Here is a 72089-nt window from a genome sequence, read left to right on the forward strand (position 1 = left end):
TTTTTTTGTCCATGGGATTCTTTGCCAAAGCCCACATCTAACTTCTGAAAGCCTAGTGACAAGCCAGATTCTGCATAAAGCCTTCCCTGATCTCCAGAGCTAAGCAGAGATTTTCTTCCTCTGAGCTCTTACAGCATCTGTGGGTCACTTTAGGAAAGTTGTCTTATTTCACTTGTGATCAGAACTTTTATCTTCTAATTTATGGTAAGTTCCTTGAGGACAGGTGTAGTTTCTTCTTTTTTATATTCTGCACACTACTAACATGTTGCTTTGGGAAACTTAGAGGCTTCAAAAGGATTTATTGACTGGATTAATGCATTAACTAAGTTAACAAATTGATTGCTAATGGTCCACTAAGGAATAGAGTAAGCTTGGCCTGATACCACTCCTGGAAAACCAATGAAATAACATCTTCCAGTAGCAATACATTTGTGCATAAAAGAAAGTAGTCTTCTGTTTTCTCTTCTTTTTTTCTTAAATTACAGTTGTACTGTGTATTCCAGGAGGAAAGGAATTACGATGGTGAATACAGCCAACAAAGTCAGGAATAAATATGAAGACTAGCTATTCACATGTATGGTTTGATTTATCCTTGGTACATGTAGCATGCAGATGTGAGTGACAGGAGGGCTATTTTATGTTTCAAACGCCCATTTCCTCTCTGGGGAGGGACAGAGGGAATTCTTAAAGAAGGGGAGGTTGTTTGTAAGGCAAAAGACTCTATGACACTGAAGGAACACAAGAGGGCGCCCTTTCCAACTCAGTCACAGGAAAGAAACACGTCATTGGCTCTAGGGATGCTGACCGCACTCATGAAGCTTCACTAACACTTGTATTCACTTTTTGCTCTTTTAAAGTTCCCTAAAATGCAATATATATATATATGAAATATATTTATACATTTTATTATATATTATTGTTTCATATGTGTATATATATAAAATAATATACATGATGAAATATACTGAGTTATCAAGAAGTACGTTGAGATTGTATCTAATAAAAATATTCTACTAAAGTTAAAGTCTTTTATTTTTATGCTAGAAGCAACAGCTGAATTAATTATTTAGCAGTAAATATTCGTCTTTCCATCTATGTATATGTGTAAACTCTGCATGTTGTTCAGTATTTCATGTGTCTCGTTCTGTGCCCTGTGATTTAAGGGAAAATATCCTGACCTCAGCTTCAGGAGATCTGAATTTCACCCCATTTCTCCCAATGCATGACTTTAAATAAGATAACGAAGCGCTCTTCCTTTCCATTTTTCAGTCTGTAGAATCAGAGGGTTGGATCAGATGATTTCTAAGGTCCTTTCCAGGTTAAATATTTTACCGGGTCTATGAATTATGATGTTTCTATTAAGTCTTTGATCAATATTTGGGTATGGATATCAAATGAATATAAGCTGTAATATCTAACTTAGAGGTTTCTTATTAAAAGAGCGAAATCAGTAGAAATTGAATAGGTATAAATTGACTATGTCAAAGACGCAATGTTTTAGAAACCAGAAGGGGGTGCATGTACTTAAAACTTTGAGGTCAAAATGTTTTTGTGAATTTTCTACACAAGAGTGTTATTCATATGGTCTTGAAGTGACTCAGTTTTGGTGACTAGGTTAGTTCTATAAATACATGAAGACATTACTTGATCTTTGTGATTAGTGTGTTGGTTTAACTGATCCAAGGAAAAGGTTTTATTTGTGGGGACTGGAGGTTACGATGGCTAGTTTTGTTTTTTTTTGGTTTTCGTTTCTTAAGCAGTATTTATAAATGTCTGTGTTTGGATGAGTAAATACAACTTCACTAGACTGAAGATGCTGTTTAAAGGACTTACATAATAACTATTGTAATTAGGGGGTAGACAGCATTATGACTATAATGTCGAGAGTTAAACTACGTCTATCCCGTCCTCGGCCCATGGATGTAGTAATCATGCTAGCTCTTGCTATTCATTCTTCACCCCTTTTTGTGTGGGACGTTCTTTTTTCTCCTGCCACCTTCCTCATCCTGTCCTCTTTCTTTCTTGGGTTCTGGGAATCCTGCTTTCCTCCAACAAGCCCTAGGAATCTTTGGTAAGTAAAATGTCCTGACTAACCCTGGGGGGGAAACTGAAGACTGTAAAAGAATATGGAAGAATGAAGACTCAAGACGTTATTTTCTGGGGGAAATTGACAAAAGGCAGAGGTTTAGTGGTTTGGGAGACAAAGGGGTTAAGATGCACATGGAAAAGAATGTAAACTATGTAACCATAACATGAAAGACATTGGGAGCAGACAGATAACCTAAAGCTTAGGCATGAACTCCCTTCCTCCCTTCCTTCATTCATTCTCTCAACAAACATTGAGCATCTTCTACGTGTCAGACACTGGGCAGGCACTTTGGCATCAAGGTTGAATTAGATGGTTCTGTGGCAGCAGTCCCCAACCTTTTTGGCACCAGGGACCAGTTTCATGGAAGACAATTTTTCCACGGACAGAGGTGGGTGTTCAGGCGGTAATGCCAACGATGGTTCCGGAAGTAAGGCGAGCGATGGGCAGTGATGGGGAGAGGCAGATCAAGCTCCTCTCGCTTGCCTGCTTGTCACCTCCCGCTGTGCAGGCCGGTTCCTAACAGGCCGCAGACCGGTACCAGTCCGGGGGTTGGGGACCCCTGCTCTATGGTTTCAAGACTATTGGCGTCTAGACAGGAAAGTAAACAGGTAAACAAATCAGAATGGAAAAAATAAACGTATACAAAAGAGAGTGGCGGCACAAGGGAAGGGTGATGATTCAGCTTGTCTAGAGCGCAGAAGCTTCACAGAGTAAGAGCCGGTGGTGAAGTGCAGGATGGTTACTAGTCTCCTAGGCAGGTTTAGAGCAGAAGGGCATTGCAAGCAAAAGGAGAAGTTTCACAACAGCACGGGGATAGTAACAATGGCACAGTGTGTTCAGGGAACGAAAAGCTGTTGGGATTGCTAGAGACTAAAGTTCAAGGGAGCGGGTGCAGGGGGGGTGAAACCACTGAATCAGGTACGGCTCAAGCAGTCAGAAGCCTTGTGAGTCATGTTAAAAACTCCTGCCAGTGTATGCTGACAGCGATGCGGGTTATGTGGGAAAAAGGATGGTAAGATGAACATTTTAGAGTAATGGTTGCTCAAGTTCGGAAGGAAGCATTTGGGGGTATGAAGATGGCGGCTCCACGCAAGCGTTGACAAGGATGGATTGAGAATAAGGTTTATGTAAGCGCAAGCTTCACCTCATCTACCTTTTCTGGCTTTGGTTGTATACAGGTACACCACTCTTCACAGTGGTCTATACTTGGGCTTTGAGTTTGCAAGTGCTTTGTAGTTTTAAAAGTCGCTCTTCTCACTTCATCTTATCCTCTTCTCTGATATGGAAAATGTTATCATTAATTTCATTTTACATGTAGGTAAAGCGTCTGCAGTGAAGTTGAGATTAGAACTTGCACTCCTAGGCCTTCATTTTTCCCTTTTTCTTTTCTTTTCTTCCTTCCTTCCTTCCCCCCTTCCTTCCTTCCTTCCTTCCTTCCTTCCTTCCTTCCTTCCTTCCTTCCTTCCTTCCTTCCTTCTTCTTCAATCACAGGAAGACTCTCTCCTAAGTTGCTAAAGAAAGACATTATATAGAGATGGAGCAATGCCCCTAACGCAGTCAGTATGCTTGCTAAAAAAATCAGACGATAATCAATGGCGTGCACTTTACTGGGTGAAAAATTCCGTTGCCAAACACACATACATGTGTGTAAATATATGTGTGTGTATGTGTATATATATAGATACATATATACCAAGTTGCGTATAAGTTGTGTGCTTTCTGATACAGATGAATTTGGTTGCACACGGTCTAACTTTCTTCTTGGTTTGCTATGTACATGAGTTAGGAAAAACTGTACCTTAAGTTCAGAGGCATCTGGTCCCTGGGAAATAGAGTTTTTCTGTAGGTGCCTTTCAAATGAGAATCCTTGAATAAGAGCTATAATGCCATCCACGTGCTTCTCTCCTGCTGGTTTGCAAGAGTCCAGCCAGCACTCCTGTTACCCAGAGAGAATAAATTTCCTTAAGGACCACATTTCTCCATGAAGAGTCTTTCAAATTCTAGAAGGCGTGATTCCTCTAAGGATGGAAATATGTAGGGGAGGCACAACTGGGAAGCAGCGGGACTAAATATTTAAGAGGGATTGTTCTTTCTCTGGCTCCTGTTCTCCTGTGTCTGCTTGAGTACCCCATGCTGTTTGGGCCCATTTGACACCGGATCAGAATTAATGGAGCTGTTCATTTCAGCTCAATTATGGAGCATTTGCCTAAGAAACTGTAAGGAGCAGAACGGCAGATCTTATCACCAAATATTGAATTATCCCTAATTAATTTACTTAGGGAATTGAGAGCCCTGCAATCAAATGTGTAAAGACTGATGATGAAAGGACATTTTTAAGAGCAGGAGGATAAAAGCTTTTCATTTTTCTGTGGGAGGAATGCCTCTGAACAGCGGGGTTGTTAAGGCTAAACCTGATTTAGAAAGTGATGGTCGAGTGACCCGTTGGTGCCAGGCACCCTGCCCACGGCGCCCAAAACACCCTCAGCCCCTACTGCCCATGGCTCCCTCGCAGTCTGTCAAAGATGAAAGGCGGGACTTCCCTGGTGGCGCAGTGGTTAAGAATCCACCTGCCAATGCAGGGGACACAGGTTCGAGCCCTGGTCCGGGAAGATCCCACATGCCGCGGAGCAACTAAGCCCGTGCGCCACAACTACTGAGCCCGCATGCCACAACTACTGAAGCCCGCGTGCTACAACTACTGAAGCCCGCGTGCTACAACAAAAGAAGCCACCACAATGAGAAACCCACGCACCGCAAGGAAGAGTAGACCCCACACGCCGCAACTAGAGAAAGCCCCTGCGCAGCAACGAAGACCCAACGCAGCCAAAAATAAATAAAATAAATTTATATATATATATATATATTAAAAAAAAGATGAAAGGCAAACACGAGTACCTTTTCCCTCAGAAGCAGAAAGCAAACCAAGCTGGGCAGAGACTACCCCAGAGTTTGTTTGCCCTTCTTCTCTTCCCATGTTAAATGAGCACAGAAACTACCCAAGAGACTGCTTTCTCCCCGTCCCTGTTTTACAATCTCCTGATACAGTGGATGATCCTGTCAGCTCTGTGTTTGCTTTCTCCTGAAGGTACAGAATTACCAAGAACATTGAACTGGATTTCGCAAGGGATCAACCATTACAGAATCTGAGGCATTCCCCATGTACCCTACCCCAGATGTGATTACTACGCCATCTTGAATGAAAAAGTAAGACCGTGTAAAATATTCAAGAGTAAAGTTTCCTCAGATACCCCGTAGATTTTTAGAGGTGATGGGTTATGTAAAATATCAAACCAAGCAGTCAAATGTCTTAGTTACAAACAGGGGAGCCTCAGTTTTAAGAGTTGCTGGGCATCTTATATTTGTGAAATACACCAAAGTTATAATCCACAGATGAAGGCACAGTTGTGTTTCTGAATCACCAGCAGGACTTGCCCATGGCAGCCCAGGAGATCACCCTCAGGTGTTCTAGAATCTTTAGGCGGGGGAGGTGCATTAGAGGATGTCCTGAGAGCAAGTCCCACAGGTTATTCAGACATGAACGTCTCTCCTCCACCCCTCCAGCCCCCAACACACACATTTTGAAACTCCATTAATTCAAAGCAGTGATTCTCAATGGGGGGTGATGTTGTCTCCCAGGGCACACTAAACAATGTCTGGAGACATTTTGGGTTGTCACAACCACGGGGAGGAGGTGGGGCTACTACTGCTATTTAGTGGATGGAGGTCAGGGACATTGCTAACCACATGCTCAGGACAGCCACTTACAACAAAGAATTATCTGGCCAGAATATCCCTTGTCCTTAGCGCTGAGGTGGAGAAATCTGATTTAAAGTCACTTTAGATCGAGGGGTGGCACACTGCAGCCTGTGAGCTAAATCTGGCCCTCTGCCTGCTTTTGTAGATAAAGTTTTATTAGAACACAGCCACACTCATTCATTCATGTATGGTCCATGGGGCTTTCAGGCTGCAAAGATACAGTTGAGTAGTTGTGACAGAGATTGTGTGATGCCACAAAGCCTAAAATATTTATTATTTGGCCCTTTACAAAAGCACAACATGGCATTTTGTAATGTAAATAAGCATTTTAATTTTTAATGTTTCAGGTAAATTGAGGTAATAGTTAGGTAATAAAGATAATAATGACATTCAATGAAGGTCCATATGCAGTTCATATGGGTTCTGCGGGGCCTGAATTAGATTTGAAAGATGACTTCTTTAAAAAAATTTGGTATAAAATTACATATTTATTTACGGCATGAAAATAAATCTCAATAAACACATTATTGGAGCCTTGCAAATTCAAGTCCCTTGCTTCTAATACCTATGTAGTCAAGTTTCCAGAAATGCTTGCATAAAGCATCTTCCTGGTTGCGTTCTCTCTGACCCTCTCCCACGGCAACGCTACAGCTCAGCAATTCCCAGCACCTGCAGGGACTGGTGCAACCCATGGGCTTTGAACCTGTAATTAGCTTCTCCCTATCTTCAACTCCGCACAAATATGTCCAGCATGATGTCTCTCTTCATTGATCAATGAGCATCTGAAGAGCTGGCTTGAATTCTGGCTTTGCCACTCACTATCTGCGTGACCATGAGCAAGCGAATTCATCTCTCTGTGTCTCATTTCCTTAAATAGTTAGAATGTAGGCTGTCCCTTTAAGTGCCTAATCTCTATAAGCTATTGCTCAATTCTCTTTGATTTTAAAAAAAATTGGGTGCTCTTGGATTTGTCTTAGAAAGTTTTTATTATCTGGTATATTGTCCCTTTTCCCTTAGTTAAAAGAAAATTGGTGTCTTATGACCAATATTCTTATTCAGTTTCAGCTCTATTCTAGAACTAGACATTTAAATCGTTCTGAAATGTCTGTCTATGAATCATTATTATTCTTTCAGATCCTCTCTTAGGATTTGTCCAACAAGCCTACTCCATCGAAACATATGTTTTCTACTTTGTTGCTTATTTTTCATGCTTATAAATAGGCTTGAAGCACTCCATGTAAGAGGCACAAATAATTCAGCTGTAAGAATATGAGATATTCCTTTTTTACTGAGGTTTTTTTAAACATTCAATTGGCTATCAACCTCAGCTATTTTTTCCCCAAGTGATCAGCAGATTATTAACTCTACTGTTCATGTTTCAAACATGAATAATTCTCTCAACTGGATTTCTTCACCCAAAAGAGTTCTCTAGCGCATAACTTTAAATCAGAGTCTAATTTGAGTTTTCCTGTTTAGGTCAAGGACAAAAGAATTGCAGGATTCATGCTGCCCAAAATACTACTTCTGACATGGTATCAAGGTAGGAGGGAGATATGGCATTGATGGGGGATGGGAAGGTGGTGGCCTTGACAACAACCATCATTACTGTCCACTGTCATGTTCATGATGTTTCCAGACTGTACACAGGGTGTACTCAGATGGTGTTTCCCCATTTTACACATCACTACATGGGAGGAACTTACCCATATTTTCTATGACCGTCACGTGTTTCCCACCCAGCCCTCATCCTGTCATGAGTTTTTAGCATAATTGTAAACGAGCATGACTTGAAAGCACTTTAGAGATAAAGTGGGTAAACTAAAATGCAGATAATTTTAGTAACAGCTGATTATAAGTGGAATTGAGTCTTGGAAACAAGATTCTGAAATCCTAGTTGAAAACTTTTTTTTTAATAATTCATTTTCACTTTAATCAAAGTCATACCAGCATATAAGTAAACACGTATGGAAAGGCTTTCAATGAAAAACAGCTTTCCCTGACCAAACGCTCTCAAACCTTCCAGCCGTGATCCTCAGAGGCAAACTCTTTAGCTGAGCTGTCTTTTGGAGATTGACCTTCATAATTCTAAATGAGATGCTTCTTTAATAATTTCCTGCTTTCCATTTATAGAAATAATTTATTGCTTGCTGATGTGCTAACTGACTTGAGGGACAATCCAGGGTAGAAGTTGGAAGCAATACCAGTGGAGCCGGGTGGCTTGGGCTTAGACCTTGGGGCCAGCACTTCCCAGCTGTGTGACCCGGAAGAGGTTCCTTTCTCTCTGTACCTCAGGTTCCTTGTATGTGTAATGGACATAAGACCTGCACCTTTCTCAATGGGTGGTTGTGAGTTAAATGGATGAGAACGTGTAAAGCATCCAGAACGGTCTCCAGCGCACAGTATGTGTTCAATAAGCAAGCCATTCTCCTACCTCCTCCTCCTTTGCCCAATCCCACATTTACAGGTAATTCTATAGTAAGTGAATACGTAATTATGATCCCAAACTACTAGGAACTGAGCTATGGGACTCCTCCAATTTCACTTCTTTTCTTGACCAGATGTTTGTTTCTTTCCAGAAACCAATTTTTTCCAGAAATTAATAATACCTTCATTTATTTTTCATCTCTTCTCTTTTCATGATACTTATCGCTTGAAAGAAGCCTCTATGGTAAAACTGTTTTTCCAAGGGAGCTTTTCCTGACCAATGACTCTTTACATAACAATAAAATAAAATTAAATAAAAATAAAATAAAAAGTTTGGCAAAGTGTTCTTTCTTCATTGGTTACATTCCAGTTTTGCAGGAAGACCATACAGGGTTCCCTGTTTTGGGAATCCCATATCTTTCTCTTTCTTTTTTCTTTTCTTGTTGTAAGAACATGTTTTCCGGTAACTTCCACGGAAAGTGCTCACAGAATATACTTTTTTGACACCTTGCCTGTATGCAACTGCCTTTCTTCTAGCATCATGCTTGATTGACAGCTTGTGTAGAATTCTAGGTTCAATATCGTTACTTCAAAATGATTAGGATGGTATTTTCTAGGTTTTGAGGAGTTCATTCCTCTTCTGATTAATGGTATTCATTTTTAAACAATTTTTATTGTTCTGAAATCTTGTAAGATCTCTATCCTCAGTGACTTTTCATGATAATGTAGCAGCTTTCTATTTGTTTTTTAATTCCTTGCTTGATACTTGGTGAGATTTAAATTTAGAAACTCATGTTCTTCGGTTCTAGAAAATGTTCTTGCATGATTCCTTTCATAAATGTCCTCCTGTCCATTTTGTCTATTCTCTTTATGGAACCCCTATTAGCTGGATAAGGGACATTCTGGATTTGATTTTCTAATTTTTTTCCTACTTTTTACTGCATTTTTCAACCTATTTCCTGAGAAATTTCCTCAGCTCTATGTTCTAATTCTTCCATAAGATTCTCTCACTTTTACAATCAGGTATTTTGTTTTCGAGAACTCTTACCTGTTCTCTGATAGTCACTTGATACTTAGCAATCTCTTCTATTTCATGGCCTTAGGAGTGAACAAAGAGGAGTTCGTTAAAGGTTTAATCGTGTCTATATATCCACCATACTTTACACCATGGTGATAACAGTACCAAGGGCAGTTCTCAGCTATATAAACTGAAGGTAATATGGTTGTAAGAGATAAAGTCCCAGAAAAAAATACATTAAAAAATCAATTTATAGAGACCGATCTGTCAGGACGACAAGAGAATTGAGATATGTTAGGGCAGTCTTGCCCAGTATCAAGCTTCTTAGAAATGTCATCTCTAAGTTTGATAAGCATGGGATTTTTGAACATTTCATGTATGGCATGAAATGATAATAATTTTATTTACTCATGAAAATGTTAAAATATGTCTTTATTTTCTATTTCTGTACTTGTTCTAGCCATATTGACCTACTTTTCTGCTCTACCCTCAGGCTTGAAAACAACTCAGTTGGTGGAAAAAACCTAACTGGGTTTAAGAATGATCTGGGAAACTAGTTTTGTAAAAATGTATATATACATATATGTGTATGTGTGTGAGTGTGTGTTTATTGCATATATTTCAGAGACAAATCCAGACTTGCTGGATCAGATTCTTTCGGCATTGGTCCTAGCATCACTTTCAAGCACATACCTGTGGTTCTGCCCACAAGTACTTGAAAATCCCTGAAATAAATGCTCAGATTGGTCTCCATCTGACTCTAGTATCAGACACAAGAGTTTAGCTCAAAGCCAGGTCCCCTGGGAGTCGCTGACTTTTCCTTAGAGTTCTGAATCTACTTGACTCTGAGCTGACTCTATTGTCAGACGGAGATGGATTTTTACCCCATTTTGCCACAATGTATGAACTTGCCTAAGTTATTTAACCTCTGTGAACCTGAGAACTGTATAAGGGAAATGATAAGCACCAATATGGTAGAAAATATGCTCATATGTGGGAGAGTCTAAAAACAATTTTTTTTTTTTCGTTTCCTCTCTCTTTTGATGACATTTGGGTTGTGTGCTTCCGGATAATCAGGTGAGAGCCCGTACACTCACTGATAACGTATCTCTGGCTACTCGACCTGATGACTTGCTCTCGGTAGGTCTCTTGCACATGGCGAGTCCCATCCCCATCCAGGGGTGTGGGTCTTCCTTAGATTCAGCCCCAGACAGTGGCACTTCCTGATCTGAATGCCTTATCCTTTTCCTGACTTTGTGATTTCCTGACCTTGTGCATCTTGAGAGGCAGCAGTGGTCGAGGGGAAGTCGTACTGGGATTTGGAGCTTGCCGTGACTTTCTCACCTACTAACTGCATAACCCAGGAAGGTTCAGAGAGGCATTTCTGGACTGTATGATATAAAACAGTTTTCTTCTGGTTTACTTTCTCTAAGCACATTTTCTTCATGCTACTTATCTATGTAATGTGAGTGTTGTATATGTATTTCAGAAATATTATGGGACAATTGGCTTTATGTCTATCTGTCCTTCTGAAGCCTGAGCTCTGTGTCTGTTTTGCTTACCGCCATATTTCCAGCACCTCTTGTGTAGTGCTGATGATCTTATAGCATCCCAAAACGTGTTGAATGAATGAATGACTAAATGAAGAAATAATACAGTGACAAAATCACTTGCCCTTTCTTCATCGTATGGCAATTATACAGCTCAAATGAGATAACCTATGTGCAAATGCTTTGTCAGCAATATTAACACAAGCATGACATACCATAATTTTGTTAACCTGTACCTCTCTGCAATTTGTTGACGATAAGCATTTGTCCTGTAGCTACTCAAAGTGTGGTCCAAAAGCCAGTAGCAACCACCGCCATCTGGGAATTTGTTAACAATGCAGATGTCTAGACCTACCCAAGACCTATGAAATCAGAACCTTTGAAGGTGAAGCCCAGGGATCTGTTTCAGCGAGGCTTGTAGGAGGTGATTCAGACACGTGCTAACATTTAAGGCTTACTAACCTACAGGACACTCTAAAGAGAGGTTTTTAGAATTGCATAAAGTAAACTCATGATTTATCTTTAAAAGTTATCCTTTTGCTAATGTCAGATGCGTTATCCATAGTAGAACAAAAGAATTGTGTTCTGCCTGGAGAGGTTTGGGAGAGCAGAGAAAGCCTGGGTGAAGCACCATGGAAAATGAGGGATACATGAGGTTTCTGGTCACTCAGAATGAGGATGAAGAACAGAAGGAAAGAGAGCATCAGAGACATATTTCACCTTCTTATTAAGCCTGAAACAGTGATGCAAATCGTTTAAAACATGAAAATGACTAAAATGACCTTGTAGAAGTAACGGTTTCCAGAATCGAATTTCTTCATTTTAACGTGAAGGAATTCAAAGTGATCACTAAGCTATGTTCAGGCCCCGAGGTTCATCAGTAAAGATTTACCTTGAAAAAAAAAAAGTTATCCTTTTCCTTACCTAAGCAGATCCTCTGAATCTCAGCTTCCTCTGATCATTTAGGTCTCAGAAAGGCCAAATCATCAGAAAGACCCTCCCTGTATGCTCACTCGTAACCATAGCCCCTCGTTTATTAACAAATAATTTATATTTGTGTTATTACTTGTGGTCTGTTTACTTGTTTCTTGTCTGTCTTCCCAAGGAAGATAAGTGTTCCACAAGAAGGGACGGAGTCTGTCTTAACCAACACCCGTATCCATCCCCAGCGCCTAACACAGTGAATGGTACACAGCAGAGCTCAGCACCTATGTGTTAATTGCATCAACATCCTTAAGAATGTATTTATTGGCAAAGAGTGTGTGTGGATTGAAGAAGTACAGGATTAATACTGAGGGTCATTGTTTGGCTCACATTGAAATTCGTGCCTGCTTCCAGGTTCCCGAGAATCAATAAAGATTTGATGGATTTGATTCTTAAATTCTCTAAGTGTTGGTTTTCCTTTTTTTTTAATTAAAAAAAAAAAAGTTGAGATTTCATCCATTGGTAAGGACTGAATGACACCCATGCCCAGTTGCCAATATCATTCAATCATTTTTGCAATAATTTGGAGGTTTTTCAACGTAGTATTTCCAATACAGTTACCTCTTGGTTATCTGTGGGTAAATTACTTTTGTCAAATTTTGCTTGAAGTCCCTGATAAAATTGTATGGATTTGCTTTTTACTTCCTCAGTCAATCCAAGCAGAATTCATCCTAACAGGGTATCTCTTTAAACAAATGGTTGCTTCTCCTAGGAAAGAAATATGTGCATAATAAATAGAGCAAGTTTCTTCAGACTGGGATGAGAAGAGAGACTGCCTTTCAATACTGATACTTCCTTAGCTTGTAATTAGGGAGGGTTCTCAGCATTTGAGTCAAACAGGAAAGACACTATCTTTCTTGTTCCGCTGATTTACTTCTTTCTCCAGCATGAGTTGATTATTTTAAAAGAATTAGGCTCCAAATAGTGACTAAATCTACCCTCCATTTGGACTAGTTTAAAAAAAAAATTGCCACTGGATTATAGATATAACAACTCTGTTCTGTTATTCTGGCAAATCACGAGAAGACATTTTATATAAAAACAAAACTGGAATATCACCGAAGACAAGGGAATTTATCTCACATTTAAGAATGCATAGTCCAATTAGGAAGATCAAAAGGCATTTTCTAAGAAACCGATGGTATTGTCTTTCAAGGGGAGGAAATCACCCTTACTGAGACCTCACTAAGTACTGGACATTTTCACATATGTGTGACTTTCCTTTCTAGGGCTACCAAGGAACCTCTTTCTTTCCAGGTGCAGACCATCTACTCATACTTAGCCTGCTTCCCTTTCCCTCCTGCTAGGCTACCATCACCTAATCTTCGTGGGTCTCTTCTTAAAGCGGGCTGTAATGTGCTCAGCCTCTCCTAGGCAGGCAGCAAGACACTGCACAGTGAAGGTTTTAACTGTGACTCTCTGAAAGAAAAAGCAACAGATAATATCAAAAGTAACAAATGTGGAGAAATCAGGGCATAGCTTAGAACTCTTGGTGCCTGGTCTGTAGTTCATACTTTCAAATTGGTATCTGGAATTCCTCTTGGAATATCACTTTCTGTCTTTATCCTTTATTCCTGTATTCCTGGTAATGCAACTCACTCACCAAGCTTAGTTTTTTGTTTTTTGTGTGTTTTTTCGTTTGTTTGTTTTTTAACAGAAGATTTGAGTCTCTTCTTCCAAGAAGTTTCCAATTCCAGCTTAAGGGAAAAAAGAAGATTTACCCTGATGGGTAAATGACATTTCTGGCAAATGGACATTAGACTGGACATCATTTATCTTAATAGATCTCTGCTCCACATAGAAATGATCTCTTTGGGGCATTTCTTCATATGCTCTGTGGAGTCTATGTCATCCCAATTTTATAGGAAATGAAATAGCAAGGATTTGAAAAGCTTAACTATATGGATCAAAGTCATAGAGCCAGTTAGCTAAAGGAGGATGGATTTGCACAAAGGCTGCCAGGTTGCAAAATTCCAGAGGAGACAAATCATATCACAGTCTATGAGAAAGTTACCCGTGTAGTGGGGCAGGTACAGCCTGTATAACTATATACCTATGTGCTGGCCATGATTTGACCTTGAGGCTTGACCATACCATGCTTCCTCAAGCCATCCTAAAGCTGTACATTCCACAAACTGATTTACGTGGTGGGGACGACCACCAATGACAAATTAAAAGACTCAGCAACATTTAATTATGATGTATAATTAACAGACATTATTTCTAGAGCAGTTTTCCATTCACAACAAAGCTGAGTGGAAAGTACAGGGCATTGCCACAGACCCTCTCCCCTCTACAAATGCACAGCCTCTGCCACTATCAACATCCTTCATTGGTGTGGTACCTTTGTCACAATCCATGAACCTACGTTGACACATCATCACCCAAAGTCCAGGGTTTACATTAGGGTTCACTCTTCATGTTGCACATTCTATGGGTTTTGACAAAGCTTCTGAGTATTTGGCTATTTGGCTAAAGCTTCTGAGCTATTTGGCAATATTACGTATTGATTCATCACAGAAAGTACACAGAAAATCATAATAACTGAAACACGTTTTGTTTTGTTTTTTTAAACTTGCAGGACAATGACCAGTCTAGTTAAAGACCTAAAGTCATGCACTCTTATATATATTTTTCTTTTAAAGTATGGTACAAGGTACCGTCAGTCCCACTGTAATTATAAAACAAATAGACCGTCACCAGAACACAACTCTCTGATTTTATAGTTGAGAGAACTGAGGATCTGAGAAGTTAACAATCCATTAAAGTTACATAACTACAAGGAATAGAACCCAAATTACCTATCCCTCTGGATATAGAGGCTACAGCAGCATATGGTAAAGAATTCACAAGAGCATATGCTTTGAAGCCAGACAAACCTAGATTCAAATCCCACTCCAATGATTTAAGGCAAGTTGTGTAAGGCCTGTGGCTAAGGTTGCCCACCCCACATCTAAAGTACATCTTCCACTTTCTTTCTTGCTGCAGAATGCCATTTTGCTCAGTTGCTGGGTGGGGATTTGGGAAAAGTTTTTCCTAAAGGGGAGAGACAGCTCTTCTTCTCCTAAGCGTTGTCTAATCTAGATGTGATTTCTAAAATGTGGCAACTATCCTGTGATCATGAAAGCTTAGGCTTAAACGCCAGGGATGCAGAACAGAACTACGAAAAGAACCCAGATGCTGGGCACATCTTTGAGCCATTAAGTTAACCGACACTGGAGTTGTCCTACCTTTGGATTATGTAAATAGTACTTGTTTCTGTTGTTTAAGACAATTTGGGGGGGGGGGTGTTCTGTTTCTTTCATTGAAAGCATCCAACTAAATGATATATTTAGCATACTGTTCCAGACGATACACTTTGGAGATTTAATTCCCTGCTTTATTAAATGAAGATCACAAAAGGTGTATCATTGACTTGTTACAAGAAGTTACTGAGATAATGTTTACAAATTATTTAGTACGGTGTTTGGTATAAAGTAGAGTTCCATACATGACAGCTAGTACCGCCCTAGACCAGTGTTCCTTTTATTATATCACCCTGGCTTCCAGGCAATTTAAAAGCATAACCAGATGTTACATTGGAAATTACATTTAAGGCACCAAGATATAATAAATATGCTATTCCAAAGTAAGGTAACAAACCAAGATGCAAAATTTCAAAGATTTTAGTTCATTGGATGTTCTTTCCTTTTCTGTTTTTGCTTTGTTTTTGTTTTTGTTTTAAGCAGATCCATAACTCTTAAACCACTTGCCCACATTTACAGTAAAAAGCTTGAGGAAGGAATGTTTCCTTGGAAAGAGCTGTGATTAGAGTTCTGTTGACTACCTCAGACACACAAACACCCCAGGTGGGAGAAACATTCTCCTACCACCTCAAGTCAAGAGAGGAACGTGAAAGAAACTGGCCAGAGCACTAAATACATGTGGCAGCGTGGGAAGAGGGACAGAGTCAACTCTCTGAGAAATACAAAGGGTGAACTAAGCACTGGCCACCTGCCGCTGATAGAAGAGCTGAAGAGAGGCTATGTTGGGTTTGACATTTTGGGGGCAGTTGATACATGAGTATTTCCAGTGACCTAGAGGTGTGCCATCCATAAAACTTCCAATAGGGCCATCAGGAGGGGCAATCTGGTTTCTGTTGCTATGTTCCCAGAGGCTAAGGAAGGAGAAAGTGATTTGCACAAAAAAGTGCAAATCATCCATGTCAAGAGAACAGTGGTCACCCTGTGACACGGGAGAGAAGGTCTCTAAAGAACCTCCAAAGACAGCTATGAAAGAAAGAGGTGTGAAGACCTCTGCCGGCCCCAGAGAACACAGGCTGTGTCCTTACAGCATTATCAGAATGTTCCAGCTCCCCTTGGACCCTCTCCCCACCCCCTGCACATTGCTGGCCTGTTGCCTTAGGTGGGAGAGAAGGCTACTTCCAGTGAAGATGGAAACTTTCACCAGTGCATAGCTTTGGCATTCCCAGAACTGAATTGAGATGGTTTTGTGACATAAAGAAACTCCAGGTCTTTTCATTTCTTGGGGCCTACCCAAGTTTTTATCTAGGAGAATGGGAAAAACTACCGCAGTGAACAGGCTTAAAGGAAAAATAAAAATTAAACACAAAGTTGCTTGTGTGTTTACACCCCATGAGTTCAGATCTTTCAAGGTATCAATTATGCAATTTCCTATTATACACTCATTATGTGCGCTGCACTCAGAGAAGTGTCTCAGAGGTGAATAAAATCAGACACAATCACTGTTTCATTCAACTGTATGTTGCTGGGATTACAGAGACTGGCTCTTACGCACCATTGCATCTGATATAACAGTAAGCTCAAGGCCCTCTTCCTAAAGCTTTGCCAGCTCTTGATGGAGATAGAAATAGCAATCATACAATAATTAGAAGACCTGAGTTCTAGTTCAAGTTTTGCATCTGAAAAGCAGTAAGACATGGTCCATTCACCTACCTTTTCTGACACTTCAGTAGAATATCTGTAAATTGAGAGCGAATGGGCTGAATAAGCCATGCGATACTTTCTGGGTTTAAAATTCTACAATTCTATAGCAGCATTATTCACAATAATTAAAAATTGGAAACAATCCAAAAATCCATTAAATCATGAATGGATGAATAAAATGGCGTGTATCCTTACGATGGACTATTGTTTGTCAATAAAGGTGATAAAATACTGCTACAACATGGATGAACCTTGAAAACATTAAGCTAAGTGAAAGAAGCCAGACACAAATGCCTCATATTATATATTTTCATCCATAGGAAAGTCCAGAATAGGGAAATCTATAGTGGCAGAAAGTAGATTAATGGTTGCTCAGGGTAGGGGAGTGGGTGAGGTGGGAAGCGGAGTGCCTGATAAAGGATATGAGAGGTTTCGGGGAGGTGATGAAAATGTTATAAAATTCATCGTGGCGATGGTTGCACAAACTCTGTGAATATACTAAAAGTCATTGAATTTACACCTTAAGTCAGTGAATTGTATGGTATGTGAATTATATTTCAATAACACTGCTCTACTTTTAAACCTCTGATTTTGTGTATAAATTACAGAAGAAGTCAGAACACCTTGAGTTAAAAATATAATAACAGGTCAGAGGAAGCAAATGTGATAAATTCATTTCCTAATAATAACACATCCATTAAAAGAGAAGATATTGTTGTTACTATTTTTATTTGTTGCATTTCAGTAATATATCTAATTTGGACTTAGGTATGGTTTATCAGAGGATGAAGGAAAAAAAGCACTTTAGGTTCCGACGACTAATTTTATCCTTTTCCCCTTTTAACTCTTAAGTTCTGACCGTAAAATTGTTCTCAGTTATCTTCATTGATGGTGTACATCATTAAGAGATGAATAATTAAAATATATAGATAATTCTTAAACTCAACTTTTTAAAGTTGCTTTAATTTTTTTTAAGGTGAAAATACTTTCATCGTCATCATCTTCTATGGAGAGAGAAAACGGACACATATATTGAGACCCTAGCATGACCTAGGCTCTGAACCAACTGCGTTTATGCATATCATCAGATATACTCTTACAGCAATCCTTAACAATGTTAGAATTACCCCTGTATCACAGAAGAACAAACTGATGCTTAGACAGTGTACATTGTTTGCGCAAAAGTGGACAGTAGCATTCAGTAGATTTGGATTTAATTCTAAGTCATTAAACTTAAAAAAGTAGAAAACAGAAATTGACTTGAGTTTCAACTATTTCTGTTTTCATCTACAGTGACTATATAACCCGTCAGTATTCAGTATAAACTCGCCAGCCTAAGACTTGATGTCTTTGCTAATCTGGCCCTATTTCTTATTCTCTCTTAGGACTTTAATAATCATGTATTCTTCAGCTCATAATGATGTTTTCTTATTTTTATTCAAATGAAGTGTCGTTTTCACTTTAATTAGTTCTATTTTTCCTTAGCGCAAGGTCCTAACCTGAATTAAAGCTGATGCTCTGACCTGTCTGAACATGTTTACTAAATGATGGGCAAGGCTGTCAAGGGATTATTTTCATGAATATTTGGAGCTGAAGAGAGGGAGAGACGTAGCAGGTGGATCTGAGACAACAGTTGTCTCTATTCTGGCCCTGTGGACTGGTACTAAATTCTATGAAGAGAGGTCTATAGACAGAAGCCTTCTTTTTCATATTCTTTTCCCTTATGGTTCAGCACAGGTTACTGAATATAGTTCCCTGTGCTATACAGCAGGACCCTGTTGTTTATCCATTCTGGACACAATAGCTTGCATCTGCTAATCCTGAACTCCCACTCAATCTTTTCCCCACCCCCAGTCTGGGTCTTTCTGATTCAAATTCCTTGCAGAAGAAGCCACAACGCATACCATCAGTCTCTGAATCATCAGGAGGCACTATGAACATGAACTTTTCTTGTGTCTGAGCTTCAAAGATTTGTATTATCATCAAAGAAGTTCAAGGAGCAAAAATCTGTCTAACATCTCTCTAAAGTGCATATTTCCCAAAGTAAACCCAGTGGCTATTAAGATTTGACTGGAGATTTTGCCAAGAGATTGGGACGAACCCAAAAAAGACAATGTGAGGAATTCCTGAATTCTTTTCATGTGTGTCTAGTGTCCATGTTAACAAGGGAGCAGCTTTGATCTAACAACCAGATAACCCAGGAAGTAATCTGAAATTCTTCTAAATATCTATACCATCCTCAGGGCAGAACACAAGGGCATGTCTTTTATTTTGATTCACCTGAAAAAGGGCAGCCTGGGCTCTAGGCTGTATTGAGTTCTTCAGCTTCCAATTTGTGAGCCTCAGACCGGGCAGGAAGTAGCTAAAGATTAACCAAGTAAGCAAACTTGTTTGCTGTATAAACTAGGGGTAAGTTGGAGGCTAACTGCAGGAATTCTGAACCCTTAGGTTGTGCTATGTGGTTTCCATAACAACTAATGACAGAACATGAGGCAAACAAGCGTGACTCATGTGAAATGTTTCTACTCAGTTCTTGGAGGCCAAATTTGGTCACTGGGGGACTTTGAAAGAATAGTCATCTCTGTCTTACTAATCACACGCAAAGGGCAAAGCACTCCTCCGTCACAGAGCAATCTCCATCAGCGACGGAGGGGCCATGTTCATTCATCTGTGGAAACACTGGGGGTCCCTATTATTCACACATGGCTGCTCCCTCCAAAGACCCCACTGCCAAGGGGGGTCCCCTGGATGCCACAGAGCATCAGACTGTTACTGCTTGGTCATGTTGTACATGGTAACTGATTGGGGTCAGGACCACAGGGAATCGGACAGCGATTTTTAGGGTTGGGGTCAGCATTGCTGTGTGAGCCGACTTACTTCTACTGGATCGGGGTGCCAGTGAAGTAAGGAAGAGAATGGGAGGATTTGTTCTAGATCTTCTTGAAAGACAGTCTGAGGCTCACAAACAACCAGTAAGCAAGTCACCTCCCTCCAGCCCTATCCTACAACTTCTCCAAGTCATTACACAGGAGGCTGGCCCCCTGCCTTCACGCCCTGCTGACCTTTTTGCTGTATCCCAAAGACTGTGCACAGCACCTCACTCTGACAGATTCTTTCCCCCTTCTGCATGTCTGGCCACTTCCACGATTTTTATCTTCTCCGTGTCATTGATTAAGGCTCCCCTTAACGCTCATGGCCACCATATTTCCCTTACGCTCGACATCCTTTCTTGCCCCTTATCCTATCTACTTTCCACACAGCAACGAGGCTGATTTCCTAAAACCATGGATCTACTTCACCATCCTTCACTTTGTAACACTTCACTGACTTTGCATTGCTCCAAGAATCAAGTCCAAATAGCATGAGCTCCACCCCAGACACCAGGCTGCCTTCTCTTCCTCCAAGCCACCAAGCTACCTGTCTTGTCTCAAAACATTTGCCCATCCGGCCCTTCTGCCTTTTCCTCCCATTCTTCACTTGGCTGAGGCATCCTTCAGAGCTCACCTTGAAAGTCCCTTTCTCAGTAAGGACCAACACAGTAAGTCCCCTACATATGAACAAGTTCTGTTCCGAGGGTGCATTCGTAAGTCCAATTCGTTCGTAAGTCCAACGAAGTTAGCCTAGGTACCCAACTAACACAATCGGCTATATAGTGCTGTACTATAATAGGTTTATAATACTTTTCACACAAATAATACATAAAAAACAAACACAAAAAATAAAACATTTTTAATCTTACAGTCCAGTACCTTGAAAAGTACAGTAGTACAGTACAACAGCTGGCATACAAGGGCTGGCATCAAGTGAACAGGCAAGAAGAGTTACTGACAGGAGGAAGGAGAGCAGGTGGGAGATGGTAGAGCTGAAGGATCGTCAGCAATAGGAGATGGAGGGCAAGCTGCAATTTCACTCACGCCTGATATTGGTGGAACGCACGATCGCATCTTTGAAAGTCCGCAACTTGAAAGTTCGTATGTAGGGGACTTACTGTATAAACCAGGTGTTCTCTGACAATCTCCCACAGGACACCCTGTACTTCAGGCCCGCTACGATATTCTGAAACAATACATTTATTTACCTTTGTGACTCATATTTGTTCTTGCAGACTCAACTTCAAGGTGACAGGAATCTATGTTGTGTCACTTTCTTCCCACGCCTAACACAGCTACATACATATTATTACTGTGTAGGAACTACACACATGTCAGTTAAAGTGAATTTGATTAATCTCATTTAAACGTAGCGGGGGAGGCGTAGGAAAGTGGTGTATTTATACTCTGAGGTACTACTTGTCCTCAGGTAGAGATGACAAAAGTATACCACGCAAAAGATGTGCCTTATCTCACGATATTTGGAACCCGTTGAATTGGTAGTCTATTCAGGGAAGGTCCGTGATGCAAGTTCTTTGTCATCTCATGCACAGAGGAAACCACCACGCTCGTTCTGGCCAACCTTGGTCTTGAATCATTTCCTGTCAGCTTTGGAGACGCCTTGAGTGCAGAACCAGACTGGCTTGGGAAGGAGCTGTGTCTTTCTCAGGGTGGTTTGGCTCTGGGATGACAGTCCTGCATTGCCGAGAGAACCTCCGTGATCCAAGTGCGTTTCTCAGGGAAGCCCTGGGATTTGGAATTGGTGAGTCATCTCCAGACTGACTAAAACACTGTGTCACAGAGAAGTCCTCTGAAAAATATTTTGCACAAGGATAAACTGCCTCTTTTTTTCCCCATAAAGCCATGGCAAAATTACAGGGCAAATTCTTTCAGAAGGAATTGAATCATAATAAAAGATGACAATTAAAGTATTTGGAACCTGAAAGGTTGATTGCTTCTGTTCCAGTGTCTTCACATTTAAATTAGGATGAAGGGGTTCGGAGCAGGAGGAATACAAATTATTGGGCAAGTATTCATCAGCTCATTAATTGAAGAAAGAACCTCTGAAATAGGGGAAGTTTTCCCAATTATTTGAATAAGGAAAATGAAGCTGAGAAGTTAAATGACTTGCCCAAAGTCACAGGACCAGTGAGCGACAGAATCAGGACGGAAACACAGAGAGAAGGCTCCTTCAGATCCTCTTCTACTCTAAGTGTTCACAGGGGAATCCAGGTTTCCATTTAACCAAAAACAAAACTAAACTAAAACAAAAAAACACAGCTTATTTACTCATCCTATATAATCAAAATGTTGAGAAATAACGTGGAAATGTTCTCCTTTCTAAAATATTAAGTTAGAATAATTAGAATAAAGTGTGCTAGTCTCTTTATTGGATAATGGGTTTTAGTATAAGTCATTTGAAATGGACATTTTTATAACTCAAAAGCAGATGAACGTTGGCAATTCCAAATTGCATTTGTCTTTGAATGGTCTGTCTCTCCTGACACCACAGTATTTCATCTCTATTTTTAGCACTTAGCATATTGCCAGTTACACAACAGAAACCCAGTAAATGTTTATTGAAAGAATGAGTCAAGTTATATATTATCTAAGATACAGATATCCCAGCATGTTACACTTTTTATACAAAGATATAGCATTTTAATAAAATAGAGGGTAGATTTCTAAAGGTATCTTGGTGCAGAGGAACGTAGGAGGGCTTTGGAGTCAGGAAGATAAGTCAGATTTTCCCACCAGGGTCACTATATGAGACCTTGGGCAGGTGACTTACCCACTCTGGTCCTGAGTCTTCTCATTTGTGAAACAGGAAAGGCAGTAGACACCTGTACGGCCAGCTATGAGGATGGAATGGGCCACTCTTATGCTAGGTACTCAGCAAATGTTATTCCAGACTCATACCCCTACTCTTAAATTACCATTTAAAAAGTGAAAGCATTATTTCATTCTTTTTTATGGCTGAGTAATATTCCATTATATATATGTACCACATCTTCTTCAACCATTCCTCTGTCGATGGACGTTTAGGTTGCTTCCATGTCTTGGCGATTGTAAATAGTGCTACTATGAACATTGGGGTGCATGTATCCTTTCAGATTATAGTTTTCTCCAGATATATGCCCAGGAGTGGGATTGTGATGGAGGGATAAATCAGGAGCTTGGGATGAACACACGCACACTACTATATATAAGACAGATAACCAACAAGGACCCACTGTATAGCACAGGGAACTCTACCCAATATTCTGTGATAACCTATATGAGAAAAGAATCTAAGAAAGAATGAATATATGTATATGTATAACTGCATCACATTGTTGTACACATGAAACTAACACAACATTGTAAATCAACTATACTCCAATAAAATTAAAATGTTAGAAAGTGTGAAAGCAAAATATGACAATAAAAAAAGATTACCATATAAAAATAATAGTTACCACCTAATTTTTTAGTAGAAAACATGGAGTCCTAAAATGTTTATTGTTTGTAACATTGGCTTCAGCTAAGCCATAGTGACAAAATACTTAATAGTCAATGGAAATTTTTGAATTCTTAAAAAAATAATTATTTGAATAAAAATATGCATGGAAGCAATATTTCCCAAGTATCAATTATGTGAATACCTTAACATATAAATACAGCATAATAATGTGAACAAGTTAAAGAAAATACAAATTCTAGTTGCAAGGATATATTGTATAGCACAGGAAGTTATAACATTTATCTTATAATAATCTTTAATGAAAACCTTTAATATAATCTGTAAAAATACTGAATCACTATGCTGTACACCCGAAACTAATATAATATTGGAAATCAACTATCCTTCAATTTAAAAAAAAGAAAAAAATTCTAGTTGCTTTCCTTTGTGGGAGAGGTATCTTTGTAATAAGAAGTTCTATTTTTATACTGCGAGATGGTAAACTTCCTGTGTCCTAAGTTCATTACCATTGCTCTGCTCTGTGAAGATGATAATGGTCAGCAAAACAGAGCTATTTTGGTACCAAGTAAGGCTGCAAAATCTTCCTCATCAGCAAAACTGAAGGAGAGACAAGGAAAAAGCATTTATGTTTGCAATTAAGTGGGTCCCTTGATATTTAATAGTAAAAAAACAAAGCCTTTTGTTGATCTAAAACAATTTTGTATTTTAGGGAAAAGATAATTCACATGGAAAAATGTCTTAGATTTTGTTTTGCTGCTATGTATGAAGACACACTTAGTGAAAAAAATGTATTACTTAATGTGTATTCACTATAGAGGAAGATTTTCAGATTATTTTTGGCCTTTCTTTTCGTGAGTGGAAATGCCCTGAGTATTGTTTATTTGTTTGTTTTTACTCTATTTCAGAAACATGAAGATCTTAACGGAGCTTTACTTATTTCATTTTCTAGGGATTGACATTGTGATTATTCATGAAATTGAAATTTAATACCTTGCCTTTTCTTTTCTTTTTTTTTTTTTTTTAAGACATCACTTGACCACTTTACTGTTTAGGAATGCTAAAACTGAAAGATGTAAAAAGAAAAGCATTACAATGATTTGAAGAAAAACAGTAAAGGCAATGTTTTCATTTTAGAAATTAATTTTTTAAATAGGGAATTTTTCTTCCCAATTTGTTCCATATTTTCAGAGCCTCTTCTGGGTGTCTGCCATTCTTAACCATTCCCTCAAACAGCAGTACACAATCTAAGGAATGTATGGAAGAGAGGACAATATGCATCTCTGTTCTGTGTATGACAATGCAAATGTATAACTCACTCCATGACCCTTCATAACCTCACACCCAAATTAATTTCACATTCTGACTATCAAAAGACCCCTTAAACTAATACCTTGCCTTTTCATTCATTGAGCATTCAACAGATATTTATTGGTTATTTACTACGTGCTAGGCCCAGGCCTAGACTCTGAGGTCCCAGTGACCTACAAGAAAAAAAGTGTCTTAGAAGACATACAGATGACCATCTTTCATATATGAAAAGATGTTCAACATCACTAATTACTAGAGAAATGTGAGTCAAAACTACAATGAAGCATCACCTCACACTGGTCAGAATGGCCATCATTAAAAAGGCTACAAACAATAAATGCTGGAGAGGGTGTGGAGAAAAGGGAACCCTCTTGCACTGTTGGGGGGAATGTAAATTGGTGCAGCCGCTATGGAGAACAGTATGGAGGGTCCTTAAAAAACTAAAAATAGAGTCTCCATTTGATCCTGCAATCCCACTCCTAGGCATATATCCAGAGAAAACTATAATTCGAAAAGATACATGCAACCCAGGGTTCATTGCAGCATTATTTACAATAGCCAAGACATGGAATCAGCATAAATATCCAACAACAGATGAAATGATAAAGGAGATGTGGTATATATGCACAATGGAATACAACTCAGCCATAAAAAAGAAGGAAATAATGCCATTTGCAGCAACATGGATGGATCTAGAGATAACCATACTAAGTGAAGTAAGTCAGACAGAGAAAGACAAATATTATATATCACTTATATGTGGAATCTTAAAAAATGATACAAATGAACTTATTTACAAGACAGAAATAGACTCGTAGACATAGAAAATCAAGTTATGGTTATCAAAGGGGATAACGTGAAGGAGGGGAAGATAGATTAAGAGTGTGGGATGAACATATACACACTACTATATATAAAATAGATAAACAACAAGGACCTATTGTATAGCACAGGGAACTCTACTCAGTATCTTGTAATAACCTATAATAGAAAAGAATCTGAAAAAGAATATATATATGTGTGTATATGTGTATAACTGAATCACTTTGCTGTACACTTTAAACTAATACAACATTGTAAATTAACTACACTTCAATTTTTAAAAAAAGTGTCTTGCCTTCATTAAGCTTATATGCTGGGTGACTGCTCCCACCCAGATAACTGTAATCTATGTTTCATTCATGGTGACACAGTACTAAAATGACCTGGTTCCTGTATGTATTCTGATCTGGTCTACCTACATTGCGTAGGGTATACACACAAACATACACACACACGTTTACTTCATACACAACATGAAATTTAAGTTCAATTCAAATTCAACTGAACAAATATTTATGAAGGCCCAATTCTGTAACATATACCATCGTGGAGTTTGGGTGCATTAGATCAAGTCTGGATAAATTAGACCAAGTCCTTCCCTTAAGGAGCTAACAACTGGGGGTAAATTGGGGGGGAAAGACTTGGCAAGAAATACCTGCCAGGGAGTGTAGAAAAGAAAAAAAAAAAACAAAACACTGACGCACAGCCCTAGATTTTAGGAGATACCTGCATAGGGCAGACATTTGACTTAGCCCGTAAAAACACAGAGGATTTGAATAAATGGGGGAAAATATTTTCAGGGAGGCCACGGAAATCTCGCTACTCTGAGTGGGGTCCACAGACCAGCAGCATTGGTGTCATCCGGAAGCTTTAGGTAAATCAGAATCTCAGGCCTCCTGCATTTTCACAAGATTCCCAGGTAAGTTGTGGACCTGTTTGAAGACAGTAACCTGGACCATTGAGGCTGCAGCCAGGAGTGTGTGAATGGCAGACCATTGGGCAAAGAGTGAGAAAAGCTTGCAGTGGAATGAGGGGAGTACGTCAATCAACCTGGGACATGAGCAAATTCTAGTCAATTCCTATTTCCCAGGCAGGATTAACCCACTTTCTTTTCTGAGTTATTGCTATGGTGTGGTTTTTTTTTTTTTTTGTCCTATTTACTGCCCTATGTTGTCTGTATTTGTGTTCGCCCTCCTCCTGCCCTCCCCCAATTCCACCACTAATATTTAAAGCAGAAACCTATCCATCTTGGCTTCTCCTGAACCAAATATTCAAGAAATGATTGGACTGAACTATCTAAGTTGTAGTTGTGCGATCATTAAGAATGAGGCGCTGGCTTAGTCCTAAATTACGTAGAGTTCAGTATTGTAGCTGGACAAAGTTGCCAATCACCTGTTTGTTTATTCATTCAATAATTATTCACTGAATGCCAGGCATTTTCTACCTTCCCTTTCTGGTGCCTGGACATTTTTAATTTCCCTCTGCCTCTCAGCATCCCAAGTCCCTAAGTCTAACTTACTGCTCAGAACAAAGCATGTCATTGCTGATTGCATCATCAGTAACAAACTCTGCACCTTTTCAATAGAAAATAAGGTTTCTGCTTCCAATGACAAATAAAAGGTTACCAGCAATTAATTGCAGGACATGCCAACGCCCTGGAACATGGAGACAATGGCTAGCTGTGCTTCGTCTGAGATAGAGGCTCACAAAAAGCTTCCTAAGAAATGAGATCTGATTCCAGAGAAGGAAGAGGAGCATTTCCATAAGCAGTGATAAGGGTGAGGACATTCCAGGAAGACAGAATGAATGCAAGAGTAGCAAGAAAAATGCTTTATAACAAGTTGCTGGTAGTAATTAATCTGGCCAATAATAGGTGCTGAATACATATTTTTTATTGAGTCCCTGTTAAGGGAATGAGGTAGATACGTTAAGAGACATAGAATCATAAATTATTTTGTATGTCAGGCTAAGGAGGTGGGACTTGATGCTGAAGGCAGTGGGTAGACTCTGAATGTTTTGAGCAGGGAAGTTGTGTGTGGAGAGCGGCATTTCAGAAAGCCAAGTCTAGCTATGATGTAAAGGACACCTTTAGGGGCAAGAGCTCAAGGCAATGAACCCCATCAATAACAGCAATGCTCTAATAGATGGTGACAGAGGCCCAGGTAAGGGTGACTGTGGCACTGGGGGGAAATGACTGATTACAGAGAAATAGCACAGAGGATTAAGCCAATGCATCTCCAAGTCCTGTGGATGGCTCCTCTCAAATTATCTCTAAAATCTAACTACTTCTCTCCACCCTGTCTCTTATGTACTCTACTCTGAACAATGACAATAGTCACCTAAAAGATGTGTACCGTTTCATGCTACTGCTACCCACTGGCTCTTTCCACAGAACGCTGCCAGACTGACCTTTTGAGACCACAAACCAGAATAGCGCCACTCTGCGTCGTGAAATTGGTCAATGTCTCTATTTCCATTGTAACACACAGCGCAGACTCTGTAACCTGGTCTCCAGTGACTCAGCCCTGCCTCTGTCTCTAGCACATGCTGTTCCGTCCCCTAATCTTTGGGTTCCAGCAACGTCAACTTGTTCTCATTTTCTCAGACAAGCTATGCTTTTCCCAACACAGAATCTTGCTATAAATTAATCACATTATTTGAAACTCTCTCTTCTCCATCCTTTGTCAAAATGGCTTCTACTCCTGTACATTGTGGCTTGTATTACAAGTGAGTTTAGACCTGTAAAATCAACAATATTTTGAAAGTCCCTAAAAATCATTAGGAAATCGAATGAGGCTCCCTTTTCAAGAAAGGGGAATATGCTTACGTTTTGTAAAAAAAAAAATCGTACCACATTTTTAACTTCTTTTTTTATTGTAGTAAAATCTACATAATATAAAATTTACCATTTTCACATTTTTAAGAGTACAGTTCAGTAGCATCAAGTATGGTCACTTCGGTGAACAACCATCCTCACCATCCATCTCCGAAGCTTTTTCATCTTTCCAGAATGAAACTCTGTACCCATACTTGTTACTTAGAAAATACATATAGTAGCCATCTTAATTGGTGTGACGTTCACACTACATTTGATAACCCAGCTCTAAATTTAGGATTCAGAAGGGTCATGATCTCATTTAGTCCCAGTGCCTTATTATCAAGGAAGCTGAAGCCCAGCAGTTAAGTGGCTCTCCCCATGGCACCCATCAGAATGGGACTGAGAACCAGGTCTCCTGATTCTGTGTTTCATGGAACCTCTTCGACACTGAATACAAGAGTGGGGAATAAAAACTGTTAAGCATCTGAGTAAGGAACACATCAGGGCTGAAATCAAATCAAATGTGAGCTCGAGGCAGAATTCTTACATTGTCCTTCCCTACATTCTTATAAGGCTAGACCCACATTGGAAAAGTTAATGAACCTCCCCCCTTCAGAGCCTTAGTTTCCTCATCTATAAAATGGGGATACTAAAACCTGCCTTACAAAAATACTGAAAAGATGACATGAAACTAGTCAGCAACCCATATAGTGCCTGACACTGTGTAGTCACTGAAAAATATTCATTTTCCCTCCATCAGCTAATATGTAGCAGACAAGTGGGCACGTGTTAGGTGCTCAACCAAGGCTTTTGATTGTTTGACTTGCTTTTACAAGCAACGGGGTCTCAAGCTGCCTTCGGCTTAGTTTTATTCTGGTCATTTCTTGCCAGTTTCGGGTGGGTTCTAACAAAAGGTCAGAGGAACCACAGAAGCAGACAGCCTTCCGGAAGCGCGTGCCAAAGGGATTGGCTGTGTGTCTTAGGGGTGATGTCTCCACCCATCACGCAGCTCCGAGGCCCAAGGGCAGATCCCCAACATTGTGTGTGTCTCTTCCTGCGCCCTCCCGGGTGCAGACTTCAAGTCTGACAAGGAAAATGTGCTGTGATCATCACACGGGGAGTGAACAGCTGCTCCAAGGTGGAGACTATTGTCAAGGCCCTCCTGGTAACAAAAAGAGGAAAGGGCCTATCAAAGCATTTCCTGCCGGCAGGAGCCATGTGCTTCCATTAATTCTTTGCCCTCAGTAAGTCTGTCTTCCTCTGGCTAATGTCTCTCAATGTCCACTGTCCCAGAGAACAGAACAGGCATTTGGAGCAGTTAATTTTACACCCTTTCTAAACAGTGTGGTTTTTCAGGAGAGGGACTAGCTCAGATGTTCAGTGACATATGCTTATATAGTTCATAAGGAGTAAAAGAGTATGGTGAAAGCAGTCAGGATTTTTCAAAATTCTGCCTACCCCCATCACCTGCTTTGGCACTGCCATGGGTCCACGGGGATGATTGTAAAGTCTCTGCCCTTCCTGCCCCATGAAGGAATTACAGAAAAACAGAAATGAATGTTCTCTGAGCATGACATTGGCAAAACTCACCCCTATGGAGGGAATTAGCTAGCCATGGGAGTCAGTAAAAAAAAAAAGTATTTCTAAATGAATGAATGAGTTCTGTGAACCAAAGTTCTAAATGAATGTCTGAGTTTTGTGAACTGAATTAACGAACCATGGGAATAGGTAAAAAAGCATTTTTAAATAAGTGACTGAGTTTTGTGAACTAGTCTGGATTGGATCGCAGGGAAGTGAGCCCACAGGGTGACTACCAGTAATAAGATAAAGTGTAGTTTCTTATAATGGGTTACAAAGAAGGTGGGTGGTGGGCATGGCGAGTACAAATAGGAGAGACAGAAAAGCAGAATTTGACAGATGCTTATCTAGCACTTTTATGGTGAAAACCCCTAAGAGCTAATATTGCAAAAAGTAGCGAAGGATAATCCGCTCCTCTGGTGGGTGTTCTGGTCAACAGCCTGCCAATCACTAGGCACGTGAATGAGGTCATCCCACACCATCCAGCCACCAGCTGACCACAGACACATGAGAGAACCCAGGCTAGGAGAACCCCCAAGCTGCCCCACAGAATCCTGAGCTAAATAGAGCAGTTGTCATTTTGAGTTACTAAGTACTGGGAGGGTTTGTTACACAGCAAAAGCCCAATGTTGCAGTGATCAGTAGAGAAGAGTTCTGTGCTATGAGGCTAGTTCTTCAAACCTTATCAAAGCCAAGCTGACATTTGCCCTCCAGACACTGCCTCTCCCTTTGCTTTCATTTATACATTGTCCTCCTTCTTGGCAGCTCAATTCCTCCCATAAATGAATAAATGAGTGATTTTGTTCACCATGCAGACTGTGATTTTGATTAGGGTGAGCGAGTCTTTCTGTCTTTTGAGCCTGGTGCCCACAATACTGAGTTTCTGGTCTTCCTTAGCTGAGAAGCAGAGCTCTGAGCAGTAATGCAACCTGCATGTCCCTGTCTTGCCCAAGCAACCAGCTCTGTCCCATTTGCTTGAATGTTTACAAACCTCCCTAATGGCAACATTGAGTTTTTAAAGTTGAAAAACGAATCCGTTTTTTACATCAGCTTCAAAATAATAAGAAAAAGCTATAAAAGAGTAAAGGTTCACTGCAATCGGTGTGAAAGCTGATTGGGGGTTAGAGGATCGGGTCTTGACATCTTTCAAGGATGATGGAGAATCATGTGCCCTTTGACCCCATGAGAAGGGTGAAGATGTTGACATCTTCAACATCCAAATGTGTGTAGAATGAAAAGATAATACTAGTTCCCACCTACGCAGTGTGAATTCAATGAACTTGAAGTTAAAAACCGGACACTAGTATTGTTATTTTGAATCCAAATTTCCCCACACTTACTTGGCCGACTTTTTAGTCAAGTGATGTCATTAGATGATTGCTCAGTGTCACACTAATGTAATCTTAATTGCTGGTATGATAAAACATTTAGGTTTTTTCTGCCCCCAATTTCCCAACTGAAATCAGACAATAGCCCATGGCATTCAGTTTCTAAAAACACGCTGCAAGGCTTTATTCCACAGAGGTTCCCATGCTTCTCAATTATAGACTAGAAAACTCTCTAAATCTGTGCCACTCATTCTGAAATTCTTGCCATATGTGGTGCGAGGTATAGAATTGCTTTGGGGATCAGCACAGTCTTTTTTCAGTGTCTATCACTTGGAGTTTTTAAACCTTGTCTGTCTCATCCCCTCCCTTCTTCACACTCACCCAAATAAGATGCCAATGTCCTGGCAGTGACTCTTGGTACATGCCTGAAGCTGGAAGGAGATATGGGAAATACTTTTCAGTCTTAGGTCTTACAATACTTTTCAGTCTTAGGTCCATAACCAGAAGTCTTCAGTCTTCAGTCTTAGTCTTACAATACTTTTCAGTCTTAGGTCCATAACCAGAGGTGCAAAAATTATGTCGAGAACAACAGAATTAGGCGCCATCAGCAAACTCAGTTCACGGATGTTCAGAGAACGTGTTCATTTCCACTGAACATTTTGAAACCTTTCATGTGTGAGGAAAAGCAACGAAAGTGCTTAGTGACAGAAACACCTTCCCCACGTGACTCTTTCAACACAGCTGTGACCCGGGCCACGGCTCAGTTACTCAACCCCAGTGGGCCCCTGACAACTGAGCCCCCCTTTGAGATGCGGAGGAGGCGAAAAGGATGCCGAGGAGTGTGTGTTGATTTCAGAGATTAGCCAGTTGATACATCAAATACTGTATGTTTATTTGACGTGTGTATTTTCATATGAACACACACTTATTAAGTACCTCCCCCATGTTAGGCTCTGCTGGAAGCTTTGTACTGTTCAACCACAAGCACAGCACCACATCTGTCGCCAAGGATCTTACCCTTATAGGTACTTAACACCCAACCGTTTATTTTATGCTTATAATAGTCAAAAGAATAAGTATGTTATGAACCAAATTCGGTCCCCTCTAAGTTCATTTGTTAAAGTCCTAACCCCCAGTGCCTCAGAATGTGACTGTGTTTGGAGGTAGGACCTGCAAAGAGGTAATTAAGGGAAACAAAGTTATATGGGTGGGGCCCTAATCCAATCTGACTGGTGACCTTGTAAGAAAAGGAGATTAAGACACAGAGAAGAGAGACACTGAAGACACAGAGAAAAGATGGCAAGGAGAGAAGCCTCAGAGGAAACCAGCCCTGCTGACAGCTTGAGCTTGAACTTCTAGCCTCTAGAACCATGAGGAGATCACTTGTTTAAGCCACCCGACCTGTGATACTTTGTTATGACAGTCCTAGCAGACTAAAACAGGAGGTATTATTATCCTTATTCTATAATGATAAAGGAAGGCTGAGAGAGATTAAATAATTTACTCAGAATTTAAACATGATACTAAACGGCTGAGGACAGATTAGAATCCAGTTCTTACACCCAAAACACGCTCGGTTTATCTTCCCGTTGTCCACCACACGGAACATCTGACTATCGGCTTTTTAACTGCCAAGACCAGCGCTGAGAAAATCGGGGGCGGTTGTTTTTCTTCAGCTCACCCCCGCATTCTGTGTCCTCCTTTACCAATTTCAGATGCCCCCTTATCCCTAGTTTCCAGCTTCCTGCTCGGCTGCCCATTCTCCCCTTAAAATGAAAACCACATTTTCTCAGTGAAGGATACTTGTTTTTAGGAAGAAAGTGTTTTGTTACCTGTTAGTAAGCTAAATTACATAAGTGATTGTCAGTGATTAGTGCCAAACCTTCCTTTTTATTTATTTTTAAAAATTTTTTGTTGGAGTATAGCTGCTTTACAATGTTGTGTTAGTTTCTACTGTACAGCAAAGTGAATCAGCTATATGTACACATACATCCCCTCTTTTTTTGGATTTCCTTCCCATTTAGGTCACCACAGAGCACTGAGTAGAGTTCCCTGTGCTATACAGTAGGTTTTCATTAGTTATTAAACCTTCCTTTTTAAAAGGCTAACTTTAGGGAATTCCCTGGTGGTCCAGTGGTTAAGGACTTGGCACTTTCACTGCCATGACCCAGGTTGAACCCCTGGTCGGGGAACAGAGATCCCACAAGCTGGGAGGCGAGGCCAGAAAAAAAAAGAAAAAAAAAAAAAAAGGCTAACTTTAAAAGCATAACTTGTCTGGATTAAGAAAGGAAGTCTCCAGGATAGCAGGCAAGTGGTAAATATATTTAGGGGGAAGAAAGCCTTCCATCCATTTGAAAAATGTATTTTAATTGCTAAGAGTATGTGCCATATGGGGGGCTAGCTAACGGTGATCAGGTAAGATTTTTTAGAATATAACATTTATGAGCAAAGTCAAAATAATGGTATTGTTTGGATGGAAGGTCATAGGCACAACGTATTCCAGGATGAGGTAACAGGCACACCTTGGGTCAACAGTTTGTTTAGTCAAAAATGTATTGAGGCCTGCAATGTACCTGGGGAGACACAGATGAACTTAAACGGGCCACATCCTCACTGCACACAGTGGTGAATTTAATCTGGGTCAGTGATTCTGGATCTGACTTTGCAGCAAAATCACCTGGGGAGTGATTTAAGAACAGAGATAGCAGGTAACCAGCCCCAGAAATTCTGAATCACTAAATTCAAGGACCTGGATTTTAAAACGTCTCCCAGGAGATTCTGATAACAGTAGGTTTGGAAACAACTGCCCTGCTGGAGGTATTCCGCAAAACTGGTGGGAGAAGATGCTCTGATATCAGCACTTCAGATGCTGTGGTTCCTGTGACGCTAAGATCAGTAGGATTCTCCAAAGTCTTTCCGATGATAAAGGCTGAGCATAAATAACAAACATGGACAAACTGCAGGAGAATAAAAGGAAAATATAGGAAGCAGAAGTGTTTCTCCTGATAAAACATGTACCTATCAAAGTAGACAAACATCAGACAGAAATCCAAGGAAAAGAAACCCCAGAAAAGGAGCAGAAGTATTAGTCTACACACATTGCAATTATTAAAATCCAAGAGAAATTATCCTCTCCTCAAAATATGTCCTTTTGGGGGGTCTGTTTTTCAATTAATGACAGAATTAGTAGGTTAGGAAAAACTCTGGCCAATGCCATCAAGTCAAATCCTTTTTTAGTCTTACACTAAGAAATGCCATCAATAGGAGATCCAACTGTAACGTAAGAAAACAATTCCTTACATCCTATGTTCTTCACAGTTGACTATAGAGTTTTGTAAAAATACCCATCACTGGGCTCAATGCCCAGAGATTTGGGACCAGGAATCTATATATATATATATATATATTTTTTTTTTTTTTTTAAATACTTATTTATTTATTTATTTATTGGCTGCATTAGGTCTTAGCTGCAGCATACATCAGGCTCTGCGTTGCAGTGACTGGGCTTCTCTCTAGTTGTGGCAAGTGGGCTCCAGCGCGTGCGGGCTCAGTAGTTGTGGCTCGCGGGCTTGGCTGCCCCGCAGCATGTGGGATCTTAGTTCCCCAACCAGGGATGGAACCGGCGTCCCCTGCATTGCAAGATGGTTTCTTAACCACTGGACCACCAGGGAAGTCCCAGGAATCTATATTTTTAAAACGACACAGGTGGTTATGACTCTTACCCAGCATGGAGATTGTCTCAGTGACTCTGACATTGCTTGGATGTGGAAGAGATAGTCATAATATTAGCAGCTGGCCCTGGCATGGGCACCCAGCCACCAGGAAAGAGGCAGGTTACTAAAAAAAAAACACAGATGGAGTCAGATTCACAAAATCATCACTAAGACTGATGTCAAAGAACATGCTTCCTACATTTTCTTCTAGGAGTTTTATGGTTTCAGGTCTTATATTCAAGTCTTTAATCCATTTTGAGTTAATTTTTGTGTATAGTGTAAGATAGTGGTCTAGTTTCATTCTTTTGCTGTCCAGTTTTCCCAGCACGATTTATTGAAGAGATTACCCTTTTTCCCTTGTATATTCTCTATGTGTTTGTCATAAATTAATTGTCCACATATGTTTGGGTTTATTTCTGGGCTCTCAGTTCTGTTCCATTGATCTGTGTGTCTGTTTTTGTGCCAGTAACATACTGTCTTGATTACTATAGGTATGTGATATAGTTTGAAATCACGAAGTGTCATACCTCTAGCTTTGTTCTTCTTTCTCAGGATACTTTGGGCTATTTGGGATCTTTCCTTGTTCTAAAGGCAAGGGAAAGAAAAGCAAGAATAAACAAATGGGGCTACATCAAACTAATAAACTTCTGCACAATGAAAGAAACCATCATCAAAATAAAAAGGCAACCTTCTGACTGGAAGAAGATATTTTCAAATCATATATACAATAAAGGGTTAACGTTCAAAATATCTAAAGAACTCATACAACTCAACAACAAAAAACGAAGAACCTGATGAAAAAACGGGCAGAAGATCTGAACAGACATTTTTCCAAAGAAGACATACAAATGGTCAACAGACACGTGAAAAGATGTTCAACATCACTAATTATTAGGGAAATGCAAATTAAAATCACAATGAGATTTCACCTTACCCTTGTTAGAATCACTGTGATGGAAAAGACAAGAAATAACAAATGTTGACAAGAATGTGGAAAAAGGGAACCCTCATACATTGTTGGTGGAACTGTAAATTAGTGCAGCTGCTGTGGAAAACAGTATGGAAATTCCTCAAAAAAATTAATAATAGAAATGCCATATGTCCCAGCTATTCCACTTCTGGCTATTTATCTGAAGAATATGAAAACACTAATTTAAAAAGCTATATGAACCCCCATGTTCATTGCAGCATTATTCTTAATAGCCAAGATGTGGAAACAAACTGTGTCTATCAATGGATGAATAGGTAAAGAAGATGTGATACACACACACACAAACACATACACGCAGTGGAATAATACTCAGCCATGAAAAAGAATGGAATGCTGCCATTTGCAACAACATGGATGGACCTTGGATATATTATGCTAAGTGAAATAAGTCAGACAGAGATAGACAAATACAGTATGATTTCACTCATGTGGAATCTAAAAAAAATAAGCAAAACAAACAAACACTCAAAATAAAATAGAAACAAGCTCATAGACACAGAGAACAGACTAATGGTTACCAGAGGGGAAGGGGTGGGTGAAATGGGATGGTGACGGATGGTAACTAGACTTGTGGTACTGATCACTTCGTAGTGTAGACAGATGTCAAATTATGACGCTGTACACCTGAAAATTACATAATAAAAAAAATCGTAAAAAAAGAAGGATCCACAGAAAGTTACTTCTCTCACATTCTGCCTTCAGCAACAACTAGTAAAGATCCAAACTTTTAAATTAGGCTTTTGTTTTATTGAACAGAAATTCTTTTCATATATGGAATACCAACCGATCCAGAAAGAAATCCTATCACGTAAGGTGATAGGTACAAGCATTATTTCCCATGTATGTAGAATATGCGATCTAGAAGTCACAGCCATCAGCCCGTCAGATCTATTGTTTTTTCCTTCCAGATGAAAAAACCAGGGATAAAAAAGGAATTTGCTTCAGGCAGAGTTGGGAAAAACCCCAGAAAGTCAGACTCAGTCTGGTGGTATTTGCTCAATACCATGCCCACGTAGGAGGAAACAAAGGCTCAGGAACCAAACTTCTGTGCTCCTCCTAGGACTCGTGTGTGTGTGTGTGTGTGTGTGTGTGTGTGTGTGTGTGTGTGTGTGTGTGTGCGCGTGCCTGTGTGTGCATTTGTGCTCATGCGTGTGCTCGTGTGCGTGTGTGTAAAGCAAAGGGAGGAGGAAGGTGGCTACAACAAAAGCCTTGCAACCCCTCGTCCACTTTTTTAAAACCACTGCTACACCTTATTGGGACAAGATTTTTATTTCCACAGTGCTGTAAGATAGTTTTGCCAATACACGAGTGAACCCAATCCATTGTCACTGTGTGCATACCTTACCACAGAACACATTTGTGTGTCTGTGATGATCACTGAAAATATCCGGTAACTTTTTTTGCAGAAGAGCTATTTAAATGAAGAGAGAGCTCAGTAGCCATTAAGTGATAATATTTGTTGAATAATGACGCATTCTAAGATTCAAGCATAGTTACAATTTCTTACAAATTTCATTAAGGATTAGTTTGTGGTTCCCCTGATCTGGCCTCCCAACCCTTTTTTTTTTTTTAGAATCTCTAACTTCTGTTTCATCTTCAGATTCCACATAGTTACTCATTTATTATTGAGTTGTGAAAGAGCTGTATGGCTTTTCACCTCAGTAGACCAACTGTGAGGAAACAGTCTGGAAGAAATCACTGTAGCCTCCAACCATGTGTTCAGTTGCCAGACAGCGCATTACTTTTCAAAATATTACCTGTATCTTTTCGTAAGGCCTGATACATAGTAGGTAGGCAGTAAATGTTACTCTTCTATTGAAAGTCCTTCATGCTTCTTTCTTTCCTTCAGGATAAAATTAATACTCAAGCTTGTCTTTTAGACCCAGCTGCCTTTCTAATGATTGCTCCAAATGCTTAGGCCCCTAACCATGAACTGTGTAGAGATTCTCAAACAATGTACTCTCTTTCCCACCTCCTTGCCTTTGCAGATGCTACACCCAAATGCCAGAATGACATTTTTCTTCTCCATTCTCCTAAATCCTACTTTGAAACTTCTCTATGGAGTCTTCTAGGATCTCCCCAGTTTGGAATAGATTTTCACCAGTTCTGCTGCTACTCTCTACACCCTGCCACCACCACCCCACACACACCCACACACACACACACTCACACTCACAAACACACACACACACACCTCTGCTCCCATAGCATCCTGTTTAAACTTCTATCGTGGATCTCACTGTATTCATTTTAAAACCTTTTCTCGCTCCTCTGACAAGGAGACTAGAGATTTGTTCTGTCCATGGCAGCCCACACGTGGGTGCTTACTACATTTCTGTTGCACAAATGGAGAAGGTAGAGACCCTGATTCCACTCAACAACTCCCTGTGTGTGACAAAGGAGGTCAATTAAGTTACATGCCATTCCGGGAAGCCCTTGTGTGGAGTTTGGAAGGGTAGATGAGGCGCTTTGAAAGGCCATGCGATTCCTAGACCAGTTTAATGATTTGTTTGTTAGGAAGGCTCTCCAAGGGAACAGCAGTCACATTCTCTGACTACCCTCGGACAATGGGAAAAAAATATCAGGCAGTAACATATCCCAGGCCCCTTTCTCAGTAAATCTCATCTGTCAGCGATTCCTATGGGTACGAACCCTCCTTTGCTGGGCCAGGGCTGGGAACTGAGAAGGTCTACACTGAGTGAATAAAACCATGAATCCACAGTTTCTAACTTCCCCCAGTGTGCAAACCCAGACCCAAAGCCTTGACTGTCGACTCAGAAGAGAAATTAGATGTGATCTTTTGTTCCAAGGTGCTAACCCAGGTGTTATTTTAACTGTAGACCAGAAAGGCTATATCTGAGAAATCTTTGATACAATTAAAATGATTGAGAAGCTTTCCGCATGAAGGGAAGTGCCAAATAAATAGACAAACAGACACAGATCAGATAAAAATGATTTCTCAGAGGGCTTGCTTTCCCGTCTTTCTTACTAGCATATAAGTAATTGTCACTTCAAAGGATAAAAGAGAAGTTTAGTTCCTCCTAGAGGAACCTAGTGGTTCGGAATGAAGGCTCTCTGGGTTTGATTCCTGCCTTCATTAGCTGTGTGTCTTCGGGAAATTTACTGCACCTCTCTGTGCTTCAGTTTCATTACTATACATACATAGGCACATGCATGCACACGCATGCTTTTATATCACGGTACTAATGAAGTGATTTAATACACACACAAAAAAACCACTTAGAAAATTGACTGGTGAATAGTAAGCACTCAGTGAAAGTTAGTTGTTATTATTATGATCCTAATGATAGAAAAATATTAATGAGCTATTTCACCTTTGTTGCTTTTGTTTCTTCTATTATAATGAGATGTCTTGAGATATATTCAGCCGTCCTTGTGCCGTAGAAGGATTTCTGAACAGAACTAATCCTACCTGGTCTAATGATGGATCCTTTCACCCCTCATTAAATAATAAAAATATCACGAAGTTAAAAATCATCCTTGTGCATTGATTCCAACTTCCGTTCTCCATGAAGGAGAAGGATGCCACGCTTGTGTAATAATCTACAGAAAGAATTATTATTCTCCACACCATTGTGGATCATATCCCAACTGCTTTTTAATTTGTTCCCCATGTTATGGTACTGCAGTCAGAAAATAATAATAATATCCTGCAAGAAAACTAAGTTAATACATGCTTATGTGAAAAGTGGGTAAGATACGCATTGTACTCTATTGAAAACAACAGAGGCAGAGAATATAGTTATGAGTATGTGTAATAAACTCAACCTTTGAATGATGTTCAGCATCTGAGATGGGTTTAAAGTCTTGGAGTGGAAGATAAGTTGAACATGTTCACTGAGATCGTGGAGTATGATAACTTCTCTGGGGGAGTAACTTACTAAATTTCCTTCCCAAGCAGTTTATCACTGTCTTTGGGGCACCCTAGATGGACAGAGAAAATGTGTCACCGACAGGCCCTATCAGAGGTAGGAAGCTTATTCATTTCCAAAGCCTTCACTTTGATGATCCCCAAATACCATCACTAGCCAAGGCTTCCATCTGTCAGAACTCCTTCTTTTTTGTTCTTAACTTATTTTGGTTTCATGGATGTCTTTGCAAATCTGATGGAAATTAGAAATACTCCTCCAGGAAAAATGCACACACACACACAATTTTGCATATTGATCTGTGTTTTTTATGGATGCTGTCATGTAAAAAAATCCTTTTTAAATGGAATGATTTCTATTATCTTCAGTAAATGAATCAATTAACGTTTGAAAACAGACTTGACTACTTAATTTCTTTTTTTAAAAATATGTTATTTAAAAACCTGACTTATAACTCTCCCCAAAGATTTCAGATCTTTCACTTTTGTTTTACTATGATCAGCAGTTTCAAAAACCTTTGTAGATGTTTCTGAAACACTTAATTTCTAGGGAAATTTTAAAATTTATTTCTGCTAGGAAAGTGCAGCAGGCATTGCTATATACCTTCTTAGAAATATTTTATTATAATTTTACGAGGAAATAAGCAAAGAGACTGTAATGTTATTCCCATATTGGTTTTTTTTTTAATAATATTTATTTATTTATTTATTTATGGCTGTGTTGGGTCTTCGTTTCTGTGCGAGGGCTTTCTCTAGTTGTGGCAAGTGGGGACCACTCTTCATCACAGTGCGCGGGCCTCTCACTATCGCGGCCTCTCTCGTTGCGGAGCACAGGCTCCAGACGCGCAGGCTCAGTAATTGTGGCTCACGGGCCCAGCTGCTCCGCGGCATGTGGGATCCTCCCAGACCAGGGCTCGAACCCGTGTCCCCCGCATTGGCAGGCAGACTCTCAACCACTGCGCCACCAGGGAAGCCCCCCATATTGGTTTATATTAAATAAACATTGATAAGCCACAAAATCTTGATCATAATTCAGACTCTGACCCTCAGATATATTGTTTTGGGAGAAATAAATGTACACAGCTACCATAGCCACAGAGGAAAAATTTCAAAAATATGGAGAGAAAAACCTTTTGAAACTCACCCTCTATGGATACATAAACAACAATACTGATGAGCCACTCTATGAATTTCTATGCCTGTATCTTATATTTTAAAGTCGGGACAGAGAAACTTCCTAGATACTTGATGTAAGAATTTGCTTTGAATAAGTTGGCAATGCAAAGCTACTTTAAAATCACCTCTTACTCTTAGAGTAAAATCCTTAGAAAAGCTTATAAAAGTTTATAATAATAAAAATTACCATCTTATTTTTCCTTTGAGACCAATCATCGCACACCAAGAGCAGCTAAGTTTATAATAATTTATTAAGGTTGTATATCATTTGTCATGAATAATAAATTATAGAAACCATAGCATCTTTATAAACTATTAAGTGTATCATATTCACTTCCTAATGCTTATTGCAGTAACTGTAAGAAATTTAGATTATATTTTAGCATTAGTTAGAAGATTAAAAAAAAACTATAAAATTTGTTCACAGTACTTCGGATTTATGAAGGACCCTATTATTTTAACTTTTGGGCAACCAGTTTGAAATGCGTAAAAACCCCTTACAAACCAGAAGGTGGCGTACGGTTTCACTGAGCTGCTGAAAATAATGCAGTTCCTTGAATTTGTACTTACACCCATGTGGTGCACTTTTTAAGGCATTGTAATAAATGCAAATAAATAATCAATTACTGATCTCTAAAAAAAAAAAATCTACCGATAGACAACATTGAAGCTTGGCAAACACTTTGAACATTCAAATAAAAAATTCAGTAAACAATTGCAGCATGGAATTCTCTCTCCTGTTCCCCATCTCCCTCCCCCTACCCAGTTTGGTTAAGGAAAAAAAGTTCAGGTTGAGTTTAAGTCCTAGGGCCTGACAGGGAGACCCTGGCCTCCATTCTTCCCCAGACTTCTGTTATCTTCCGTTTCAGTTCTCATTATGTCTGTCCGGACTCTCCCCTGACATCAGCATCGGTCCTTTTCCCGTAGGGGGAGTTTTCCAGTCCTTGCTGAAAGCATTTCCTTCTCCACTGTAACAGCACAGGCGTGAAATTAGTTGGAGTCTTTGTAACAAGTTCGTTCCGTTCCTATGGAAGAGAAACTTAACAAGGCAGCAACAAGATGCTGCGCGTGGTAGGTTTCATAGACTCGCTTGGTCTTTCAATGTCCGTTCTTGGCTAATGTCCTTATACATCGTCTGGTCCTCAGTGAACTTTGATGGAATATTTCCGCAGTTTCAGAAACTGGAAAAGCTTGTCTTTCGTCCTCTTCTTCAGAGCCATCAGGGCCCGTGTTTTCTCCTCCAAATCTTGATCTATGGCAAAAATGATCTTAGCTCTCTCCTCTGCTTTCTTGTCCCCAGAGTTTTTGAAGAGCCTCTGTAATGCTTCTTGGTCTATGTTTTCAAAGATGTTGCCCACGGCTTTCTTACGTGAGGCTGTGTCGAAGTGGTAGCCGTGGATGGACGGGCTTACTCGCAATGAGGTGGACATGCTTCTGGCCGGGTGGCTTGGCTTGGCTTTCATCGATGTGTGAATCTTTGGGAATTCAGCTCCCGGGCTCTCCAGAGAGTCTGTAGCAAAATCATTCCGGGACTGCTATTTAAAGTGTGAACAAAAGCTCCAGGCTCAGATTACACCGGTGACATCAGAGTGATCTCAAGGAAGCATAATCGCAGACAGGTTTAACAGTTGAGTTGCCAATATCCTGTTCTTGTGCTAAATGTTACTAAAACTGTGTTCAGTGATAGGGCCGGAAAGGGGGGGATTTCTTTTTACCACATCTGTGGCAATAGAATTATAGACTTGGACCCTTCTATAGAAAAAAAAAAAAAAAAGCTGAAACCAGGACAGCACAAAGATAAGAGACAAACAAGGTGGCTTAGACTCTCAAATCTTTCCAGACAACAACCAAAACAAAGGGTTCTGCCAGCCACCAGAAAGTTTTAATTCACAGAGAAGTTACTGAAGTGCAGTCCCAACATTTGGCAGCCCACACCAGTGCCCTGTGGACATTTCCAGCCAGGGCAACCCGGAAGCTATTGAGAGAAAGCTTAAGCATCAAGGACATTGATTTGGAGTACATCTGCTGTAGAATGGGGTCAGACGCTACAAAACGCTGATGTGACACAGCCTGAGTCCGTGACCATTCAGAGCCTGTGTCCAAGAGCAAATCTGCAATTGCTGAATAAAATTTTCATTTAATAATGATCATAGCAATAGACAGTGTCTCCTTAGGCTTGTGTATATATCAACAACAATATCAAAAAAAGCCGGAGGAAGAGTTAAAAGGTGCTTTTATGTACATAGCACTCAAAAGGGATGAGTTGACTTTTTCCTCTCGTATTTATTTTGGCATCAGTCAGACACAGTCAGAACAATACTTTCTTTGGAAGAATTTAAATTCGTTCTTTCTACCTTCCACAATATTCAGCCAGCCACTGTCTGCACTGGTGTATGGAACACTTACATTCCACCCAAGGTTCAATGTCAGCTTCAAAGGGCTCCGGAGACTTCTTTTCAGGGACCTTCTGCCGGGTCCCGGCACTCTCAGAAACAGGGCTGGCCTTTGTTTTCCTCTCATCTGGTCATCTAGAAAAGTGCACAAAGGGAGAGCATGTAGACAAGGTACCTCACTAGAAAAATGAGTTAGAGGCTCTTCTCGTATATTCATTCATTCACTCGTTTATTCAATCAGTATTTATTCAAGGTCGACTTTTAGCTGGAACATTTCTAGGCATTGGAAATGTAACAGGAAACCACACTAAACCAAATAAAAAACAAAACATCCCTACCTTACCTTTGTGGAGTTTACATGCAGCTGGGAAATAGACAATAGGAAAAGGTGCATGCATAGTCTAGAGGACGTCACAGGGTAATGCGTGAGGCAGGTTGTACAGGAGAAGCAAGGGAGGGTTGGAATTTGCATAGGATGTCCAGAGGCAGCTTCCGCATGTGACCTTGTGCAAAGACCTGAGGGAGCTGAAGGAGCAGCCTGTGTAGACAGACACCCCGGGGGAAGGGTGTTGTAGGCGGAGGTACAGCAAGTGCCAGGGCCTGAAGATAAGAGTATGCGTGGCGGGTAGGAAAAACAGCTAGGAGCTCAGCCTGGCTGAAGCAGAGTCACCAGAGAAGAGTGAGAAGGGGATTCAGGGTAAGAAAGCCAGGGGCAGACTGAGTACAACCCTGCACTCACAAATTTCCCTTTTACTCTGTAGGAGATAGGTAGCCTTGGGGGAACTTGGAGCTGAGAAATGACATGATTTTTCTTATAATTAAAAATAAATAAATAAATAACTGTCACTTCTTAGTAGAGAATAGATGGTAGGGAAACAAATCAGATTCTGGGCATATTGTGAAAGGGGAGTCGAAAGGATTGCAGACGGCCCCAACCTGGGGAACCAGACAGACAGGAGCCCAGCACGCACTCTTTGTGAAAGATGCTTCCTTGAGAGACTTTTCTAGGTGAGCTGGTGTTCAACGCGCCAACCACGGCAGCTGATACTTGTTCTGGTTTTTCCATGGAAGAACCCTATGTTCCACTTCCCACGACTAGGGATTTCCTGGCATATGTAGCACACATTTGTGGCAGCCTCACTAACATAAAAATATGTTATTTTTATTATTTATAAAATTATTCCATCATCAAAAAGTCTACATACAATAAATGCTGGAGAGGGTGTGGAGAAAAGGGAACCCGCCTACACTGTTGGTGGGAATGTAAATTGGTGCAGCCGCTATGGAGAACAGGATGGAGGTTCCTTAAAAAATTAAAAATGGAACTACTGTATGATCCAGCAATCCCACTCCTGGGCATATATCCGGAGAAAATCATAATTCAAAAAGATACATGCACTCCAGTGTTCTTTGCAGCACTATTTACAATAGCCAAGACATGGAAGCAACCCAAGTGTCCATCGACAGATGAGTGGATAAAGAAGATGCGGTACATATATGCAATGGAATATTACTCAGCCATAAAAAAGAATGAAATAATGCCTTCTGCAGCAACATGGACGGACCTAGAGATTGTCATACTGAGTGAAGTAAGTCAGAGAAAGAGAAATATCATATGATATCACTTGTATGCGGAATCTAAAAAGAAATGATACAGATGAACTTATTTACAAAAGAGAAGCGGACTCACAGACTTAGAGAATGAACTTATGGTTCCCAGCGGGGGAAGGGTGGAGGGAAGGGACAGTCAGGGAGTTTGGGATTGACATGGACATAACCTGTCTGAATTGTCCTTGCTCAAGGCTTCATCAGCCTTTTCATGCTCTGCCCTTTGTTGAGGTGACTCTTAGGTGGGCTCACAGTTTTTATCCTCTATTCATTAATTAATCCCAAATTTTGATTTCCAACCTGCCCCTGTCCTCTGAAGTATAGATTCATTTATTTAACTAACTATAGAATACATAAGCAACACACATATGCCATTAATATCTGTTCAGTTGTAAAAGTCAGAAACCCAGCTATCATCTTCTGTAATCTTTAATATCTCATTCTCTTTCTCCCATCTATCTATCTATCTATCTATCTATCTATCTATCTATCTATCCATCTATATATATCACCAAGTTCTGTCAATTCTATCTGCAAATATTTCTCAAATCTATCCAGTTTCTCTCTGTTTTTCCTGCCACTCTTTAGATAAGCCTCAATAGGGCGGATGCTTTGATGCACGACCCAGCATTCTCATTAAGTTTTCCCCAGATGCTCAGCCGTCAGCTGCCTTTGGAGGTTGTCACCACTGAAGAAGATCATGTCCCCTGAGGCGCCTCCCCTTCCTGGTGCAGCTGTATCTAGTGACTGGTCAATATGCGGGTGTAAATGCCCACTCCCCTCACCCCACTTCTGAGGGATCTTCTACACTTCAGAACATCCTTTAGGCTCTGCTGAGTCCACCCTCTGCCCGATCCTGTCTCTCTCCCATCTGTTGGCAATGATCCCAAGAGCTCTCAGTGATCAACCACCTGCCTGCTCCACGCCAGCTCAGAGTTTGCTTCCTCGGGATCCCGGTCCATGACATCCCATCTTCTCTCACCTGGACCAAGACCAGACCTCTCTCCTGGTGTTCCTGCTTCCACTCTTGTTCTCCATTCTCTGTGCAGGACCCAGAGCAATACTGTCTAATAAGCAATCCGGTCAGACCACTCCTGCTATTACTCTTAGGATAAGCCTCCAAAATCTTAACACAACCTATCTGAGCCTGACCTGCTCTGGTCCCTGGCTACTCCTGCCGCATGATAATTTGCCACTCTCTGCCCTGCTTTCCAGTTCCTTGAATGCACTATGCCCATTCCTGCCCAAAAATATTTGCACATATTTTTCCTCTTTCTGGAATGTTCTTCTCTGCCTTTTATCTCAGCTATTCATTCATAAAATCTCAACTGAAAGCTACTTGCTCAGAGAAGTCTTCCTTGATGCTTCTAGACCAGATCACGCCTCCTTGCCAATGTACCCTTTACTATTCCTTTGTAGCACTTATTACAATTTTCAAGCACACATTTATTTGGGGGATTACTGATTTAAAGCCTGTCTCCACCAAGAGCAGGGATCAGCTCTACGCTTCTCTTTAATGTGTCCGAACCTCCTGGGTCACTTAATGTGTTGCAGCGTTTAACTAAATAACAGTGTGTGTGATTCCATTTAATTCTCATAGCAGCCCTGTGCGGTAGGAACTATTGCAATCCTCGTGTGACAGACAGGACAACTGAGGCAATGGAAACTTGCTCCCTGCTGTGGGCTGAATATCCTCCCCCTCTCCCCAGATGTCCTAGAACCTATGAATATAAGCAAAAAGGAACCTTATGGTGCAAAAGGGGCTTATATGGCAAAAGGAATTTTGCAGGTGTAAATAAATTAAAGATCTTGAGTTGTGGAGATTATCTTGGATTATTACATGGTCAACCCATGTAATCATAAGAGTCCTTATAAGAAGGAGACAGGAAGTCAGAGAGGGAGAAGCTGCTGTGTGGCTGACTTTGAAGACGGAGGATGGAGCCGTGAGCCAAGCAGCCAAGGGTTGCTTCTAGGCAGCCCCTAGAAGCTGGAAAAGTCAAAGAAACAGATTCTCCTGTAAATCCTTCAGAAGGAACATATCGCCACAGACCCATTCTAGACCTCTGGCCTCCTGAACTGTAAGATAGTAAATTTGTGTTGTTTTAAGTCGCTAATTTGTGGCAATTTGTTACGGTGGCAATGGGAAACGAATTCACTCCGCGAATCCTTCAGCTGTGAGAAGACAACTTGAACCCAACTCGAACCCTTGACTACCTGACTCCAAAGCCCAGTGATTTTAAACACTCTACTGAATTGCTCTCAAATCAACTGCAAGCTCTCTCTTCAAAGAGCCTGAATAATGTTCCCACATGACACTAAGCAGCTCTCCTTGAGTACTGCCTAAAAGCATTCAGATGAATTTGAGAGATTAAGGCATTTCAAAACTGTTTAGAGGACAAGCCCATCCACGGGGAAACAGTGTTAGTTTCTGTTTACCAGAAATGTGACACAAGCCTTAAGGCTGTGATTTGCTGATGCCCTTTGCCAAAGGTAACTCCATGTGTGCTCGGAAAGCCTTTTGCTGCTGTCACCCTGTTCTTTCCCTTCTTTGTATAAATATTTTCAGTGAATGATGTGGACAACAGACTCTAAAAAAACACTGGCAAGGAGCCACAAATTGCATATGGACGAGATGGTATCACATAGGTGCCTTACAGAATTTTTGCTCTCTACAGTAAAGACAGCACATAATGAAGGCTGTTTAAAAGAAGCAGCTTCTAGCAAATTCCCTGGCAGTCCAGTGGTTAGGACTTAAGAAGCAGCTTCTAGGCTAGTGTATTTTCTTTCAGGCACCAGTTTTCCAGTATTTTTTTCATCACACAAAGAGATCTGTTTGCCAGTAATAAGTGTGTGCTTGGTTACTTTTGTATCTAATGAAAAGATTTGAGAAAACAAAGGGAAAGAAGAAAACTAATATTTATTAAGTGATGTGTATACCTAGTTTTCTTCATATAATATCTAAATTATTCTTCATAACAATACTGGAAGTAGATATTATCGACCTCCATTTTCACTAAAAACAAAGAATTGGGCTAAACAATCTGTCCAAAGTAAGTTGTAAAAACTGAATTCATTTCCAGATTTTTTTCTTATCCCTCAAATCTCTTTGGGAAGGTTTTCCCGAACTTTTGCTAGGCTACTTGCCACTACTGTTCGCATCACTAAGACTCTAGATTTACCTTTCCAGATGAAAAATGATAACTTTATTTATATCTTTAAAGGGCCAAAGATATTAAGTGTAGTGGCTGGTACATAGAATGTATCTAATGAATACTTATTGAATTATTACATGAAGAAGTGAGTGAAAGTAAGCACACAGAATTTACTTCAATGCGGTTTTGTGTACCAATTTCTCTCCCTGGCAATCTCCTGAAAATGAAAAGCATAGAAGCCAGCAACTAGAAATGTGTACCTTAAACTTCCACTGAGCTATCCCTGTACATTTTTGTTTTAACAGCAAAAATTTCATACTGCATTGCAATTTACCAAGTGCTTTCACATATATTACTTCGTTTGACGTTCACAACGTCACTGGTTTTATTATCCCTATTTTGCAGATGAGAAAACTGAGTATAACAGAAGTTAAGCAAGTTTCCCCAAATTTTGGAGCTAATTAAATAACAGAGCCGGCCCTGGAACTCTCATTTTTTGGTCTTTAAATCCTATGGTTTTTTTCCTACCATCACATGGCTTCCTGCTTATGCTCATTGTTTACTTATCTCTTATAGTTTGAAACTTCTATCCCAACTGTCTTTCATTTTTCTTTTCATGTCTTTATTCATTGATTTATAGATTCAGTCACAAACACACTATTGAATGCTTACTGTGTGCCACGAGTTTGAGGAACAAGTAGGCTGGGAGAAATGGACATCATCCCGGTGTCTGTGGAACATGAGGCCTAGAGAAGAAAAGAGACTTTAGACAGATAAGTAAACATATCAGTAGATGAAGAAGCGTTTATAAGTGCGAGAAAATGAAAAACATCAGGTGATAAAAAGGAGGAAACAAGGTGAGGCGTCCTTTAAATCGTTCAAGGCCTGAAAAGCTTTTCTGAAGAAGAGATATTTAAGCTGAGACTCGAAGTAAATGTTGAAATTAACAAGGAGAGGAGCACAGCAAGGAGCTTTGGATGCAGAAGGAAATCCTGTGCAAAGGCCCTGGGGTGGGAATGAATTTGAAGGACAGGAAAACAGACACAAAGACAATGCAGGTGGCAAATAGAAACCAACGAGGAGAGGATGATGATACTAGATTGGTAGGCAGGGCCGGAAGATGGAAAGGGTGGAGGATCGTGTTGAAGACTTAATATTTTATCCTAAGGGCAATGGGCTGTCTTGAAAAGGTTATAAGCATGGAAGGGAAACTGCTGCGCTTTTCTAATTTAATTTTTTAAATTGCTTTGCTGGGTAGTCAAAGACAGCAACTAAAGAGAACCATTATGGTTTCAGGTGGTGAATAGACTCTTCTAAATGTAGTTTGGAAATAAACTCAAAGGGACTTGGTGATGACTTTAATAGGGGATGGGCTAAGTGTCAAGGGTCACTCCCAGGTTAAGCCTTGGCCTCCTTGGTGGGGAAGGTTGAGAGTGAAAAGGATTTGGGAGAAAATACAAGTTCAGTGCTGCACACAGTAAATCTGAAATGCCTGGGAAACTGCCAAGAAGATAGCTGAGTATGTGAATCTAGAGCTCAGAGGAGAAGTCTGAAAGATAGTTTTAATTTTTATTTTTTCTCAGTAATAATTGTCAAGAAATCAACATTGACTGCAGCTCTCTTTATCCTACTTATGCATGAACCCAGAATCTAGAACAATGCCTGGCACAAAGTAGAATTCATATAAATAGTTTTAGAATTATTTTACATGAGGAAAATACCGAGGCCTAGAGAGGGCTGAATAACATGTGAAAACAATGGTCAATGGTCACGTGACTTCTTTTCGCTGGACACTTAAACCTCCTTCATTTTTCTGTACTTAACAACTGAAATGGCAATCATTCTCTTAAGTAATTGCTTTGAGGGCATTTACTGTATTCCATATGTTTATATAAAATCTATACTACATGTCCATTTCTGCTGTAGTTGTGGTTAATCCCTTTAAAAAATTAATCAGCAAACATTTTTATTTCAGTAAATTTTATTAAATGTCTTTTTAAATCTTTAGTGATTGCTGATGAGAACAAATGGCAGGTTTTCTTCTAGAAACTTTGATTCTGACATTTACTTTTACTCAAAGAGAGGAGCTAATTAAACATTCTGAAGCAATACAAATTTTGAGAAAAGAAAAAAACAAAACAAAACAGAGAAACGCTTTTCCAAAATGCTTTCAATCAAAATATGGGGAGAAAAATCCACAACTTTACTGCAAAGAATTACCGCCAAGACCATTTTTTTAAAGTGCTGCTTTTTTAATGGTGCCTTTGCATGTGAAGTGAAACAGCTGTCTTTGCTTAAGCCACAGTCTATATTTGCAACATCTCCTAAAAAAGGAACTGAAGATAAGCTTTTCTTTTTTAACATTTTAATTAGCTGCTCAGATTCAGATATTGAGCTCCTGGTATTAATAGCTTCTTTCAAAGGAAACAGTTGTGAACATAAACTAACATGTTTTTCTCAGGAAGTGGGCATGAGATATTTATATGTATTTATAGTAGTGTGTGTTTCTGTAATCTATGACTAAAGCTAAAAACGTCTTGATGCACCATCTCCTCCCACTTGCCGCTCCCTCTCCCTCAGTGCGTGCCTCTAGATGAGAGTTGCGAGATTGGCGTATTTCGGTTTTTCTCAAAGTGGGACTCCACAGAGAAAGAACTCCTGGCATGTGCTTCCCAGATTTCGTAAGTAGTGTCGCAAACCATACACGTGGCCACTTCTGAAGGCCCTTCTCCTGAGCAGATTACTGTCACACCTGGCTCCTCTCTCCTCAGACTGACCTACTAATTCTGTCTGACTTTCCAAGAACGATAGGCAGCCCAAACTTCTGAGGGGCCTGGAGAAATCCGGTCCCGAAGCTTCTCCAAGCCGCTGAAGGACAATTGGACTCTTGGAGTTCTTCATAAGGTGAAGCAAACTCTTAGCAAGGACAACATATCTCTGTTTAAGTATTGAAAGGTTATTAAATGGAAGAAAAATTAGGCTTATCTGAAAAGTGCCTGGTGGTAGAAATATGGCCAATGCAATAGGTGAGCTCCAGAAAGACATATTTTGACTCAGCACAATTAAAGGCATTTACTCAATGAGAAAATAAACAGTGAGAACATTCAAGTACAGTCAGGATGACCACTTAGTAGGTATCTCGTAGAGACATGTAAGTAGTGAGACTAGACCAGTGCTTATTTTTACTTATTCTATTTGTTGCCTATGATCTACAGCTTGTGTCATCAGGTTATACACACATAAGAAAGTGTGTAACATTTTTGTTTCAGTCATTATATAGAAGAACATATATATATGTTTCATGTATGTATAAATAATGTACATGCATAGCTGAAGCACAAATTTCAAAAAGACATTTAAACTTACTAGCTTTATGCACTATGTATTTCATTCTATTTTATTGTATCCTCTGGTCGTTAAAAAATGGCCAGTTCCAACCCATTAAACTGACTTCAGACTCACTAATGAGTCACAACTTGTGGTTTGAAAACCACTGGTCTAGACAATTTTAATGACTCTTTTGATGCTGAGCAGAGGAGATCGTGACCCTGTGCTTCAATAAACTTTTACGTAACTAGTTGTCGCTTTGTTGCTGTGCTGTGGTTTTTGATACTTGTGTATAGGAAAGGCTTCGACATAACCGCCCTGAAATGGTAGACAGTCCAGTACAGCTGCCATCACTATAATCATTTGGGGAATAATTTTTTTTTAACATGTCTCTAGAACTAGGTAGTAGAACCACATAAAAATATCTCAGTAGTTTAGACCACAAGGGCAATCATACATTCAATCCTTTGCTCATTTAGTCAATAAAATATCTATTTATTTTATTTCAAAAGCCTCCCATCCCCTTTGCTATGCCCTAAAGAGACAAATACTCTATATGCTTATAAGTCCTGTTTGCCATTCCTCCAAGCATCCCAAGGTGTTCCCTCTTCCATTTTACAGGGATAATGAGATAAGAACTGGAGGACCAAGGTAGAAAAAAGGGTGCCATGATACAGGATAAGGATGCTGATGTCGGGTGTGGGAGGTCAAGAATAGCCTTGGGTGGGGGAGGGGTAAACTGGGAGATTGGGATTGACATATACACACTACTATATGTAAAATAGATAATGAATAAGGACCTACTGTATAGCACAGGGAACTCTACGCAATACTCTGTAATGACCTATATGGGAGAAGAATCTAAAAAAGAGTGGATATATGTATACGTATAACTGATTCACTTTGCTGTACACCTTTGCTCTTACACCTTTGCTAGCACAGCATTGTAAATCAACTATACTCCAATAAAAAAAAAAAAACATAGCCTTGGGTGAAAGTTAACAAAGTAGATCCCAACAGACTCCCAAGACACTCAACAGGCACCCGTTTTCAAATGCATGAAGTGAAAAACTGACCCTCTTCTAGTTTACTACTTGTTGACACATGAATATGAGAGTCCCTAAAATGCTGGAAAAATTGCACAACTGCTATACAATCCAAGCTTGTATCTCTGGAGATAAACTTACTTTTCTATTTAAGCATGTCAAATCTAAGTTTTCAGACAGCCTGGAAAGGAAGGGAAAGCAGCATTTAATGTAGTCACATGTGTTCCAGGATCGTGCAGAGATTAACACTCAGTAAGAATTTATGATGGATTTTATGACTCAAAAGCAGAAGAAAGAGATCATGGTCCCTGAACTTTGTTGGTTTTTGTTTTGAACACTAAGGAATTGGTCCAAGGTCACTGAACAAGACTAACTAAATATTTACTGAACCCCTTAGAGTGTATTAACTTTCCTATAATTAGTCTTTTTTTAAAAAAACCCTGACATCAACTTAGTATGTTGTCTTTTGTCTTTTTGTTTTTCAACGTATAGTGTTCTACACGTGCTCTCAAATCTTGTCAAACATTATTTCTAGTTAATTATGTTCTAAGTTCTAATGTGCATTAAATATTTCTACTAGTGATAAAAGTGAGTTCAACTGACATGCCGGCAGAGCCATGGGGTCCGTAGTATCTTACATATGTTGTGGCCAGAATGGGACCACCGTGCCATCGCACAGATGGGGCTCAGGCAGGGAGGCAATTTTCTGAGGGACACAGCTGTTTTGGGTGGCCCGGCAGTGGTTAAAACAAACCAATGGCTGATCTCCTGGAAACTGGTGTAGTGGACCTTTTGTCTTAAACGTCTAGGACTCCTCTTCCCGTTTCTTTCCGGGTAACAAATGCTTTCCCTTGCATTCAAACTTACTCTGCAACAGGATTGAGAATCAGTGCTCTATACTGTTTCTGTGGTACCCTTTAGAGAGGGTATTTGCATTTATGCCTTATTTCCCTCCCAATGTCACCCTGGGGTCGATGGGTCCATGACACACGGCCATCTCTCCTTCCTGCTCAGTTTCTCCTCAGCTGCTTGACTAGTATCCATATAGGACTGTACACCTGACCCCTGGTAGCTCTCAGTAAATCACAAAGTAGATAATACTGAGTGTCCAGCATGCTGTTCACTTATTTTTGACTTTTAATAGAAAGGTGCACACTCCGTGGTGAGTTTCGCACGCTTGAACCACGGTGGGTCTCTCTCCAGTTCCCAGATCCCTCCAGCCTCCTGTTTGTCTAACCTTAAAGCACTTCAGGACACCGCGTTCCCGGACTTTCCTCTGGTCTAATCAGGTTCCGTGTCCCAGAGGGGACTGCAGCTCTTGGCTAGCTTGTCCCCTGGTTCCTAATCCAGGAAGAAGCAGGAAAGAATGGCCAGAGGCTGCACCCCCAGCAGCTGTGAGGTTACAGCTCGTTGGCCCTTCGTGCTCCCCTCTGACTCCCAAACCCCTGGGGTCCCTCGCAGAGGCTGTGCGAAAAGGAATCTGGCTGTTCTGGCATCCTCACCTTCCTTCCTCTTTGTACTCCTGGCAGGAAGTCACTGATACAAGATGACACTTAAAAAAAAAAGAATCACGGAATGCTGCCTAAATCTTGAATTTAGTTCAGTTTTCAGCTTGCCTAGAAGCCAGGAAAACCGTGAAAGACGTTAGATGCATCTATGTAACAGGATTTTGAGAATGGCCTTAGCATCGGACCCCTTACACTAAAACCAAATACGTCATTGCGTTTTAGAGCTGAGAGGGGCTGCAAAGTCTTTTAGAAAAGAGAAGTAAGGCAGAGTACTGGGTCCCAGGCTCAATTCAGCCCTGTCTGAAAGTTTGCTCTTTCTCGGAGGCCTGCGTGACTGTACTGGACCCAGGACTCAGCTTTTCAGAGACCCCCTGAACTGCAAGGGACCACAAGACATCTGACTGAGAGCCCCCTGCCTCTGGTTCAGACCCCCCGTCATCATTTTAATTAGGAAATTGGAAGTTCTCCTAACTTTGTCCCTATACCCCTGGACATTGCTCTGTGTTGACTTACCACGATAGTGGTGGGAGAGGGGAAATTTGTTTCTTTTTAAGAAAAATTCAGAGAAAAGTTAAAGTTGGAAAATTACTGTCTGGAATTTAACACTAGATGATGACCTGGACTCGCCAGGGTTCTGGCGGGCAGGGCTCTGGGCAGAGCAAAGAGGGAAGGGAAGTCATATTTCAGGCATTCCTCCTGTTCCAGGCACCTTTCATACACTTTACAAATCGTCACCAGAGTCCTGTAAGATCGGGACTCAGCTCTTTGTGGAAAGTGAGGTTTATTTAATAAGTGAATGCACAGGGTCTCGTTTCTTGTTTGGATCTATCTGAATCCAAAACCACAGAGAAACTTTCCACCAAAATACTGCATCCACCATGTTGCCTTGGTCCTGGCTTCTGTCTCTTCCCCCACTTTTCTCCTAAACGTACATTCATGGTGTGCTTTACCCACAGTATCTATGTATTTATATCTATATCTATATTCATCTCTCTATCATCCATCTCTCTGTCATCTGTCATCTATCAGTAAATACAAAATCTAAAATCATCCTCCCAGCCACTCGTTGAACCCTTGAGGATTAAGGCTTCGGGAAGCAAAGTATCACACAGAACACTGGGCGGCTGAGATGGAAGGGTTGTCCCAGGTCCGTGTGACTCTAGGTCTCTGCTTTTTCACAATCCCCCTGCATTTGTTCTGACATTTGAAAGAGCAGCTTACGCGTGTCAATAATTTGGCAGCCATGTTAGAGCCAAGAGAGAAGAGAGGGAAGGGCTCTGTGTTGGAGAAGACGTATGAATGGAGTAAAGAAGAAGGAGAGCCGTGCCTCAGATGGAACGTCTAATAAGGTTTAGAGAGATGGAGAACATCTACTTCAAACTCTGTTCACGTGCTTCCTCCGTGGCATGTCACCGCAGTTTCTCCACTCAAGAATTTACACTGGTGGGGGAGCCCGACACAGAAAAAAGAACTAAACTCAACCCCCGCTTCACAAACTTACTCCTGCCCTAGTCCATACTCTCTCAGGCAACGGTGACAGTATCCACCCCAGGCTGTCCTTCCCTCCACCTGTTTCCTCTCTCCCACCTTATGTCCAATTCAGTGACTTCTGGTGGACCGGCTTCTCAGAGTAAATCTCATTAACTCTACTGGACCACCAGCTTCCATGCCACCGTCATTTTTCTCCTGGATTACCGCAAAAGTGTCTTTACTAGTCCCATGCATAACATCTAGAATGTTTCCTTGAAAGCGTAGATCTCATCTTAATTTTTCTGTGGATAAAACACTTCAGTAGCTTCACACTGAATAGACTAAAACCTGAACTCCTTATGTGAGCTTACAAAGCTCACTCTGATATGGTTCCTGCTCACATATATGGTCTTAGATTCTCTCTCTCTCTGTCTCTCTCAGGAGTGATCCAGCTCTAGGACTTTATACTGCCCTTTGCCTAAAACCATTTCTTCCTCCCAGATTGTCAGGTGCCTTCCTTTTTCTCATCAGTCGGGTTCTATTTCTAATGTCCTCTTCCATAGGGGCCTTCTCTTAGCATTTATTATGGATTGAATTGTGTCTCCCATAAAGACATGTTAAAATCCTAACCCCCAGTGCCTGTGAATGTGACCTGTGATTTAAAAATAGAATCATTACAAATATAATCAAGTTAAGATGAAGTCATACTGGATTTGACTGGGCCCTAGTCCATTGATGGTATATCCTTATAAGAAAAGGGAAAATTTGGACACAGACACACAGGGAAGAAGGCCATGTGGAGACCAAGGCAGAGATTGGAGTGATGCATCTAATAAGCCAAAGAATGCCAGGGATTGCTGGCACCTACCAGAAGTTAGAAGAGGCAAGGAAACATAGCTCCCCTAGATGGACTCCCCAACACCTTGATTTCAGACTTCTATCCCCCAGAACCATGGGAGAATAAATTTCTGTTGTTTTATATGACTCATTTTGTGATCGTTTGTACAGCAATCCTAGAAATTAATACAGAATTCAATCAAAAGTTTGCCCCAACTAACTCTCTAGCTCATAGCCCATCACTCTCTGAAATTACCATTATTTTATTATATATGTAACTAATAGATACATTTACAATATTTATATCCATCTATTAATTTTTCTGATATTTATATCTATATGTATGTGTGATATATGGATATTTGAAAGCACAAAATGTATCCATCTGGTTCACGGAACACCTAGAGGATCGTCTGTGTGTAATAGGGCTATAGCAATACCTGTTGAATGAACAGGTAAACTTTGTGAGTGCGGTAATAGAGCTATGCTCAGATAATCTCTGAACAAAAGCCTTTATTATAAAGCTCTTTCCTCACTGAAGGCCAGTTTATCTCAAATGCAAAATATTGTTCCAATGCTTCATTTAATAAATCTAATTCTTTGAACACTGAACTCAAATTCTGTTCCACTTATTCAAACTCCCAGAGAGATAGAGTGTTATAAAGATATGATTTTGTATCAGTTAAGAGATATGTAATACGTATCAATGTGATTCCTACAGCAAAGGTCTGAATTTGAAACAATAAAAATAATTAATAAAAAATTGAAAAAACAAATTGAATTAAATATCAAATGTATCAGGTGAGAAAATACAATTAATTTACTTTCAGCTATCCCCAGTGCTTAAGAACTGAAACAGGAGAGGCCCAAACAACTATGAGTTTTTCCATCACTTGGCAAAAATAAGTTCATTTTTGAATCTGAGTTTAGGTTTGGCTACATTGAGTATGGCAGTTCGTGCTCTAATTCATCATGTGATCTGCTTAATTAAGTTTGTTCTGACGTCACTTTCTGTTTCCTAAGTATAAAGCCTTGCAGATACGTCGAGTATCATAGATGAGTCCTAATGTAGAAAAATCAAGTTTGTTCCAGCGAGCAAAGTTCAGGCTTCAAGACCCAAAACCCTCTGATTTCAATCACAATGGACCACATAATCACAGGTAAAGAACCCTATTTTCTGAGCGTGACGTATTGTTTGTATGGCATTTGTTTTCTTTTAAAGATCATCATCAAAGTAATAGAAGTTTATAACAATGATATAGAATACCAAAAATATAAATCAGTCCCAGTCTTACAAGCCTCAGAAAACAACTATTAATACGTTAGTTTATTTTCCTCCAGTTGGTTTTGTGTGTACATATTTATAAAAAAATATATGCACAGAAATACGGATGTGTTTCTCACAAAATTAAGAACATATGGTATACAATATACAGCTTTTGTATCCTGCTTTCTTTGAGGCCTATATAAATATTGATTTCTTTTATTCACATTCTATGTGAATTTTTTGTGTTTGTGAATATGACTTAAAAATTTGCCCAACATTTAATGACATGAATATGCTATAAATTAACAAGCAGTTTATTGTTGAAAATTTAACCTATTGCTAATTTATAAATGATGTTTCTGTAAAGATTGCTGTTCATAAACCTTTGTGTCCATGTCTTTGGAGCTTGGTCTTTCCATGAGTTTTTCACACCACAGCAACTGCTTTCCAAGAGAAAGTATTCCAAATGCTCTAAGAGATCCAGGCAGAAACTGCAAGGCTGCTTGTGAGTTAAAATGTCATTTCTCCCACATTCTCCCGGCTAAGTGAGTCATTAAGATGAGCACAGATTCAAGGGAAGGAGAATTCAAGAAAATGAGAAGCTGAAATAAAGTTGTGTGTCTGTTTTTAAGCAGGATTTTGGAAAAATATAAAGAAATCAGGTCCTGCTGGATGAGAAACTAAAACTGTTTCTTATTCCTAGCTTCTCTCCACCTTTCAATGGAGGAGTGGCAAGGTCACATTCCGGAAGGCTGAATGGGATGAGAGAGTCTGTCGTGGCTCTTCTAGGTTACAGTCACATGCAAAATACACTTATACTTCTTCCAAGACCTCTAAAATTTGATCCAATTACAGTATCATCACGAAGTCCAGGGTCTCTCCATCCAAATCAAGTACAGGTACAGAGGAGGTTTCTTGGGTACAGTAACTCAAGAACATTCCCTCTCAATCTGTAAACCTATAAATATGTTAGCTAGCCTCCCCACTGCCAATGTACACACTCAACGGTGATACAGGGATAGAATTGTAATGGGTTGAACCCTGTCTCCTGCAAATTCTCATGTTGATGTCCTAACCCCCAGTGCCTCAGAATGGGTCTCTATTTGGAAAGAGGGCCATTGCATATAAAATTAGTGAAGGTGAGGTCATACTGGAGGAGGATGGGCCCTTAATCTCATATAACTGGAATTCCATTTTTAAGAAAGGGGGAAATTTGGACACAGGCATGCAGAGAGGGAAGGTAATATGAAGAACATAGAGAGAAGACAGCCATCTATAAGCCAAGGAGATTGCCCTGCAACAAACCCTTCGCCCATTTCTCAGAAGAAACCAACACTGCTGTCATCTTGATCTTGGACTTCTAGCTTCCAGCACCATGAGATAATAAATTTCTGTTGTTTAAGCCACCCATGTGTGGTACTTTGTTATGACATGCCAGCAAACTAATGCAAGAATGACTGAAATAGACATTCTCATTTAATAAGAACAGAAAGGGGAGGCCTACAGCATACATTGGTCCATAGCAATACTGAAACTGATCCGGACACATAGCACCAGTTTCTTAATTAGATTCCCCTTGGGTATGATTTTTTTTTTTTTTTTTGTCCATCTTAGCTCTGCTCTTAGGACTATAAGCTCTTCACTCTGGAACATCCTTCCTTTGCCATAAGACATGACTCATTTTTTCCAGTTTAGTAGCTTTCTCATCCTGCTTCCTGAAGCCCTGTCTCTATTGCTTCTAATCCAAGTATACAATGCTTCTGCTAGTGTAATTATATTAAAGCATTTTCTAGATTTTCTATAAATCTTATTAGGGTTTATTGCATTAGACAAAATCCATGCCCACAATTCTCCAGCTTGGACTGAGAGTCTGGATTCTGTGAGCTAACACCCTTCTGTTGGTTGAAACCCTTTCGGTCTAGTTGAGAGAGTTTCCAAGACATATCCTTAAATCATTTTGAAGTTTAACAAAGGGTCTTACAGACACACTCCTGGATTTGTTCTTTATGCCAAGGCTATTTCTTACTTTGAGAATCTTTTGCCATCTAGAAAAGCTAGAAATCAGAACTGGTTTTATTTTCAAATCCAGCAAGGCCTGACTCTTTTATATTGTCTCAAAATTCTGCTTACAAACAGACCTACTACTTTATTTTAGCTTATCTCTCTATTGATACCTTATCATATGTGACTAAAAGAAATTAATTGACATTTTCAAAGTTTGGCTTAGAAATTCCCTTAGCCAACCACTCTACTTCATTAGGTATACTTTCTATTTTCCACGTTAGTATAGACCATAGTGCTGTCAAAATTTCTGCTATTACATAACACAATTTTTTTTTTTCCTTAGCAGCCAATAACAATTTTCTCACTGTCTTTAAGGCTTATAGTCATCAAGAACATCCTAGATTTTGCCCACCATATAGTCTGGAAGAGAATGCCACATGTTTTAGGCTTCCATTTTGACAGGACCCCAATTCCAGGCACCAGATAGTTATCAGGTAAAGTTTGATCAGGCAAAACAGAACTAAAAATGATATGGACTAAGGGATCTATTATGGGAATTAGACCTTATTTATTTATGGAATCACGTGAAGAAGTCTATGGAAGACTTTTCTCTGACTCTAGTGGTGGGAATAATGTCCCCGTGGGTCAGTAAGACCCACAGTCAGGAAGTAAAACCGGAACTGAACTGGGGAAGAGTGGGGACACACTGGAACCTGTAGGGACAAATCCAGAACGATAAACTCCAACCCACCTCCCTCACCACTTCTGACTTTGATGACACCAGTGACCTGCGACTAAAACTATGATGCTTTGCCACAGAACTACACACACACACTCAAATTAGGACTTGAAGCTGAAAAACAAGATCCAGCAGAAGCCAGAGGAGCTGGAGGAGATGCAGCCCAGCTGCTGCCCCAGCACACAAGGTACGTCCTCAGACAGAGGTGAGGTGTGTGAGATGCCATCACACCGGCACGCCACACCTCTGGAGAGTAAGCGCCACTGTGTCCCTTCCACCTTCCATTAAAACAGTGCTTGAAAGGAAGGTGATTGTGCCCTGTGCATATAGCTGAAGGCAGTAGGCGGACACACATGGATTTAAATCTGGTTCCTGTAATGATTCACACGGTGCACTTTTTTTTAAAACTCTTTTTTTTTTTTAATTGAAGCATAAGTTGAGTCACAATGTTGTGCTAATTTCTGCTGTACAGCAAAGTGACTCAGTTATACACATGTATACATTCTTTTTTTATATTCTTTTCTGCTATGGTTTATCCCAGGAGATTGGATAGAGTTCTCTGTGCTATACAGTAGGACCTTGTTGTTTACCTATTCTGTATATAATAGCTTGCATCTACTATATATGATAGTTTGGATTGGGACTAACCCCAAACTCCCAATCCATCCCTCTTTGTCCCCCCCTCCCCCTTGGCAACCACAAGTCTGTTCTCTATGTCTGGTGGTCTGTTTCTGTTTTATAGATAAGTTCATTCACACAATGCACTTTTTATTAGGACATCGAACTCCGAGAGGAAGTAGGATCTCCTAATACAACGGTTTTCTCTCCATTAATAAGATAATGAAGGATTTGTTTTTGTGGATTTTCAACTTTTGCTTTAGTTGCAGGAAGCTCAGAGTTACATTGTGGGGTTCAGTTTTTGTAGTTATCTTTCCTCAGTGTTTTCTTCATAACTGCTTCCCTTCATTATTGCTTTTTTTAAAAAAATTTGACCATTATTTTAATTATTTAATATTTAATTTTGTAGGCCATCTCAAATAACTTCTGAAAGTAGGTTGAGTGTACATATAATGTATTATTGTGGTAGCTGTACAGCCACTGCCAAGCTTATTTTTTCTTTTCTCTATCTCTCTCTCTCTTTCTGTTTTCTGTCTTGTGTGCACATCTCACTTCTTAGAATTGAGAAGGCGATCTTGGGTTAAATTCAGGTTCTGTTATATGATTTTTCAAGGGGATAAGGTCTAAGGGCTCATTTTCATTCAACAGAATTTCATATACAATGAGGAAAATAGTAGAAAATCCCAGAAGAAGCGTGACTCTTCCAGGGACATCGTAACCCAGAGGCTTTGGATTTGTCAACTAGTCTTCAGCTTTTCTTTATCTTATACAAAAGTTAGTTAATCACATTGTGCAAAACCCAGGAAGAAAGAATATGATAAATGTTCGATTCTCATTGAGACTTAAAAGTCTGCTACTCCCCATAAATTCCATGTCATCTCTGGGGTTCTTGACAGTGCAGGACATGACAAGATAAATTGCTAGTGACTTTAAGTAAATTACAGAGTTTCACTAATCTTAAAAATCAAAGCTGAAACTTGTGACTTTTTAAAAGTGTTCACAAGGCCACATGAAAGAGCTCCCAGTTAAAGCTGAAGAAACGGGCAGTTGTGAACCTACACACAGGTCTTGCTTCATATTCTTTTGAAAAGATATCCTTGCCTAGAATAACATTGTACCTGCCACAGAAATGGGAGGCTGAGGACACATACACACACAGACACAGATGCAAACACACACACCCTCTCTTTTGTCATTTTGCACACATTTCTGCTTATAGGCATCTAGCTTTATCTAGCCAAGACACGGTAATGTCAAGGGGGTTGGGAATAAGCACACACCACTGCTCCGCCCCCCTTTATCTTAGTATTTCCCAACGTCTCTCAGTTACTGCTCCACTGGATCCTGAGTTCCCTGAGGACTTCATCTGAATCTCAGCCATCCGTTCATCTCCCACAGAGATTTACATATTCCACCATAGATACTAGATACATGGTCATTAAGTGAATGAATGATGTTGAATAGAAATTGTCTTAAGCATGCAAGACAATTGTGTGTGTTTCTGTGAGTGCTGTGTGTGTAACTGTGTGTGTGTGCGTGTGTGTTAGAGAGAAGGAGAGGGAGGAGAAAATTTAGCACAGTATCTGCTTCGAGCGATACCACCAGCTAGAACCACTGGGCATCCTTGGCCGCCGCAGTGCATCTATGCATGCTTTTGGGAAATGAGTTGGTTTTTCTCTGAAAATCAGCTCCATGTAGATAAAGGCTGGAAAACTGAAGCGATTAAATACAGACTCCAAGACTCAATCATAGAGTACAAAATTACATACTCTCATTTATTTTTCTTATTATTCATAAAAGAGAGATTGGAAAATCTCTTTCTGTTTTTGTTTTTTTTTTTTCCTCATCTCTCTATAGCAGAGAATAATGACTCTGGGTTCAACAACATAGGCAGACCATGGAGGCAGGAAATCAAGAATAATAAAGGCTTAAGTACTCTGGTTGGACTGCTCAGAGAAAGGGCTGATTGGAACAGAATACAATTGATTCTCATTATTCACAGCAGTTATGGTCTATGAAGTCCCCGTGGACACTGAATGAGTCAATACTGAACCATCGCTTCTAGGGGAAATATCCTGTTAGGTTCCTGAAAGCCTCTGGTCACATTTTCATCAATCAATCAACGTATACCTGATTTTATGGTGCATTTCTGCTTAAAGGCATTTAATATGCATTGTTGATTAATTAACCTTGAACTCACAGCCAACAGCCCTCTAACTCATGTGCCAAAGAAGGTTATTTAGCGTATGTTTTCTCCCTAATGGAGATCGCACTGGACAACACAGCACTACATCTGGGGACTATTTTAAAACAGCAAAATCACCAATAAAAAGCACAAACATGTGGCACTAGAGGGACCACAAAAAAAAAAGACACCTGTTTACAGTATGAGCATTGCACCAAAAAAGGCACAGTATCTCCTTGGTCGACCTCAGCTGGGCACGTGTGTGTCGGGCTATGCACCTTTTTTTTTGCCACTTTCACGTCTGCAAATGACTGTGAAAATGCCATGCATATTGATTTGGGGTTACAGATAAATTTTAGTGAATCTGTGAACTTAACAATACAGAACCCATAAACAATGAGGATTAACTCTATATACATTAGTGGGCAAATTGAGATGCCTGAAGTTGAATCCAATTCAGGGCTCCACATTTATAATCATGATTATTCTGCATCAGCCTGGGTTCAGGAGGAAGCAGAAACAGATGGTTTCTAGGACATGTTTCCTAGTAAATGTGTTTTCCTATTAAATGTGTGAGGGGTGAGAAGCTTAACCCCTTGACGTAGCAATGGGAATTCTGGAAAAGAAAAAAAAAAAACCTAAACCATTTAAACACAATGGCATAAATGGAGAATATAAAATGCTGAGTTGGCAAGTGAAAAGAGCAATTAAGTCCCTTGAGGGAAGTTGTGCCCCCTGCTATTTCTGTGATGTTTGAGGTGTCCCTGGGCTGGTGTGAGGTACTAGACACCATTTCTGAAGGAGAAGTAACGATCCTCTAATTGGGCAAAACTACAAGGAATCTGGATCTTGCTTTTGGATAAGGCCAAAAAAAAAAAAAAAAAAAAAAAAATCCAAAGAAATAGAACTGTCCCTAGATTAAGCTCTTAAAGAGTCCTAGTAAGTCTCAGTGCAGAACTTTATTTGAAAGAGCTCATCAGAGCTTGGCCAAACGGTCTGTAAACAAACATTGCTAAAATCCTAAACAAATTCAACAGAAAGCAATGAACATAAGACAACCTAGAAACGCCCTGTAATGCAGGTATTTTTACACCCATTTGATACTAAATATTGATACTTTGTTGTTTTGAGCGTTGTTAAAGGTGTTGTAGAAATGAAGAAGTATTGCAAACATTAAGAATAGGACACACAAAGTAGTACGTGATGTTTAGTCTATGGCAGTCACTCATATTTTCACCCTAGTTGTGAACTAAGCATTAATACATGGGGAGACAGAGGGTCTCTTGAGGCTACTTTGCTTGGCAGACTTCTGACCAGGAAAAGCCATTGCAATGGGCTTCTCTGCTGTAGTGGAGACCGTTACCTGAACAATAACAGTTCTCCCTCTTTTCCTTTCTAACAGAGCCTAGATAAAATACTACACTCCAAGCTTTGCCAGCAGTAAAATGTGGCCCCATGACTGAGTTCTGGGGAGTGGGACTCCCCAGAAAGCTCTTCAAAGGGAACTAGCACAGTTGCCATACTGTTTTCCTTCCCTCTTGCCCTACACGATGGCTCTTGAGGACATTTTGAGAATGTGAGGACAAGGGTTACACCCTAAGGACGGAGAAGCACGGAGGTCAGAGGAGACTGACTCCCAGTGGAATTGAGAAGCTCCCATACCAACTCTGGACTGTCTACTTCCAACGGGAAAAATAAATAACCCCTAAGTTGTTTAAGCCAGTGAGTTTGGAGTTTCTGTTACTAGCAGCCAAATGCAATTCCTAACTGATAGACCCAGGGACAGTCTAGTGGGTCCCAGTGTGGAATATACTCAAGACTTTAGACCTTCCCTAAGAAATGAAAGTGACAGTTTACAGCACAGAATGTGGGCCTTTACACTGTTCTGGTGTGCGGAGTTATGCGATCATTTTTGGGTCGTAATAGATAATGGCATTGAATCAATAAAAGTATGAGTTTAAGAAACAATGTTCTTTTTTTCATATCCTGGGTTTAAAATAGAACAATGCTTGCTGAAAACTGGGCACACACATTTTTTTTCAGGAGGTGAGTTTCTAGGTTTTAGGGTCATACCTTTGATTCTGGGTAATCCTGTCTACAATGGGCTTTGTAAATAGATATTTAAGTGATCCAGGGCGTCACTTAAACTGAGTTAAAACGTTTTGCTTCTTTGCCTTCATTTTGGTTGACAGCAGACCTCGTCCCCATTCCTGGAAAGAATGTTGCCAATTTCCTGTTTAACAAACGATGGTGAAGAGGGGCAGTGGGTGAGGCGTCAGACGTCCTACCTATGAAAATAGGGCACAGGCTTTGCTAAAAAAGGATAAAGATGAAAGGCCTCTAAGTGGCTGTGTCTCCATCCGTTGTTTAGGGCAGGCGACGCTGACTCACTGTCATGACGGCCAGGGGAAATCCTGTATTTCCCTCTCTGGGGCTTTCGGTTTAATCTTGCTTAAGAGAGGCAGGCACTTTATTGTTCTGCTGGAGCCTTGGTGTCACTCTTCCAGACTTGCTTGTGCCAAGTTTCAGGTGGCCTCTGTAAATCATGTCATTGGAAATTGGGGACATAACTTTTTCTTCTTCTATTGTTCGGACACTGGGTAGCATTGTGTTCCTAGGCACACGTACATCTGTCTACTGACCTGGGACATTTCAGCTAGGTCTCCATGGGAACCTCCTCCCATGTTCACCTGTCATTCTCAAGTAGATTTGACCCTAGTCTTTTCATCATTTTAAGAAAACTTTATGTCAATTGTCAATTATTTATTTCATCATATAAAGGAAGTACTCTATAAATTGTCAGTCTTTTGCAATATCATGCACACAATGCAATTCTCATTAATTTATTGGAAAGAAACCAAAAAAGTGTCAGACATGATGTCTGCCTTAAATGGATGAAAAGAGTAAGACAACCAACTTGAGAATCATATGGCCTGGCACTTACCTAATTTCTCAGTCATACAACTGCAACTGAAAACCATGAAGGATTCAGTGTAAAGCTGCACGGATCATAGGGAAGAATTCACCAAGAAGGTGATGAGTGATCTCAGGGGTTAAAGTTTATGTAGGTTCTAAAGTAGGAGGGAAAACAAGAAACAATTCCAGCAAGAAACAGGGTATGCAAAAGCTTGGAATCAAAACTGAATACATGCTGGCAGAAAACAGTAAATAAAAACCCTGCCAAAAAGGAGGATTCGCAAAAGAGAACTAGTAGCGTTTTAAATCCTTTGGGTGAGGCTATGTTATGGAAAGTGTTGGACTCAATCTACTAGGAAACAGAGAAACTTTAGTGATGCTCAGGGACAAGGTGAAACAATGTTTAAGAGGAGAAAGTTAGCAAGTGTTCGTTCATTATTAAGATCATGCTTACAAAGCAAATGCATCGTCAAATTAAAACAAAGTAGAGATGTTTGAAATTGCTTAAAAGGATAAGCAATTTACTTACGTTAAAGAATTTATTTTTGGGCAATTAAGCTGCTCTGTCCACATTACAGAATGATGAAACTGGTTGGATAAAAAAATAAATTGTTTATTGTGACACTCTAACATTTCTGATGAAGAATTTCCTCTTGGCTATTCACTATAGTTCACTCCCTCTCACCTCCAAAAAAATGCACCCTGGTAAAAACAGCCTGATGCAGGTCACACAATTTATTTTTTTTAAAAAAACGTTCTGTTATTTAAACTTAAACTTGGTAACTTCCACTAGTTCTTCTGAATTAGTGAGTCATAGTAAGCAGACTCTGGTTTATGCTCTAGATTGTAGCTCGTTGACAAAGCTTTACGTACAGGGACATCATTAAAAGGTCCATATAATAAACTGAGCTTGTTGCTATGTCCACTGCATAATCTGCTTTCCAGTACAGCTGCTCCACACAACAATGCGCACTTGGCAGTCATTTTTGTCCCAAGTTCAGTTATTTGATAACTTTTAATTCATTGTATTTAAGTTGCTGTTTCTCTCTCTCTTTCCAGTTTATTTTTTTATATTGCTATTCCTTTCATCTAATTATTTTATTATTTTTATTGACGTATAGTTGATTTACAATGTTGTGTTAGTTTCTGCTGTACATCAAACTTTCTTTCTTTCTTTCTTTCTTTCTTTCTTTCTTTCTTTCTTTCTTTCTTTCTTTCTTTCTTTTCTTTCTTTCTGGCTGCGTTGGGTCTTCATTGCTGCACACGGGCGTTCTCTAGTTGCAGCGAGCGGGGGCTACTCTTCATTGCGGTGCGTGGGCTTCTCATTGTGTTGGCTTCTCTTTGTTGCGGAGCATGGGCTGTAGGGTGCAGGGGCTTCAGTAGTTGTGGTGCGTAGGCTCAGTAGTTGTGGCTCATGGGCTCTAGAGTACAGGCTCAGTAGTTGTGGCACACGGGCTTAGTTGCTCCACGGCACGTGGGATCTTCCCAGACCAGGGCTCAAACCTGTGTCCCCTGCATTGGCAGGCAGATTCTTAACCACTGCACCACCAGGGAAGTCCCAATACATATGTATACATTCTTTTTTGTATTCTTTTCCATTATGGCTTATCACAGGGCACTGTATATAGTTCCCTGGGCTGTTTCTACCCAGTTTATTTTTGTTTAGTATAATATTGCTTATTTCTTCAGGTTCAATGAGCTATTCTTTAAATCCTGTAAAATCAGTGGAGTTAATCTTTCTTCTTTGGTATCTTGGTTATTTCCCACGGTGCTACTCCTAAGTGAAATCTCTCTGTCATTTTGAGAACAATTTAATATTACAAAATCTTCCAATATCTATCTTGTGATTGCTACTGATGGCTGTCAGAATTCCTGGCATGCAAAGCAATGGCCAGTAGGTTCAAGTACAATAATTTTCAATTATATTCCTTATTACTATACAAAATACCTTTACTCAAGGACTTAAAATGTAAAACCCAGTCATCTGAGGAATAACCTGGTCGAATCTTTGGATGTAACTTCTCTCAACTGGGAAAAGAAATGGCGATTTCATTCTTAATTTAGATAACGTTTCGGCTGTATGTGACCTTTTAGTTTTGAAATTTTTCAATTTGCATGTTCTCTTTATCATTTGCATACAATTTGTATATTGCAGAGTCTTGTTCTCACATCAAAGTCAGTTTTAATATGAAAAGATTTTGTCGTCATTAAATCTGTCTCACTGACATGGTTTGAATTGCCAGTGTTAAGACAGAGAAGGTCTCAGCTCAGTAAAAATGGTCTGGGAAACACAGACAAGAATGACCTCTTCACTGATGAAAAAAAATACAGCTTCTTTCAAACCTTTCAATATACCTTTTTACCCCCTTGAATTAGAAGAGCAATCTCTCTGTTGTAATTCACCCTGTGCTCTGATTTGTTCACCCATCAGGAAAATCCAGGAAGTTTCAGTGTCCAGAGTTTTATTGGGTTTCATCTGGAAATCAAGCAGGACCCTGAGGGGCCTCCCCGGGTACCAAAGTCCCTTTATGTCCCCCATTTCTTGTTTGTAGAATAAAAGGCTTTAGTCTCCTGGGCCTTCCCCAAGTTCCAAAGAGCAGACTCAAGCAGTTAGAGATTAGGACAGTAGAGCCACAGGACTCATAGTCCCCCCTGAAGGGTTATGAATAACAATCTGATGCACATCTCTGAGTTGTTCAGTAGAAACTAATCCCCTCCCCCAGGTGGAAGATGGTGACTACATGAGGACCACAAGCACGGAGACCCTAGAATGGTTGGGACCAGAAGTTTGAGATTCCTGAAACATCACCTTGTTACCTCACCACCAGCCAATGAGAAGAAGGTCCACGAGCTGATCACCCATCCTACAACCCTCTCTCCTAACACTGTCTTTAAAAACCCTTGCCTGAAAGCTGTCAGGGAGTTCGGGTCTTTTGAGCATGTGCTGCCCCTTCTCCTTGCTTGGTGGCCTGCAAATAAGCCCTGACTTTGCTGCAAACACCTGCTGTCGGAGTTTGGCTCTCTGACTTCTTTCGCACAAGCTCTTGCTCTGTAGCAATTACGTAGAGACAATTGACTGAATCACTGGCCATATGATTCAACTGAATCTCTCTTCCCCTATCCTTCCCTGAAGTTGGGAGCTTGCCCTGACCTCACCTGGCTCATAATCCAAGGTTGATCTTTCCAGCATGACCAGCCCTCATGCTGGTTAGATCATGAACCTAACCAGGGTCCTCCCACGAGTCACCCATGTCTGATCCCAGGGTTTCTACCAAGAATAACAAACACATTCTTATCACTTAAAAACTTCCAAGGATTTGGAATCTCCCTCCCAGGAACCAGGGACAAAGACCAGTCAGATTCTTTATTATGCAACAAGGTTCAATAAATTTAACTACTTTTATTAATGTTACTATTCCCTGAGTATCAAAATAACTTTGTGAGGTAGGGACAGTTTTTCATATAAATTTTCACACTCTGATTTTTAAAGATGAGAAAAGAGTAGAGATGGGACGGCGTGTTCTACTCAAGATAAAATTTCTAAGACCCTTTGGGAATCCAAACACTTTAAAAACATAAAGAAGAATTCTAGGCACTTTACACATTTTCAAGTTTCAGATTTTTAAGCAAAAGTGTAAACATGTATCATCTTTCTATAAATTAAGTCAAATACAAAATGTGTACTTGAATTCTGGGCTAATTATGTGTAACAACTATTAAAAAATAACTTCCATGGGAAAGCTGAATAACTCATTTTTGGAATCAAAAATAGACACAAAAGTAAGCCAGACCCTCCAAATACAAGATACAGATGTTTGCCATATGCTGTTTACAACTATTAACGCTGTTGGCAACCAAGGAAAGTGAACTTCTGTCAAAATGCCTTGGATTTCGCTGTATCACTATAGGTTTGATTTACCTCGTATTACTGCCAGAGAAGCAATAACAGACTTATAAAGATTGCATTAGCATTTTTATACCTTTGTAACCTTGGGCTAGATCACGGCTTTGCATCCTATTAAGGAAAAATAAAGATACTTTATAAGTGTTCTGCTACAATTGGAAGATGTAAGGAGTCTCCTGGTTCACTTACTTACCCCAGCTGGATCCTGACTCAGCAAATGAGCCGTACTAGAAACGGGATTTGCTTCATCACAGGAGGACGCAAAGAGAGGGTCACTTTAACAGGCTTTTGAGAAGAGATCTGGCCTCCTTCCTTCAGACCGTTAGACAATTCAACCACATTTTACATTTGAGACAATTGAGGCCCAAAACTAGGTAATTTGTTTACAGCTCTACGGTAGATCTTGTTTAAATCAGAATGCTACAAAAACAACTTAGTTAGGTCCTGCTGTATAGCACAGGAAACTATACTCAATTTCTTGTAATAACCTATAATGGAAAAGAATCAGATGAATCACTTTGATGTACACTTGAAACTAACACAACACTGTAAATCAACTATATTTATACCTCAATAAAAAATTTTAAAAAACCAATTTAAACCCCAAAGTCCATGAGTTTAAAACATTTCTCAGCAATCCATACACTTTACATGAACGCGTAAGTGATAAAAACTGTTAAGAGACTATTTATTAGGAAGCCATGATTTCTCCGAAAGGAAATCATTGTTTTACACATTCTGAGTTTCCTATTTTGCATCAGATTTAAGTAGACACTTGGCTTGTCAGGTTGCTTGTGTTCGATTAGCATGATTTATTTTGATGATTATCTTCAAGTGTTAAGAGAAACTGGTCCTTCTGCAGTGCTGGAAACTCTTTGTTAATATAATGCGTCAGAATTATAAACCATCAAAGGGTACTGTTTGGTTACTATGGAACTCCAGGAGAAATTATTTTCTTCTGTTTTTTTTCTGCAAGAAAAGACTGTAGAGAGAGGTTGGATCTAAGGACAGAGACAGATGCAAAGAGCACAAAAGCACCAGAATGTTTCCACTTCTAAGTAAAGGGGAAGATAAGGTGAAGTTCAACCATAAGCAATGTAATTGGTCATCTTTGTGGTATAAACATAGAGTCCCTAAAAGCCCCCTCTTTGGTAAGATCTGGTTTCTGCAGAATTCTTCACTAACACTAACTCGTTATTTTACCATGAACTCTCTGTTATTTAATCTTCAGACTAGGATTGTGAGGTAGAAAGATTCATCCTTTATTTCAGATATTCTTAGGAGTGTGGAAAAGTGGTGTATGTTAGCTGGCAATATTCTAGGAAGCAATTCAACCAGAAAAAAGAATTGGGAAAGATTGCCCAGATTGCGGTACTTCACTTTGCAAAACATCCTTGTTTGCCACCTCAAATCAATTTGTGGACCAAGAGTGTTTTTAATAAGTAATTATTATCTTCTAAACAAAAAGAGTCTTTAATCACTAATAGGAAATTTTATAGTTCAATGAATGCAAACTCAAAACTATTGCCAACTTGTAAAATAACCTTAAGATATCTAACTTGAGAATATTTACCATATTTTCATCTCCCTGGCTTTCAAAAGCAAAGAAAATTTGGAATTCTTCTCAGTTCTCAGAACAATGTAGAATGCTTATAAAAAACCCAAGGTGGATGAAGTTTGGCATTCTATTTAGTTTCTAAACAGAAAGTGCCCCCCCTACATATGTGTATAAAGACTCCTTGAGATTGGCCTACAATGGAGAATAGTTTCAAGGATAAAAACAGAAATGTGTTTATAATACTTATTTCCTACTGAGAATATAAATGAGGAGAGACCTTATTATTAAATCCTTTTGAATTGGATTCTTTTCTCCAAAAACTCACATTTACTACTGTTAGTTCCAGTTTAAAGTCAATATGAATTCAGATGTGAGGAAGGAAATGCTTTATTCATGTGAAATTTCGGCAGCGATTTATACACGGATGTTTCGGGCAAAAAGTAAGATGAAAGTACTTTATTCCCCATTTAGAATTCTTTTCCACAATTCATAAGTAAAATTCCTTCTCACTGTGGTTATTGAGTTTAAAGCCACTTAAAGCCCTGAAAAAAATCATGGAAGGGGTGTTCTCTACTTGGACTCAGTCCCATCCGACCATAGAAAATGCTTAGGCAGAAGGTTTGGAGTCTCAGAGGCAAAAGGAGATGTAAGAAATTAGCTAAGATGACTAGACCAAAGACCCACTAGATAGTCTTACTTGATTTCTGTGGTGGGGTAGTGGGTTAAAAGATGGGAACAATTGGACAGGTTGGATTTTGGAGAGCCTTGAAAACTAGACTGAAAATTTATTGTTTTTCACTTACCAATGGTAAATCATTATATGTTCTTGAGGAA

General features: G+C 39.9%; 1 protein-coding gene and 1 long non-coding RNA gene across 2 annotated transcripts; one reads left to right on the forward strand and one right to left on the reverse strand.

Annotated features, from left to right (window-relative positions):
* Positions 1-3014: 3014 nt before the first annotated feature.
* On the forward strand, positions 3015-12210 carry LOC137756028 (uncharacterized). The gene is made up of 4 exons (XR_011072156.1): positions 3015-3216; positions 5175-5293; positions 7322-7385; positions 11943-12210. It is a non-coding gene; the product is annotated as an uncharacterized lncRNA (long non-coding RNA).
* Positions 12211-40879: 28669 nt separating this feature from the next.
* Positions 40880-42223, reverse strand: TCIM (transcriptional and immune response regulator). The gene has a single exon (XM_068532270.1). The coding sequence runs from the start codon at positions 42184-42186 to the stop codon at positions 41866-41868; it is 321 nt and encodes a 106-aa protein (XP_068388371.1). The 5' UTR covers positions 42187-42223; the 3' UTR covers positions 40880-41865.
* Between the last annotated feature and the right edge of the window lie 29866 nt (positions 42224-72089).

Source organism: Eschrichtius robustus, chromosome 21, assembly GCF_028021215.1.
Source record: "Eschrichtius robustus isolate mEscRob2 chromosome 21, mEscRob2.pri, whole genome shotgun sequence".
In the NCBI taxonomy this organism is placed as follows: domain Eukaryota; kingdom Metazoa; phylum Chordata; class Mammalia; order Artiodactyla; family Eschrichtiidae; genus Eschrichtius; species Eschrichtius robustus.

What these genes read in the sequence shown, in the direction of transcription:
- TCIM (XM_068532270.1), bottom strand. Translation starts at nt 42,186, where the DNA reads ATGAAAGCCAAGCCAAGCCACCCGGCCAGAAGCATGTCCACCTCATTG.